This window comes from Hibiscus syriacus, unplaced genomic scaffold (assembly GCF_006381635.1).
Source record: "Hibiscus syriacus cultivar Baekdansim isolate YM2019G1 unplaced genomic scaffold, ASM638163v2 tig00110940_pilon, whole genome shotgun sequence".
In the NCBI taxonomy this organism is placed as follows: Eukaryota; Viridiplantae; Streptophyta; class Magnoliopsida; order Malvales; family Malvaceae; genus Hibiscus; species Hibiscus syriacus.
The window spans coordinates 1,229,773-1,301,861 of NW_024062923.1; the positions used below are offsets into that span (position 1 = coordinate 1,229,773).

Consider the following 72,089-nt stretch of genomic DNA (forward strand, 5'->3'; position numbering starts at 1 on the left):
TTCGTTTTCTTTATTTTATTCCCTAATATATCTTCTCATTAATTAATACTAATTAATTTGAATTTTATTTGTATTAAATTTATTTATATATTCTATGCAATTAAATTATAATAATTAATATAGTTTTAAGTATTTTTAATTGCAGTCAATATGTGGACCAACTGTTCATATACATCATGTAAAATTATATAAAGAATCCGCCCCTCTTAAATTTATTCCTAGTTGGTATGAGGTGAATTCTACGGCCACATCGATAGATGAGTGAATATATAAATCAATCTTTAATTGAATGCATAATTTAAAAATAATAAAATATTAAATACAATTATAATGGACCAGATGAAAACAACATAAAAAAATTTATTTATTTTGAATTATGATAATACATAATATTAAATGAATAGATACATGACATAACTACAGTATATCAAAATAAAACAATACATAAATAAATGACAAACTGCAAAATATAAAAGCAATTTGAATGCATGAAGCCAAACTGCAGAAATTCCTTCAAAAAAAACTAAAGGGAAATGCGCCATCTGTTTTTTCAAATTATTGTAATACATATAGAAGTGAGATTCATGAGCAAAAAACCTGAAAACCCGACTGCCTATCAAAAATTCATATAATAGTAAATATCCTAACCTCGTTTCATCATCAAGCACCAGTAATCGTCGGTTTACGACCGCTTCCTACAGCAAACATACACCGCAGCAGCCGCTACAACAATGACACCGGCCGTTCCTGCTGCCACAAGCGATGGCACGCTCAGCCCTTTCCCTTTACTCCCAGTAGTCCCTACGATCTCCCTTGACTTGTCATTGATGAACTCGGCGGTCTTCTTCTCCACCTCCTCCGTCAATTCCAGTAACTTTATTTGCAACCCCGTGGCCTTCTCCTCGGATTCTCGTTGTCCTTTCCTAGTTGTCTCGAGTTCAACCCTCGTTCTCGCCAACTCTGCTTCGAGCTCCATGACTTTACCTTTCAATCCATCTACCTTGTCCCTGATTTCCTCTTCGGTCCTAACTCTCTTGCTCCACTCCTCCGTTTCCCTTACTTCTGAAATCCCCAATTTCCTCTCTAGCTCCCTCTCCCTCTGCCCCCCTTCAACTTTATCTTTTTCAATTCGGTGATTTCCCTGTCCAATCTCTTGATCAACAACCTTTTCTCTTCCAATTCCCCCTTTAACTGAATCAACTCCTTGTTCGCTTCTTTGACTTCACTCATCGAAGTTATCAGATCATGTTGAAGCTTGGCGACCTCGGTTTCAAGAATAGCCGATCTCGCGGTGACTGATTCCAGAATCCTCTTATCTTCGTCCCACCGATCCATTTCTAGCTTCATCTCTGCTTCCTTGTTTCGTAATCGATCGAATTCCATGGTCACTTTCATGATCCGCTCCTTCAAATCATTGTTCTCGTTGCTCAAGTCCAGCTTTTGACTTTCAAGTCTTTTAATTTTGGTATCCGGTTGGGTTAGCTTGGTTTCATCGGTATCGTAGAAATTATCCGCAGTCTGATCCTCCGCTTCGCCATCGACGACCTCTGGTTCATGCATTTGCTTTGATCGCTGTTTGGCTGCGAAGAAAATCACAGAACAAAAGTTAAAAGTTTGGAAGGAGGAAAGGAAACCCTTTCCTTTTGTGTGTGTGGTAAAGGAGAGAATGAAAGAAGTTTCTTTATTTAGTGTCATATAGCAAAAAGTAAGAATAATCCTTGAAAATGTGAGGAAAAGATGAGAAAAAGAGAGAGCAAAAGAAGTGTCACCTCTGTTTTCCTGATGATTCGATTAGGGTTTTTCGTTGCACTTGGGAACTCCCCCAATGATCCCTCTGGACGTTGTGCCCTCCTCGATGAGGCTCAACAATTGTGGAGAACGAAAAGAGCCACCAAAGTGACAACCACCTTGCCGTTGTATCGTCAAAATAATAATTGGAAAACTACACATTTAGTATATAAACTATTATTTTTATTCTATTTTGGTACCTAAACTTTATTTTTTTTCAAAATCATACGTAATATTTAGTTTATATTTCAATTTAATATCACACTGTTAAAAAATTAATAGAATTACTAGCGTTATTTTTTTTTATTTTTTCATTGATGATGTGATATTACCTTATGATGACACATTAACATTGTTGTCTATTTTTTAACAGCAAGGTACAAAAATAAAACTTAAACTAAACGTAAGGTGTAATGTTTTTAAAAAATAAATTTTGAGTACCAAATTAAAACAAAAATAATTATTTAGGCAGTATTAAACTTATAGTTTACCCATAATAATACCATGTCACATTAACAAGTGAGTTTATATGTCGAGTCAAACTTAATTTACACATAAACTTAGTTTCCCGATGTTTTTCCTGAAGAGTTGTCTGGGTTACCGTCGGATAGAGAAGTTGAGTTTGAGATTGAAGTCTATTCTGGTTCTACCCCGGTTTCAATGACTCCTTATCATATGGCCCCAAAAGAGCTTAAGGAACTGAAAGTTCAACTCCATGAGTTATTGGATAGGGGATTTATTCGACCTAGTGTATCACCGTGGGGAGTCCCATATCTCTTTGTCATTGGGGGGTATTGGAGGGTTTTTAACTGTGAGCATGTTCAGTTTCCTATAATGAATACAGAGTTTCAATGTCCCATATATACTTCTTCCAACAATACCCTCAATGACCATGAATGTATTCAATTGAAAAAAGATATTAATCATTTAAAACATGAAAATGTTTCATGCTTGGAAATCATATAAAAAAATACAGAAATCAGAAATCAAATTAGTAACATAAGGTAAATCATATGTCGGATAAGCAATATTCAGAAATCAGGTATACAAATATATTGAAACCAGAAATCATATCAGAAGTGTGCAGTAAATCAGATATCAAATAAACAGTATTTAGATAGATATTTTAAAACAATAAAGTAACACCGTCAGCAAACACACCTGTAACAGTCTGAGTAATCGGATAGGGAAGCCTACTACTGAGTCTGTCGACCACGATCTGCGACAGCGCTAGATCCTACGAAATGGAAAAATCCATATTGGAATCCTAATATGAATAATCTTAACATTTATTTAAATAATTAACGGAAACCTACGAGTAATTCTCGTAGAACGCGGATCAGGCGGATCTGACGAACGGAAAACACCAGACCTAACTGACCTTCGTTCAGGTGAAACACGAGTACCTTCATAAAAATATCTTATTGGATCAATTCCATAATTGTATCTCAAATAAATAATAAAAAATGCTAAAAATACTAAGTATTTTTGGGTTAACGAGCTCAATTCGGGGCTTTCAGATCAAAATTTGGCAAACGGACTTCGGAATCGTACTCAGGACGACGAAAAACATAAAATATGATTTTTTGAAAATTTTGACTTTTTTTTATCAAAGTTAACGATCAAAATCAACGGTCAACGGGTCAATGGGTCGGATCGGGTCGGGTCAAACTGGTTTCAAAGCTGTTCACACGCGGCAGACACTCCCCACGCGCAAGGGCGAGCGCGGTGTCCTGGGAGTCCCAAAAAAATCCAGAAAAATTTTTAAAATTATTTTATGGGATTTTGAGACATTTACCAAACTCGATTCAAAATTTTGAACGGCGGAGAGCTCGATTTCAAAACGTCGAAAATTTTAACTTCCTCACCTCCCTCACTCGCCGGCGACGACGGAGACAAGAAGGACACCGGTGGACTCAGAACGATACAAGAAACACGATAGTACGAGAGGTGTCGAAAATAGAGTAGCGATCGACGATTTTCAAGAAGGTGGTGTTAAAAAAACTTTGAACTTTGAATCGAAATTCACGGCGTTAGATAACATTTCGCGATGAGCGGTTTACGGGATTTTGTTCACCGGTCGACAATGAACACGATAATAGTTTCGGATCGACTGACGGTGATCGAACTGCGACGGGATCGGCCTTTAAAAGAGGGTTGGTGGAGAGGAAAATTTGGAAATTTTGTTGGTTTGGCACCTGAAACCAAACGTTAACGCATTTAATGGAATTGTCTGCCGACATAAATTGATTAAATTCAGGGTTAGGTCTCTAAATTTCATTCAATTGTTAAAATAGCCTATAAGTTTTAGAAAATTTTAATTTAGCCCTCAAATTTCACCAAATTGTTTATTTATTATTATTTTTTCAAGTTGTGACATTTCGCGACACAAATAATTGTGATGGCGAGCAAGATTTGTGCTTTAAGAATTGTGTTGATCCCTGTTAAAGGGCATGTACTATTTCGTGTACTCAACGCTGTTACGAGAACCTCAAATATGTTTATTTTGTTGATATTGTTATTATTAGAATATTTAATATATATATTCAACCGTGTTTAAACTATTATATTTTGATTTAAGAGTTTAGTCATAAAATATTTGTATCTAATTATATATATATATTATTAGCAAATTATTAATCCAAAAAATAAAATTGAATTTCCTTCTCAATTAATTATAATCTTCCTCCATGATTCAAGTAATTCATACACACTGATTGCTACCAGATATCTTTAAAGAACTAGAAAGAACGATTACAGTAGCAAAATGAAAATTTATGAATTAGATAACTGAAAAGAGATGAAGACAAGTGCCGAGACAACACATGGAGGAACGATGTAGAGCCTTAAGCAAAAAGGAGGGGAAGAGCCAAAAATAAATCCTAATTTAAGGAACAAATTGAAAATAAGTTTTAAAATAGGCATATATATATATAAAACTCAAATTCCGACGTCCTCCGATTATCTTGTTTGAACTTTTTCTTAATTTGATTTTTACACTAAAGTTGTAGCCATTACTGTTTTAACCATAGATTATCATTACATTTAAATTAACTTATTAAAAATTATAAATAAAAATTTACTTTGACTTCTTAAAAATTATAAATGAAAATTACTTTTAGGATATCCATTCTCCGATATTTAAGTTTGGCCATTAGATCGGCTCAAAAACATCAATACGGCTTATACATGAAATAAATTGCAAGTATGTGTACAATATATAAAACTGTATTTGATATGTTAAAAATTCATATCAACATTATTTTGACTATTTTTTTAATATGTCATATCCAAGTTATTTATATAATAATATATGTATTTACAATTTTCACATCCTTAAATATGCATCACGTTAGATCTAAGATGATATCTAATATTTGAACTAATAACTAAGTTGATTAAATGACCTACTGGTACGATAATGATAATTAAAAATCAAATTAGAACTATTTAAAATTTGACTCATAGTACGTGAAATTAACCCTAATTCCCATAAAAGTATTTTTAGAAAGGTTTAATACATAGTTTGACCCTTTTATTATAGTGAAATTCTCATTTTAGGTAATTTATTATTTTCAATCGATCGGTCTTGTGAATTTCCATTTTATATATCACGTTAGGCCAATTACATTTTGCCACGTGTAATAAAACTGAAAATTTCAAAAAATAAAATTCAATTAAAAATTTAGAAACTCCTAAAAATCCAACATTTATTAAAAAGAATTTGATTTTTAATATATTTTCAATGTTTCTTAGTTTTTAGTTGTTTTCAATAAATTAAGCATAATTATAATAGTACAAAATTTAGTATAGGTGGTAATGTGACAATTATTTAACAGAAATGGTGAAGTGGCTAACCTATTAGACGAAAGTTAAACCGACAGAAAATAATAGTAAAATAGATAAAGCGAGAGTAGAATGGCTAAAATAATAATTAACCCATTGAGAGATAGCCATGGGAGGTTCGGATATATTTGGCAGCGTAAAGTAACTTGGTTTTTGGCGCTTGTACTAAAAAAGGGGGGGAAATCGAAGGAGAGGAAGAAAGAGAGAGTTAAGGACCGCAAACAGATCCGAATCTCTCTTGCTCTCCTCCCCTCTCCTCTCCTCTCCTCTCCTCTCCTCTTGACTTTCTTTTGCAGACCCTTTAAGCCAACACCAACAAAGATACTTCAATGTCGATACAATGTTATGTTCAAACTAAATAATTGATTAAATAGTAATAACAAAATATAATCGAATTTCTTGAACAATTGCCGATGATGAAACCCCACCGGAAGGTCCTAAGGGACGACAGTTTTCTGCCAATGGGAATTCCATGAGTACAGCAGATGTCGAAGCCAAACTCAACCAAAGCAATATTCATGAAGCTGAATCTTCTTTACGCGAACGCTTGTCCCTCAATTCTGAGGGGTTTTTTTTATTACTGGTTTTGGTGATCTGGGAATTGGGAAAATTTGGGTTTTGATTTTTATTTTGTTTGGTTTTGAAGGAAGCGACGACTCTTGTGGGAAGATTAGAGTACCAGAGAGGAAATGTTGAAGCGGCACTTCGGTTATTGGATGGGATTGATCTGCAAGCTGCAATCCAAGGGCTGCAACCTTCCGTAATGACAATCCTTATTATAATTCTTCTTCTTCTAAATATTTCTTCTTCTTATGACAATGGTGTTGCTAATCGTGATTCGCAGAACCAAGCTGCCAAGCTCGTTCTTGAAGGGGTTTACTTGAAGGCCAAGTCGCTTCAAAAGCTAGGAAAATTTACCGGTATTGGAAAAAGATTCACATTTCGCCTTCCTTTTATGTTTGAACTTTGAATCTTAGAATGGAAAGAGCGCTACCTCTCTTCCTCTTTTTTTTCCCAGTCAAGAATACAAAGTTGAATGTGTTTTCATTGGTTTTGTAGAGGCTGCTAAAGATCGTACAAATGTGCTTGATGCTGTGGGGAAGATATTTCCTCAAGGGATATCTGATGCCCAAGTTGAGTGTGGATTGCAGGAGACGGTTAGTAAAGCGGTTTAGCTACTTCCGGAGCTTCTGAAGCAGGCTGGTAACTATCAAGAAGCAATGGCTACTTATAGACGTGTACTGCTCAATCCATGGAACTTAGACAATGAAAGTTGTGCGAGAATTCAGAAAGCATTTGCAGTTTTTCTCTTGCATAGTGGGTTGGAGGCTGGTCCTCCTAGCTTAGGTGCTCAAGCTAATGGTGCTTATGTACCCAAAAATAATTTGGAAGAGGCTATTCTGCTTTTGTTGGTTCTTATGCAAAAAATTCACCAGGGCGTTGTTCAGTGGGATCCTTCTGTTATGGATCACTTAATGTATGCACTTTCTTTATGCAGCCAAACTCATGCTTTATCAAAGCAACTTGAAAAGCTCAAGCCTGGAGTATTTCATCGTACAGAACGTTGGAATTTCTTAGCTCTTTGTTGCAGTGGTGCGGGGCAGAACAAACCTGCCCTGAATATATTGAGGAAGTCTCTGCATATAAACGAAAAACCTAACGATCTCACATCGTTATTGTTGGCTGCCAAGACCTGTAGTGAGGATCCATATCTTGCAGCTGAGGGTGTAGGATATGCACAGAGAGCAGTCGATAATGCAAAAGGGGTGGATGAACATCTGCAGGGTGTCTGTCTTCGTATGTTAGGTCTTTGTTTGGGAAAGCAAGCTAAAGTATCTCCCTCTGACTTTGAAAGGTCCCGTCTTCAGAATGGAGTGCTTAAATCTTTAGATTCAGCACTTTCCCTTGAGCAGGATAATCCTGATATAATCTTTGATTTGGGAGTTAATTATGCAGAGCAGCGAAATTTGAATACTGCTTTGCGTTTTGCAAAGAAGTACATTGATATAACTGGTGGTTCTGCATTAAAGGGTTGGAGACTGCTTGCTCTAATTTTGTCTGCTCAACAGCGATTTTCAGAGGCTGAGGTAGTTACTGATGCTGCATTGGATGAGACTGGCAAATGGGAGCAAGGACCACTGCTCAGGCTGAAAGCAAAATTGAAGGTCTCCCAGTCACAACCCATGGAAGCTATCGATACTTACCGTCACCTCCTTGCATTGGTTCAGGCCCAAAGAAAAGCACTTGGTCCTATGAAAACTGATTCTCAGGTTCAAATCAAATATTTTATTTCTTAATTTGCTTTAAGAAATAAAGTCTCTAATAATAATGTTTCTTTTGAATGTTTTAGGGTTGCTTTAACCACATTTGTCCCTAATGCAAATATGCAATACAGCACTAGTAGTACCATGTAGCATAGGTGTTACACTGCACTATTTTCCATAAAAATCTGAGCTCAGTGATTTACTTTTTGTAGCTTGAATGATGAAGCAAGGTTCTTATTTTAAGGAAAGAATATGCCTTATTATGACATCATTGAGCTTTAATTGTGTTACCAATTGAACACTATGTGGGCTCTGAGTTTCAAATATCATAGACTTGCATCAGGTTGTTAAATGTAAGCCCTCGCTTGAAACAATAGTGAAAATGAGTTCACATAATTGTCTAATGGAAGATGTTTTCTTATAGCAGATGCCAGAACGTATCCCTTTTAGACTTGTCAGGCAGTTGTGCGTGATATATGAGGGACAATGACATGGTTTGATAGAGGATACAAATATGCTAGTTGAGGGATTAATTTATGTGGGACTTTCTTTTACATTTTACAAGCTTGATTGTAATTTTTTCAGAAATTTAGGCTAGTTTTAAATTTAAATTTGTTTTTATCAGTATTTTATTTAATTTCTAAGCATTAGGTTTTAGTGTTATATTTGGTATTTGCAGGTCTTGTTAGCTTACAAATGCACTTCTTTTTTTAGTTTTGTTTAGGTTTTGGACTATGAACATTTTGAGATACTGATTATTAAGATTTTCTCCTCTATGGATTCATTTTGGCTTTTTGCCCTGATTCTGTGGGGTTTTCTTTCTCCTCTATTGATTCTTTATGGTATTCTCCCTTGATTCTTTGTTTTTTTTTCTTTCCGAGTTCTTCTGTTTCTTCCCTAATTTTCACTGTTACTTACCAATTGTTTTTCGGTTTTTCTGATTTTCCATCAACTTTTCTACTTTCTATCTCAGCCACCTACTGGTTCTACATCAAGGTTGTACAATTACGAAATTGCAATGCATTGTATGTCTAGCAAGCCTAGAAATGAGGATGGTTTACTTTTGTCCGATATATGAGACAAATTCCTATACTCAGAATTAAGTTCACTTAATTCTGGTTGCCTTACCAAAAGGGGGAGGGAATGACAATAGAGGATTGCGAGAAATTACCAGAAAGGCCTCTTCTTTTACTGATCTTATTGAAAAAAAATATGGATTTAAACAGAGCACAATTGGAAAAGCATGGGATCCAAACATAGCAATGTCATTAAATATGGATCCAATTAATGGGAAGAGGCTTAGTTTGTCACTTTTGATTTTAGTTGAAATGCTCTTTATCGGAATTTGGTGGCATTGCTCATCTCCTTCATGTCAAAATTTTGGGTTAGGCCTAGCCCTTGAGAGGCTTAGTTGTGTCGTATTGAGTGTTGTAAATATTTGATATTTTGGTTGCCAATTTGTCGTTGCTTCTAAATTAATCTTTATTATTTTTACTGATAGGTTGATGATAAAGTAAAAGAATTTGAAGTTTGGTACGGCCTTGCAACTCTGTACTCTAGTCTTTCACACTGGAAGGACGTAGAAGTATGTTTGCAAAAAGCCAGAGAAATGAAACAGTATTCTGCGGAATTGCTGCATACAGAAGGCAAGATTGGAAACATTGTTTTACTGAATGAACCTTCTTTTTTACCTCTACTTTCAACTTGTTAAGCTTATTATAGTTAATGAATTTGCTTGTCTATTTATTGGAATAGATCTATAAATTTAAGCAAACTAACAGCTCTCATTTAGTCCTAATAGATTTGATAAATATCATAAGCGATTTGGAAATGATTTATTAGGCTGAAATGTTCAGAAAAAATAGATAGAAAGAATGTAAAACTACAGCCTCTAATCAGGATGTTTCTTCAGAATTTTCACCAACCATTTAAAATGTGTCTTTTCTTCTACCAGGCAGAAAACTAATCCTCTTGACAGATGATGTCAGGAAAAAAATTTCTAGGTTAAGTAATGTTGGCCTTCTTTAGAGCTCAGGTAAATTAAAATAACCATATTAAATCCTTAGCAATTTAGGAAAGTTTCTTTATAGTTTGCAGTCTGCATGACATTGAATGGTGAAGGGTTTTAATTGCGTGGCTTACCCAAGCAAGATGGAATGCCTGTGAATTTCAGGCTTTGTAGGTAATTATCTTTTAAAGCACCCTTGATCCATATATACTTATTTTAATCCAAATTGTTAGCCGGCAGATTGAGCGTTTTCTTTTGGTCCAAGCACAATGGGCTTCATTTCTGATATTATGGAACAGAGTGGATATTGTGCAATGTTCATTCTCTGAATAGGATTTTGTTAATGGTTAACTGTATATATATATATATATATATATTTTTTAGTTTTAGTTTTATCAATGCTGTTTGTGTAGGAAATAAATTATTGTTTTTATTATTAAATTTGTTGTGGATTTTAGCAATAAAATGTTTATGAATTGGTTACATAAAATTTAAGAAAGGAACACGTCTTTAGAGTTTTAGCGAGAACCAAATGGGAGAAATTCCAGAATCCAGATATTATAATTGTATTAATAGTTTGTGTAACAATATTCCAGGTGTTATGCATGAAGAACGTGGAGAATTCCAACAAGCATTGTCTTCACATATGAATGCTGGTCTGCTAGACCCACATTTTGTACCGTCTAAGGTACGGATTGGTGCATTGTTGACCAAGATGGGGTCAATTGCATTGCCTGTGGCGAGAACTGTACTTTCGGATGCACTGAGGATCGAACCTACAAACCGTAAGGCTTGGTATTACTTAGGTATGGTACATAAGGATGATGGTCGCCTTGCTGAAGCCGTAGACTGCCTCCAGGCGGCATCGATGCTCGAAGGGTCGGACGCTGTTGAAAACTTCAGATCTATCCTTTGATCGGCGGCCATACCTTTCAGGTACTGGAATCCAATATATGCTTATTTACTCTAATATTTGCTGCAAAATCAATAAATGGAATGGTAACAGACATTTGCTTCCCCCTACATCTGTAATGGGCAGCCTCAGGCACGTTCCAGCGCACGGACCATGACACATACAGGGATGGCTCTTTTGCACAGACTTTCCTGTTTCTTTAGTCAATGCCATGGGTGCCACAAAAGAAGAGAGATCAAATGGAATTTGAAAGAAAAATGAGATGAAAAAGAAGAAAATAATATAGCGGCAGATGTTAAGAAATTATAGGAAATGTAAGGGGAGTTCTCAAATGATCCTCTAATGGTGTTTTACTTAGCATGCTTAATGACTATATTTATATAATTCAAAAGATTTGTGTACTTTACTTTAGAGATTCAAAGGATAAAGAGGGGGAAATTGATTGTTTCATTTATCCACTGTAATTTTTTATTTATTTATAATTGGTTGTTGGCGCCTTGCCTGACGGTAAAATTGTGCATCTTCCCCTTGTGAAAAAAATACCATATTTTTTTTATGAAGAAAATGGTGTAATTCTTTATTGGCCAACAAAGTAATTTTGTAATTCGTAAACTAAAATCATTTATGATTCAGAAATTGTATCCCCTAACAAATACATATTGGAGTTCATTTTCTTATATATAAAAATAGACAAGGACATTCTTTTTATGACCTTTAGTTTTTATAAAAATTCAATGTAGTCTCTAATTGCAGTCAATATAGTCGAAAGATAACCTGAAAAATCCAAACCAAAACCTTTCCAATTTAAAGAAACTAATATAATAAATCCAAACCAAATCTACAAATGCTAATTAAATATTTGAAGAATAAGAAATTAAAAAAAGTTGGCATGGAGGAAATAATAATGTCAGAGAACTGTGGAAAACATAATGCAATTATCCCTCATAAAACTTGGTACTCTCAGGTACCATAATAATGTCAAGTTACAGGGATTTCCTAATATAATTTACCACTGACAATAGATTTTGAACACACGACTTAACATAAAACAAACAAGCAGGTACAACATTCATTTTCAGTTCCCCAAATTCAGCCTCGATGTGCATTTTCCTTTAGCATTCAAGAGTCCCGTAGATGCACCTCCATTGCCGCAACTCGTACAACTCCTGTCTGCTAATGTAGTCAACGGCTATTTGTGGTGGCTAAGCCTCTGGCTTGGGTCGGATGGGCCGGATTCAGGCCTTCTTTCCCCATTTGTTGCACTTCAAGTGGGGATAGTATCTTGATATACCACACATTGTTCACAAATTCCCTGATTAACACAACATTGAACGGAAAAAAATAAGCCACCAAAACCAAGAGTTCACAAATTCCCTGATTATCACAAAACATCGATTGAATATATCGCTCCCGTATTTGTCTGAAATATGGTGAAATAACTATGAAGTAAACACTGTTATCCATCACCATTTAACAGTCACGCTATCACAGACAATTATTCAGAAATAAATGAAGGGTGGTTTGGAACTTACTGCCAAGGGTCATCACCAAGGAGAAGAATATCATTCTCCCTGTCAACAAATACAAGCTGCCAGCCTGATCTCTGAGGGTCCTCTAGTTGGCCTTCAAGACCAAACATTCGAGCGAGCTCACAGCGCAACCCATTATAGCTGCTGAACTTGGAAATATCCAATGAGCGCCCAAAGGACCCCGACTTGTGAACCTATCAACAAGAAAAAAGATAAAAAACCCAAGAGAATCACAAGCCATTAGAGAAACTAGACCTAATCCTGTACTTAGCTTTTGAACTTAATAGAAAATCTCACAATATCATTAATACACAACACTCCATTAACTACATGTTCCAGTGACTAAAATGAACCGGTTGATCAGCCAAAATAGGAAAACAATTGCTTTTATGAGCAACAGCGGCATACAAAGAGCTTGCCTTACTGAATATACAGTTGACAGATCAGATATCCATTAAAAGTGATCCACAAGTCCACATTGACATGCTTTGCCTAATCTAATGTGAGCTTTGCAGTGATTTATTAACAACCAGATAAGACAAATCCCACATATTTCATTATCTAAAAACAATCAAACGCATTTGCAAAGATAAAGAAAAGTAGCATCACCTTAACAAAGGTTCCAGTTGGAGGGTTTACTTGATCCACATATTCAGAAGACTGCAAGTAACCTGATTCATCAACACAACTTGAAGTAGTCATGTCTGAATTAAGAGGAAAATCTGTGCCAGAAGCACTTGTGAAATTGGAAGCAGCATATGGGAGAGACAATGAATCATTTTCATTTCCAATATTTTTCAGGTTTGCCATCCCATGCTGCAGCATAAGGGACGACGAATCAATGCTAACCCCAAACAGAAAATTGTTTTGTGGATCAGTTGAACCGGGGTAAGCAGAATACTCTCTTCCTGGAAATGGAGGCAATAAGTTAGAAAGTCCATTTGACTGTGCAGTTCCTAGCTGTTCAACCTGGGGTAGTACATAGTTAGCAGCTTCAGATGAAAGCTGTGGGTCAATAGGGACTGTCTTGGACAACAAAGCAGAAGAGATAATTGGGTTTGACCCATTCAAGCTGAGTAAATGGGAAGCTCCAGCATGGGATAATGAACCTAAGATACTTTGCATTGACGAAACGTTAGATGTGGCGAAAGAGATCCCAGGATGATCTGAAAATGTCTGCTGCTGGCATTGTGAAGCATCAGCTGGCAGAGATGAGGACTGGGCCTGGCTGACTGATACTTTAGGAAAAGCTGGGATTACATTAGAACTCTGATGTTGATCAGACATCTGTGGTGGTTGAAGTGTTTGTTGAGCCTGTTGCTGTTGTTGTTGTTGTTGTTGTTGACGCTGATCACTGTACGAATTGGAATGCTGCAGCGGTTGTTGCTGTTGGCGCTGATCATTGTACGAATTGGAACGCTGCAAAAGCTGAACCTGAGAAGCAGTCTGATTCTCCTGAAAACCCTGAAGAAAAGCATTTTCTGTTTGAGACTGCTGCAACATCTGCCTCTGAATTAGAGCAGAAAACCCACTGGATGTGCTCTGTGGTTGCTGGAATTGCAAGTGAGATTGAGAGCCTATTTTCGATGAATCAACTGTCCTCATTTCCTGAAATGCGGCAGCAGCCATTGCTTGGTAAAGATCAGATTGGACACCTGATATTGAAGAAGTATCAAGCCTTGGCTGCATCCAGGGTGAAACTCCAAAACCTTGGAAGTTTAAAGACTGAAGTCCTTGATCTCCAACCCCTCCTTGAAGCCACATCAGTTGGGAATTTATGTTCATATCACCATCTTTGAAAGCTGACAACAAACTAAACTCATTCAGAACAGAAAAGGAAAACTCTTATTTTCAGGTAAAGAAGAGGCCGTATAATTCCAAGCAAACTTGGCAAAGATTCCAGCATACCATTGAAAGAGGGTAGGGCAGACGGCCATGGTCGTTTCAGACGCATGGGGAAGGGTGACGAATACATGGGAAAGGTTGTTAATGGTTCAATCTCCCACAAGGACACTCTTGGCTGCTTCTCTCCTGCAGTGGATTCATCCCAGCCAACCTGGGATGTAAAGTAACTCTTTCATGTCAGATACTATCCAACACATGCATATTGAAGGGGTAAAAAGAAGGGAACAAATATAATATTGGGAACTAAAATCAAGCACACAGAAACTTCAAACAAACCTTAACGGAACGCCAATGCGAATTTGGCCAGCGAACAGGATCTAAGTCACTAATGCCAGTTATCGTACCCATATATCTGATAAAACACCCAAATTAACAACAATTGACTTGGCTTGCAAATGATACTACAGTCAATTGACTGATAGAAATAAAAGTTTTTACTTAAGGAAAATAAGAAGCATAGTTGTGGTCTTGTGGAAGGAAACGCCATAAAATTTAAGCAATTCTCAGATGTAAGAAAACATTTAGAGAATTAATACCCACCGGCGGACACTTGACTCTTCTGTCTCAAATAGCATTCTAAATCGCATGCCTACAGAAACCCGCGTGTAATAGACTGCTTTAACATATTTGGAAAGAGGAATGACAAACTCTGAAGGACTAGCCCTGTAATCAAGCCACCATAAATGAACAAGATCTCAAGTTGGAATAGCATCAGTATTTTTTAATTAGTATTAAGTAGCTGACCTTGGGTTATAAAAGATAGTGAAACGGCTATTGGTTGCAGCTGCATGAGCTGCAGCAGCAAGAAGACCGATGTGCATGCTATCGCTTGATAAAACCGAAGAAGGCATCACAGTCTGAGGACGATTTGCTCTGCGGATACCCAGCAATAATTGATTCTTCTCATTCCTGAAAGAAAACATGTAAAAATAATAATAAAACAAGGATAATATACTGATTGGCAAGCTCACTTATCAGTAGCATGCCGAGAAAAAAGCAGTAGAACTCAAAAACCAGACTAAACCAAGCTCAACCCAACCCAATTTGACCAAGAGATGAAGAGAAGTCACCTGAATGATGCAAACTAAATCGGTTTGACTTCAAAACTAAACAATGTAGATCAATATGAGCCAAACCCGAATGATAAACCCAAACGAAAATTGACCCTAGTTTTCCCAATCAAAGGCAACTGAACCCACCCAACTGCCACCTCTGCTACAAACAAGGAGGATGCACACCAGTAGGTTCTTTGCTTTAGAAATGAAAAATGGAATTGAATACTTTATTGTAGAAGATATATTCATATACCGGAAAGTTGCAGTTCACAAAAAAATTGCTGCCAAAGTCTAAGCAGGATGATTTCATTATATTATTTCAAACCACATCACAGATTTGACAGCTATTATCAGGATACGTCTCCAGCCAATCACAGAGAAAGGGTACTATGATTACAAACAAAGTAATCATAAATTATGCATGGAAGACAGAAAATCCAATTTACCATATAAAAAGGACCGAGTCACCAGCAACAAGTCTCTTTGCACTAACAAAAACACTCCACCCAGTCGTAAGAAGATGCCTTTTTGGCTGGCCTGCATATGAGAGAATACATACATTGATTAGACTCATTAGAGGTTTTCCACACCCATTGAAATCCAAAACCCTTTTATCATACAAGAAAGCACATATGTAGTTCTTATAGAAATACTACCAGATAAATTGACCATCATTAGCCAATAGTTAAGCTTTCATTAACTGTTTTCAACAAAAGAACCTTACAGCTAATTGATCTTCACAACCCCCTCACAATTTCTAAGCGAGAAAAAGGACTTAAGCACATCAAAAGGGCAACATGAAGGACTTAAAGATAATTGACCTTTCTAAATTGCCAAAAATATTTGTTATTCCTGTCAGACAAACACATACACCGCATTTAAAGAATATATCAAAAAATAAGGAGCACTTTGGTCATTGTATTTCAGCATTTGTTCACAAAACTAGAAACCTTTGTGCCTTTGCAAGTTGAGAAACAACACATATTTACCAAACAAGTAGTCATTCTCATGCTGTAAAATTCACAAAATAACATACATTAATCAAAAGGAAGCAAACAACAAGAAATCATTAACTGTAACATTTTATCAAAAATTTCCTCTTTCAATTTTTTTTCTTATCCATCATAAATAACTTCACTTTGTAAGATCCGCATACTACCCATGCTCTAACAAAATATCTAAACCTCAGCACCAGAGGCTCTTAGCAACAATATAATCAGGAAATAACCAATGCAAATTATAGCGAGGATATATTTAAGGTCATCTTCATAACTTTTAGGAACAACTACATAAAACACCCAAGGGTTAAAGAAATGTTAGAACACCTTCCAAAATGAAACAACAACTTATTCAAAACTAAATGAAGTGATGATAAGCAAAATACAAAATCAATTGAAGTGTGATGACAAATTAAATAACAAAATCATGATAATTTGAAACTTCTCTTAAATATGTTGTGGGACAGAGTATTGAACAAAGTCGTTTTAATCACTCACCGCGAAATACGTGCCTAAATTTCCACTCATTTTCATGAAGATCCCTGGCAATTAACTCCTGAGCAGGAGGCTGCAGGGTGTAATCCTAGAAGTACAATAATATTTAAAGAGAGATAATGAGGCAAACTAATTCAATTACAACTAAATACTATTGAATAGAATTGCTCATAACCTACGAAAACATACAAGAGGAGGAAAGACTTTTTCTGCAGCCCGACGAGGAACAGAAAACCCGCCATGAGTGCTTGTGTCACTTGCCGTCAGTGTTTTACAAAAATAATTGGTTGGCTGTTTGCTGGGAGTACCAAGTTCCGCGGGTAGTAGGTACACATTCTTTTGCTCTTGCTAAAAGAAAGATTTCAAGTCAAGAAGTGAAAAATGAAAAGACTAGCAAGAACTAAATCCCCAAACAAGGTCAAGTTCCCATACCGGACTCAGAGGCTGCAAAGTCATTTGGGCATAAACTTCATCTGTTTCTACATCAGCCTAAGCTTGAATAAACGCCTTGATAAGCAACCAACTAAAAAGTTCCATAAACAGAAAGTAGTCTATGCAGTATTTAACTTACATGCATTGTCACGTTGTGAAGCTGACAGATAAGCTGTGGGGGTAAGCTCGGATAGTTTGGTATATGAGCATCTACTTCCTTGTTGGTTGAAGCAGCAACCTGCAGAGGGAACCATAAACAACGACAGCACAATGAAATAATAGAAAAGAACCATTTGGTTCCTCATAGATCGCTCTTATCATTTAGGAGCTTCAGCTGTTAACTCACCAATTCATACATCAACAGCTAGACTACAATAAAGAAACTTAGCAATACCGAAATGACTTCTTAAAGGAAATTCTATTACTACATGTTGCCAAAAAAATGTGCAGACATCCTTATCATAGCATCAAATTCTATATTGCCTTAAAACATGACTATTTTCTTAAGCACAAAAGGAGAAATAGAATAAAATCTGAAAGAAAGCATAACAAACAAGAGAGCTGTGATTACCTGTTCACTATGACCTTGAGGAAAATATACAACACGGCTTCCAACAGGCGGCAGAGACACCAGAGGACCGGCACATACATGCCAAAGTTCAGAATTCAGACATTTCTTCTCCCCTATACAAAAGTTCACTACTTCATAATTTCAAAAATATATAACCTAGTGCAACTTTATACTTCAAGGAAAATACTTTTTTTAAGAGAGAGAGCGAGAGAGAGATAAAAACAGTTACCTTCCTCAATTTGCTGATTAAACCCTGACGAAGAGAGTCTCATTCTTCAAATCTCAAAACAGAAAAATGGGGGTTTCTTCTTTCTCAAAGAATACCGAAGAAAAAAGAGTAATTGAAACGGAACACACAAACAACCCTTGTTACTGAAGTATATTCAGTAGTGGTGCAACAGCCATAGCTACAAGGAAAAAGAGAACTTACCCACCCCCACCCCCCTTTCTCGACCAGAGGATTCTCAACTTAAGTTAAAATCAACATCCAAGAGAACAGGGAACGACCCTTTACTCAGAACATCTTCATGGAGCTCAGATCTTGCATCTTTTTCACATTCATAAACACTCCTCCCAAGCTAAACTAAACCCTAGTTTTCTTCTTCACTCAGATCTCCACATTCCAAAGCTTTTCCCCAAAGTAAACTAGTATATCACTCCCCCCACCCAAAGTGAGTCTTCTGCCTCTTGTTACTGAAGCTGCTCAGTTGAGTTGGTAAACTAAAAAATAACACTTTTTAATTACTACTTTTTTTTCTTTTTTCTTTTTTTTGTGTGTGTGTGAGAGAGAGAGAGGTGTGAAGGCCTGGACAGCAGCTGGGAATAGATAGTGAATATCTGATATATGAAATCCGCTATCACTTAATAGGATCAGGGTACCGACCTCCTTTTTTCTATTTATTTCTTATAGAAAATATTTGTATATCCTTGCTACAACTTATTGCAGGATAAATATTTTTAGAAAATAAAATAAATGGCTTATTTTTTTCTATCTTCATAGATAGGTTCAACATCGATTGGTTAATTGTTAGCACAATCGTAGATTTGTCCAAAAATTGAATTATTCAAATGCACGGCCAAAGCTTGGGGTGACCTTGGTTTAATGGGACGGTTGTAGGTTTGGTCCCTCTTGATTAGCATCAAATCAATTTAAGCTCTTTAAAAATAAACTTCTTAGTTTTGGTCCTTCAAGTATTAAAATTTTAGTTTAGTCCCTAAAATAAATACATTTGCAACATGATAAATTTATGTTTGGCCCATAAAGTTCTAAAATTTTACATTCTTTTTGTAGTTAACCCCTATTTTTTTTAATTTGACTTCCTTTTGATAACTCTTTCGATTTAAACCATCATAATTCTTTTACATATCCATCAATGTCCAACAAAGAATAAAGAAAGAAATAATATATCGATCGTAATCACTTTTTTTCTATCTCATGAAAAATTTAACTTTGTATTCTTTAATATTTTTAACATTCTCTACAAATGCACAAAAATTTCAAAAAATTATTTATGAGAAAAAAAATTAGATAAAAAAATAACAAAATCAGTCACTTAAGTACTAGTGCACGTATCTGAAACTTATACATGATGAAATGAGTGGTTTTCCTTTTAAATAAATGAACGAATATGAAATTTGTTAAGATATAAATAAACTCATAACACACGAATAACTTCATTTATCCATTTGAATCTACTATAAAATAATAAAATAGACATAACTCCTCAAGATGTTGGTAAGTGTTTTAGAGAAACATTCTAACATTTTACATAAAATGTGATATATCCTTCATACTTACATGGGTGATTTTATCGAGTTTATCTCAATATAAACTACACGAATTAGGGATACGAAATCAGTAAGAGCTCTTCTATAAGCTCATCCTCTCAAATAGATAAGATGAATTCATCAAATTGTTTCACAAAGAACCACTCAATCTTTTATATTCAAATCCATTAAGAATAGTAATTCAACCTTGAGTTCTTTCAAAAAATTCTCGATAAGACCATCCAAACAATGATATATAAACTCTATTTCCAAATAAGTGAATTCATCAAGTCTTCTCGCTAAGATCACCAAAATAATTTGAGATATAAATTCATTAAGAGTAATTATTCATCATTTCTGTTGATAAATTTATCAAGGCCTTGTTAGACATGTTCACATTCTTCTGCTTTCTCAAATTCGGTGAACACTTCTTTATCTGTCAAAAATATTTGAAAACATCCATGTTCACGATCAACCAACATTATTTTCTATTATATTAACTTTGGACACCACAACAATAATCACTTCATCAATGGTATTCTCCGGTACGAATGTTTGTGGTTTGTTATCGTTTTGACAGTATGATCATTGATAGCATTGGTACGCTTTAAGTCCGATTTTGTCACGTACATAACTGATTGATCCAGCGGATTTTTTCTTGTGATTTGTTATTTCTAGACTTTTTAAAATTTGTTGTCTTCTTATTCTGATGTCATTTTCTCTTCGAACCCATTATTCTTGAACATGTTGATTTCAAATTTTTAGATATGTGTCTGAATTCTAAAAATATTAACCACTAAAAATATTTTTCAAAAAAATAATTAAGCTAATGGTCATCCATGGGTGACCTCGACCATAAGTTGTTCATTGAAAAGACTAAAAGCAACTAAATAGTTCATAATCCTCTTAATCTTCGTCTTCATATACACTTCCACAGAAAACAAATTAATGAAGGTTTCGTAATCCTTGGTGTAACCATTCTCTTCGAACTTATGCCACAAGTCCACATGATCATCACAACCCAAATAAATTCTTGGTATTGTCTTTCATAAAAAAAATTCTGAAAAAATATTTTAAAACATAATACCTTAATGACTAAAAAATTTAACTAGTGTTTAAACAAAAATAAGACGAAATAAACCATGAAAATTTTATTTATGTATGTACTATTACAATTTTCGATACATAGTTTCTAAGTATAATATTATAGATCTTGCAGAAGTATCATTTTTGGATTTGTTTAGGTGTTATACTTGAGAGAGATTTTATAAAATGTGTATTGTCTACACTTTTTCAGACCAAGTAGCATGGTCCTGTGTTCAAAACCCATGTATCAAACACGTAACCATGTCTAAAAATCATTTGTCCAAAGTTTGAAACTTCTAATTTCTCATCTTTTGTTTTATTCAAAGGGATTGTATTAAAACATTATTGGTGTCTTTTTCCACTTCCTCCTTCCCTCCCTTCAGTTTGCATATTTGTTTTGTGGACATCTTTAATGTCGTCGTAGAACATCCATTGGCTACCGATAATCTTTTGCTCAAAATAGCTCATGTTTAGAACCATCATCGCTTAGAAAGTGAAGATGAATGGATTCTTGTTGGTGATCAGACAAATGAGATTGTAGTGATGTTTGATGGTTCATTCCATTTGATTTGGACGAATGTTGTGTGAAGGATACAGAGATTAGTTTATCTCAAGAAGATGATGAAACAATAAAAGAGAATAAGAGAAGATGAGATTTATACACAGAGAGAATTCTTCCTTCAATTTTGCGTGACAGTTTATATATATATTTTAGTACTGGTGTCAAGCCTAGAATGATATGAGATTGGCAGCAGTTAGGTCATAGATTGTAGCATTCCGAAAGATTAGAACTCTAAAAACTTTGCGGAACTCCGGAAGTCTCGATATACAGAGGATTGGCAATTTAGGAAGTCCATAAATATGAAGATACAGTTTGTGAAGGAGAAGCAGAGGCTCCTGAAGGCACTCTTTCGTGAATTCAGACACTCCAACCTAGCAACGGAGGCTCCACATGGGAATGACAGTAGAAAGCAGCCAAAAAGTAAAAGTTATAATGTACGTAAAACGACGTGTTTAGCATATGCTGAAAGTATGGTAGCTAGCGATGCCAACCGGATAACGTTAGGCCAAAGGGAGCATAGCTAAATGTGTTGGGAGATATTTTCATGGCAGAGTTATCAGACAAAAGCAATGGTCTGATGCTAACAGCCCCACCATTTTTGTCATCTCCTTGTAGGTTTTGAAGTTGTAATGTGATATTAACTTCCTAAAACCCCAGTGCAGTGTAGGAAAATGATTAGCATTGTTCAAAGGAGAAGGGAAATGGTCATTACAAAGGGTTTGCTATTTGCGGGAGGAATATTATATTATGGGGATAATGTAACATTTCATAATGTTATTTCTGTGCTTGATTTCTAAACATTTACGGGATGTGATAATATAATACGCTCAATAGTAATTATTTTCCTGAATCTATCCTAGCTGAATTGTGTAATGCTTGGTCAATCATTACAATGGCTTTTTTTAGTTTCATATGAGAATAAACTTGAGGATCTTATTTGCATTAATTTAGTGCTTGATATAAAAGAGTTTTTGAATATTTGATTTATTTTATTCATAATTGTGAATTTTGATCATGCGTCTACAATTTCTATGTCTGATATATACTGAAATATTATTGTCTTGGTTGTTAAAATTTGGGGAGAAGGTCGACTGTAGATTTCATTGGGTTGTGGAAGTCCAAAAGGTTTTGATGGCGAGAAGATGAACACACTCATCTATCACAAATAAAACTATCGTTTTCCTCTTAAATCTATTTCTACCTTTAGAGCATATCATTATATCTTCTCTCCCCTATATAAGCCATGCCTTATTTTACGTCGTCATCATGGATTTCTTTTCCAAATAAAATTTGGAATACAGATACTCGTAAAGTAGTTTTAAAGACTGATTATTTTGTTATAATTTATATATTTAAAAATATAAATTTAAATTAGAATTATATATGAATTTTACATTCTTTGAAAATAATATCTTTCTGAATTATGAATTATATGCATACATCATATTTGTAGTGAAAAGAATATATGTATTGATCGAATGACAACATTAATAATTAATTGTATCATATTTTTATATTCTATTTTTAAAATCTTCTGTGATAATTCTTAAATTCTTTTATAATGATATAAAAGGATAGAGATCTGCCTAACTTGTAAAAGTAAAATTTTATTATCTCTAAAAAATATTAGACCGCCTTATTACCCTACATTTCAACAACCAACTGAGCCATTAAAAATACATCATGTATTGCACATCTAACACGTGTATTAGGGGGGAACATATAAAACTTCTTAAATAATTTAAAGTGCTTTTCAACGAGAGCATACCACTTTTTCAATCTTTTAAAATGTAACGCGACATTAGATTCAATTAAAGCTTTCATGTGAATAAAGATGTTCAGTTTTTCTAGAAAAAAAATGATATAATCATGATCATTGAACTGGAACAATTTAAAACAACAAAACAATCGACATATTTCTGCACTTGATAAAGAGAGAAATATGAGCCTCGCCTAGTAGACAATGCAGGGGGGAAACGAATGTAAACCAACTGTTTATTTATTTAATATAAAGCATTTTATCAGTGTCCACCCCACTCATGTAGTGGACGACGCATTGCGCCTTTCATATCCAAAACATATACTTCACTTTGACAAATGCATGCTCCTAGTGCATGCGCAACCTCAACTATTGACTTATTCTTAATTAGATACTCTTACTTCAACCCCCAACACATTAACATTACGAGTTAAACTTGGATCTCATTAAAAGTAACGACCATACACATCAAACCAATCAAAAACGTCTTTGAAATTGGGATCAATGTGTCACCCAAATAGCACCTCCACCATCTACATGTACATGCTTTTGAACCGGGTGCATGTTGAGACGAGACGGGTTGCTACTTACAAACGTGTGATCAAGAGCGGGACGAAAAATCCTCCTTCCTCGCCCATCACTGGCTGGAACAAGTCCAACTCTCCATATCGCTCCAGTACGCGCATCCTACAGGCCTCGGCAGCCATCTGCCCCGTTGAAAATGCACCATGAATGGACCCTGGGTAGCTCATACTGGTTGCCTCCCCCGCAAAGAATACATTATCCACTGGGACCCTTAGCCTCTCATACAGATCATGGGACTTGCCTACCGCATCATAGCTATACGAGCCAAGTGTATTAATGTCTGATCCCCATCGAGAAACAAGATGCTGAATCTGTGGGTCCAAGAAACTTTAAACATTTAGTTACTACCATCATAATCTGAATCGAGTGCCAACCTTGGATACAAATGTGAGCATTCGACAAACAGTAATTTGAAAAAATATCACAATTGAATTTACAAATTCCATTCATTTACTTGCAGGAACTAGGCAACAAAATGCGGAAATTTATGGCAAAACTTAAAATTAACATCACGCAATTTTTTTATATAAAAAAAACCCTTGGCATATGGAACTTAAACAGAAGAATACAATTGATGCATCCTCATGAACCTCCCACATTTTTAGTCAGGAGAACCCTACATATTTAGAACAAAAGTATAGATTCGAGAAATTGACTCACCGGACAAGATGCCTCTGGAAGGATCTTCTTCAGTTGCATAAAAGCAAACTCTGCAGCAGCTTCGTCAGACAATTTCTCAATATCTCTGGCCAGCTGCCCTGCAGGCATATACACAAGGACAGGGTGACCCGTGGCCTTGTGGAGGTTTAGAAAGTAGCTGCAACCATATGATGTCTCAGCAACAACTCCCAAAAACTCCACATTAGGCCAAAACACCTTGTCAAAGTGCAATATTATTTTGTTCTCAATTCCCACTCCAAGATCATCAATTGCTGCTTCCTTCCATTCAGGAAGCTTTGGTTCGAACTTGATGGTCTTGGCTTTTAGTACACCTAAGGGAACAGCAACAATAACAGCATCTGCTACAAATGTAGTTCCATCTTCCACGGTAATCATCACTCCATTGTAACGCCTCGCTATTTTTGTAACCCTAATGACAAATGCATTTCAACAATAGACATGAGCTGATAAACCCATCCATATGTGTAGGAATTATAGAGTTATGATTTGTTACCATTCCTATAGAGATATGATTTGTTATCATTCCTATAGAGATATGATTTTGTAAATAGATTTCTACAATCCCTTATTTTAAAGGATCATATCCTAGGATTATTATTTTTCCTTTCTTAGAGTTTCCTACTTTAGAGAGATATTTTTGTATATAAATATATAATCTGTCATATTGAAAAGAATAAGAAATTACAGAGAATTACTCTGATTTCTACATGGTATCAACTTAGGTTACGGTTTCTTTCCAACCTAGATGATGTCCACAACTTCTTCTCCTACTCCGGAGATCACTTCAAATCCAGAAAATTTTTCTGGTTCTGCTGCTCAATCAGAAGGTAATCTGGTCATGAAAGAACCAGAAGGTAAACCTCATGCTACAGTTTTTTCTCCTCCCAGTCGCCCCCTAATTGGATCCTCGATTCTGGTGCTACGGATTATATGACTGGTAATAAAGATTTGTTTTGCAATTTTTTTCCAAACTTTGGTAAAACTGTCAAAACGGCTGATGGTTCTTTGTGCAAAATAGAAGGACATGGCACTGTTATTCTCAATGACCAGATTGTACTTAAAAATGTCATCTTCGTACCAAATCTAGCTTGCAATCTTGTTTCCATTAGTAAACTTTCCACCGACTTACACTGCTCTGCAATTTTTAATGATATTGATTGTACTTTGCAGGCACTTAACTCGAAGAAGATGATTAGTAAGGCCAGCTTGCATAATGGTCTCTACATTCTTCCTGCCTCTACTAAAACCGAAATCTCGAAATCTTTCACTGCTTTAGAAAAAGTTGATAATGTTATGTTATGACACTATCGTTTAGGTCATCCTAGTTTTCACTATCTTGCAAAAAGTTTTTCTTGCTCTATTTCATTTATAAAAGGCCAAATTCTTTTTCTTGCAAAATTTGCTCTCTTGCCAAACATACTAAATCAATTTATTCTCTTTCTACATATAAGCCTTCTCACCCTTTTGCTTTGATCCACAGTGATATTTGGGGTCTTTCTCGGGTGAAGAATGCTGATAATTGTAAGTGGTTTATCACTTTCATTGATGATCACAATAGGATAACTTGGACTTATTTGCTAAAAGATAAATCTGAAACTGCAGGTGTTTTTACCCAATTTTATAACATGGTTCTCACTCAATTTGGGTCTAAAATTCAACTCTTTAAATCTGATAATGGCAGTGAGTTTTTTGCTAAGTCTTTGGGTGCGTTTTTCAGGGAAAAGGGCATAGTTCAGATTAGTTCTTGTGTTGACACCCCACAACACAACGGTATTGCCGAAAGAAAAAATAGACACCTCCTTGAAGTTACTCGTTCTCTTCTATTTACCACTAATGTTCCAAAATATTTGTGGGGGAAGCCTTATTAACTGCCACATATTTAATCAATCGAATGCCTAGTAAGGTTTTACAATTTCAAACACCTCAATCTATATTTTTGCAATACTTTCCCCATTTTAAACCTATCTCCTACATTCTTCTACTTAAAATATTTGGTTGTACTGTTTTTATCCAAAACATTGCTCCTAATAAGTCTAAGTTAGATCCTAAATCATTAAAGTGTGTACTGGTTGGGTATTCTTCACTTAAGAAGGGTTATAAATGCTATCATCCTCCTTCAAAACGATTTTTTACCACTATGGATATAACATTTTATGAGCAGGATCCCTATTTCACTCAGGCTGAAATTCAAGGGGAGACATGGAAGGATTTTCAGCCACATCAGGTATCTCCTCTTACTCTTCATTCTCAACCTTCAGAATTGCCACCAATTTTGTCCTTACCTACAAATTTGTCACCTGTAACTACTCCCATTGATCCACCGGTAATACCTATCACTACTTCACCCATACCCACTTTAATTACCCTTCCTGAAAATACACCTACTCCCATTCAAAATATTCCACAAACAGCACCAATCAAACAGCTCCGTTTCTATACAAGGAAAATAAAACATATTCCTGAGGCTGTTTTGCAATCTGATGCTTGCCGAGAATTGGATTTGGGTCCAACTGCCGAAATAGAAGAAGAAATCAGTAAGTCCACTTCCCCTACTCTAGATGGCTTCCCTATTGCTATTAGAAAAGGGGTTAGACAATGCACCAAGCATCCTATTGAAAAATTTGCTGATTATAATTCATTGATGCCGTCTTTTCAAGCATTTACAGCAAACTTGGATAAAGAACATGTTCCCACAAGCATAGCTGAAGCTCTAAAGGATTCAAAATGGAGAAGGGTTGTTGAAGAGGAAATTTGTGCATTGGAGAAAAATGCTACTTGGACTGTTACGGACCTTTTGTTGGCTGTAAATGGATCTTTACTGTAAAGTATAACTCAAATGGTAGCATCCAACGATACAAAGCGAGACTAATGGCCAGAGGCTTTACACAAACATATGGGATAGATTTCAAAGAAACTTTTGCACCTGTGGCGAAGCTGAATACTGTTCGAGTACTCCTAAGTTTGGCTATAAATTACGATTGGAAATTACACCAACTTGATGTAAAAAACGCTTTTCTTAATGGCAAGCTAGAAGAAGAAGTCTATATAAAGTTGTCACCTGGCTTAAAGTCTGTTGAAGGAAGTAACAAGGTGTGCAAGCTCAACAAGTCTATACGGGTTAAAACAATCACCCAGAGCTTGGTTCGAGAGGTTCACTAAAGTCATCCTAAAAAACGGCTACAAGCAATCCCTCGCCGATCACACTCTTTTCATCAAGGTAACTTCTACAAATAAGATAGCTATCCTTATTGTGTACGTGGACGAAATAATTCTTACCGGAGATGATGAAGAAGAGATTTGCAATTTGAAGAAGTTGTTAAATAAGGAATTCGAAACCAAGGACTTGAGAAAGCTAAGGTATTTCCTAGGAATGGAGGTGGCAAGGTCAAAAGAAGGACTTGTGATCAACCAAAGAAAATATGTACTTGATTTACTCAAAGAACTAGTTTTCTTGGTTGTAAGCCGATTGATACACCAATGGAGGCAAGCTTGAAATTTAACAAAGAAGATGGGTCCTTGGTAGACAAAGAGAAATTTCAAAGATTAGTTGGGAAACTAATTTATTTATCCTTGACAAGGCCAGATATAGCATTTCCTGTAAATGTGATAAGTCAACACATGACTAATCCTATTGAAGAGCATATGGCAGCAGCAAATAGAATTCTCAAGTACTTAAAGAAAACTCCAGGACACGGTTTATTGTTTAAGAAGACACAAGACAGAACTGTTAAGATCTTTACAGATTCTAGTTGGGCCGGAGACCTTACTGAAAGGAGATCCACTAGTGGCTACTGCACCTTTGTTTGGGGAAACCTTATAACTTGGAGAAGTAAGAAACAATCTGTCGTTTCAAGAAGTAGTGCTGAAGCTGAATTTAGAGCACTAGCATTGGGAATATGCGAAGGAATTTGGCTACTTAACTACTGAAAGAACTTGTCACTAATCAAGAGGATCACTTTGAAATTTTGTGTTATAATCAATCTGCTATTCAAATTGCCAAAAACCCAGTTCAACATGATCGAACAAAGCATGTTGAGATTGATAGGCATTTTATTGCTGATCAAGTTAACAAAAAGACATCCACACTTCCATACATTCCTTCAGAAGAACAAGTTGCAGACATTCTTACTAAGGCTTTGCCAAAGCCTGTTTTCAATAAATTCCTATTCAAGCTGGGATTATACAATGTATTCTCCAGCTTGAGGGGGAGTGTAGGAATTATAGAGATGATTTGTTACCATTCCTATAGAGTTATGATTTGTTACCATTCCTATATAGATATGATTTGTTACCATTCCTATAGAGATATGATTTGTTATCATTCCTATAGAAATATGATTTTGTAAATAGATTTCTACAATCCCTTATTTTAAGGGATCATATCCTAGGATTATTATTTTTCCTTTCTTAGAGTTTCCTACTTTAGAGAGATATTTTGTATATAAATATGTAATCTGTCATATTGAAAAGAATAAAAAATTACAGAGAATTACTCTGATTTCTACAATATGCTACAGGACATACAAATAATGAACCAAATACTCAAGTTACCTGTGGTTCAAGCGGATGTCAATACCTTTGGCCAGTGTGTTTATGACAGGAAGATAGCCCCTGACCATGAGTCCGTGACCACCAGGTAATAGCTCTTCCTAAAGGTAGAACATGGAAACAGAAAGTTGTAAGAAACAAGTGAAAGCACAGGAAGCAAGCCATTGTAGTTGAGGAGCATCATAATAAGCAACTTAAAAGAAGTTCAAGCCTTACAGTTAACATTACATAGAAGATGTATAGATTTGCCAAAGATACAAAACATGTGAGTATTTTCTTCTTCTTTTTTGGGGGGTGGGGGTGGGGGGTTTGCTTTGATGGGGGAAAGGAATCAAACTAGGATTTGTTCCTAATTTTGACTGAAAGATTTTCATTCATCGAGTACAGAGAAATCAAACCAAGACTTTGTTCAACAGTTCAATAACATTCTAGACCTCTACTGTGCATTTGAGTTCCTATTGTCAACGTACGAAGACACATCTCCACTAAATGTAATTCTGGTGCCTCATTGAATAAGTTCGTTAAGAACACAAGTCAATGAACCACAAAAAGCTCGAGAACAATTCAAATAAAACTTGCCTGGTCCCAGCTTTTAAGTGAGATAGTATCAGCATCTGAAGCAAACCAGCCTTCCATTCGACATATGTACCACTGAAGTACCTTATGTTCAAGCCCCTCCAACCTGTAGATTAACAAAGATATTTTGAATATCCAGTTTTTCAAATCTGTGAAATAGGAGATGAAGAAAAAGAAACTGAATAACAGAGTACTATTTAATTAGACCTCAATTCTGGTCTTCTTTCAAAAACGATTGAGAAAGCACGACTTATAGACATATCTTCACTCTGCTCTTTTCTCACTTTATCCGTCTGCAATCATAAAACAAAGAGTGGCAGTAACATCAGGTTGAGACAGAACATCATCATGACAATTCTAGGATTCTTGGAAAAGGAAAAAAAGAATTGTAAGTTCTGTTCTTTAAACAATGCAAGTTACTAGAGAGGCATGAACCAATAAAACAACATATAGCACTTGCCTCTTGCAAAATGCGCTCAAATGCTTCTCCAACCTTAGTGACCAACTCCTGTGGAACTTGACGACCATCCATATCAAAGAGTGCATAACTGTAAAGGTTATAATTTTTTTTTAGAAAAAGAACACAATATCAACAAAAAGCAACCATTTATAGCACGAGGAAATACTCAATGGCAGTTCCAACATATAGAATTAAAAAAAAAAAGTAGCACATCACAAGCGCTCAAATAAATGCTTCTCACCTCTCCAAGTCATGGTCATATAGCACAGAGTTATCACCACTAGTCCGATAAAGCGGGAGTCCAAGTCTACTGATCAATGGTGCCAAGGGATTTTCTTTGGAAACTCCGTGCAACCTGAAGAATATTTTTTTGGGATGTATTAGTCAGATAAAATTTATTTATACAACCAAAACAGGATTGCATGTACACATAAAGAATGGAAAACAGAAAGTGTACCACGAAGCACCAAGGTCAACAGGAAAACCAAATGAGTAATCGGTATGAACTCGACCACCAATTCTGTCCCTGGACTCTAACACCGTAACCTAAACAAACAATTAAACAATATCAAATTATAAGAAACAATAATAAAAAAGCTGCCATCTCCAAATTGACACCAAACGCTTAAAAATTTCAAATTTTGAAGACGGGACAAACATGAATCATTAGACAGAGAGAAAGTTAGCCACGTACAAATAGACCGCCATACATACATGATAGTAATAGAGAAGAGAAATCCTTCACGGGATTTAGGGAAGACCCGAGCTTAGAGGATCCGTTACCTGAATTGAGGCTTCATGGAGAGCATGAGCAGCAGATATTCCAGCCATTCCAGCCCCAATCACGATCACTGACGGTGATCTTGCTTGTCTCCTCACCCCATTTGGATAGCAAAGACCTTAGCAACAATAACCATAAATTTTATTTTATTGAACTATTGTTTTCAACTTGTGTTAAGCTCAAACGAAACTTCCAACATCATGAAAATTAGCAGAAACATGGCATATTAATTTAAAAATGAGATCATTATCTCATCAACATGGCCCCAAAGCATCGTAAGTTTTGTGCATAACCTTAAAATTATTTGAATTAACATTTTTTCACCATAATTTTTAATCACACTTCTTTAAATCTAAACTTTTTCTCAGCTAGGACATGTAAAAGCTCTTGCAGATGGTATTAAAGCTCTCAACCTTAACAATTTTCAGGTTTCTCGCTGGATTCCACCCCGTATGGATTTTTTGAAGATGAATGTCGATGGAGCTGTTAGACTTGATGGCTCAAATGGAGGTATAGGAGGTATTTTGAGAGACTGGAATAGCAACTCCCTTCTGACTTTTTCAGAAAATGTAGGCCAGGGTCCCCCGCCGGTTGCTGAGTTAAAGGCTATTAAGAGAGGCATTGAAATCTATATGTCTTCTTGTTGGGTTAATGTTGGAAGGTTGATTGTGAAAAGTGACTGTAAGTCGGCTGTGGAATGGGTCCATACCCCAGCTTTGGCCCCTGTTTTTATCCTCCCATTAGTTAAAGAGATTTTATCTTTTATCTCGGACAGGGTGCACTCAATTAGATTGATTCCTAAGGTGTGTAATGGGGAGGCTGATAGTTTAGCCAAGATGAGAATTGGTTGATGTTTAGCCGTTTCCAGTGCGTTGTATCGTTTGAGTTTTAGATTTTTGGTTGTCTGTTGAGTAGCTTAGTCTGTTTCGTTTTTTCAGTATAGTGTTTATGTTAAATCTTATGTAATTTCGGAGGAGTAATAAAGTTTCTAAGACACTCTTTTCCTCCTTTAATCAAGAAGGAGGTTTTGAAGGAGGCCTGTCATTCTTATCAAAAAAAAAAAAATAGTGAAGAAATTGTCTTGTATAATAACGTCAAGCAATCTAACATGAAGACACGAAATTGTAGATATATTAAAATAAACAATAAAATAATTATTGGAATTATAACATCTGAAATCCAAGCTGACCTATTAAATAAAATTTCCTCACACAACAATACATAACACCTAAACACTAGTCAAACCTAGAATTAAGATAATTATAACTTAATTAGAAAAAAGGAAAAGCTAATAATTAAAATAAATAACGTTGTACTAACTTAAACAACCAGTCACTTTATTTTATTTTAGTAAAATAACCGCATGTTGTCCAATGAGTCACGGTGTCAGATAAGCTGCATCTCCGATTAATTAAACAAAAAATAAATAAAAACTACCGACATAAGAATGAGAATGGAAAATCAGAAATATATACAATAAAAGATAAGAAACAACGAACCTCCGTTCAATTGGCGATTACTCTTGCCTGAAGACTCCATGGATTAAGGATAAGTCTGGATTAAGATTGGGATTTAAGAGAGGATTATGATTTAATAAAGGTTCAGTGGATCTAATTTCGAAATTAAACAACGAAGGGGGTAATTGAGGCGAGTAATGGAGAATGAAAATTAGGAGACACGTGATGAAATGGTTGGAAGAATTCAACGACGACGAAGAAGAAAAACCCAGATTTCCCAAATAGCTCATGCGAATTCCTTTCTTTTTCCTATTCTATCCCTCCTCCTCTTTTTCGATCCCCGTTTACCCACCGGAAAAGACAAAACAAATAAGTCCGAATCGAGATCTAAACGAGAATTTAATCTCCGGAGTGCTGGTATTACGGGAAACCGGAAGAAAATCTGCAGATTTTCGTTTGGATTTCACAAAGAGGAAGAGAGAAAGAAAAATTAGAAGAAAAATATCAGAAAGTTCTAGAGAGATAATAGATAGCTTTGGTTGAATCCGGGTTTGTTGATTGCCCCCTTTAATAGAGTTGCTGGTGCCCTCCTATGAAAGGCGGGTTATGTGTCCCCACTTGCGCAAGTGGGGAGGAATGGTACTCGCTCAGATTTGATGCCACGTTAATGTATTTTAAGAGGTAGTTTGGGGTATTGGGATTAGTTGAACCATGACGAGAGGTATGTGTTGCATAAACGTGCACAAAAGCGGTGAGGGTTACGAGTGAAAAAGGTGTTTCAGTCATGTGATTCTGATAAACGTCTGCAGCCTGCAGTAATATTGATTGGGAAGGTAAAAGGTAAAAGGAAAAAGAACAAAACAAAACAAAACAAAACCAAAATAAATACGGACAAATTAGGTATGATTAGACCAATTTTATTCGGACAGTCGAATCGAATTTTGTGTTAAATTAGTTTAGGTTTTATACCTGTTTTTTAGTTTAGATATGTAATTTTTTTGCTGTTAGTATAAGTGTTTATTAATATTAATATTGTATGTGTTTGATATGTCATAATTATTAAAAAAAATTATCTATGACTTAAAATTTGATTTATAAATTTTTAAAAAATTTACTTTTAAAAAGTAACTTATTATTAATATCAAACATTACAATTTTTTTTATTAATAGATTAGTTTAAGTGGTAAGTAATTTAATATCGTTTAAGTTTAAGTAGGTTTTGAGTTTGAGTCTTTGTGTTTGTATAAATTTTTTGGATGAAAGATTTACCCACCAAAATTAAGTGTGTGACACGAGAAAATTCAGATTAATCAGGGTAAAATTTTAAAAATTAGACGTGATTGAAATTATATGCATTTATTCATTGGTTACCTGGTTACAATGGTATATGACAAAGGTTATGACAGTCGACATAATAACCTTTAGGGTTAAAAATTTTAATGATATTTTGAAGTTTTATGGATTTTGAGATATTTTGTGAAAAAATATAGATAAAGTATGAATTATAAAAATATTATAATATTTTTTTTATTTTTTTATTTTTTTAATATTATATTGTGGTTATAAAATAATATATATTCACACTCTCTAGATATAATTGCTTAAATTTAAAATATTGAGAGAGAACAATAATCACTTTAACCACTGATACCATCAATGAGTTTATTTATTTTTTTCCGATTATTATCATGTTCAACCTAAAAAGTCGTGATCTTAATTAAATTTTTAGTTACAATTGGTTCTATGATTTTAGCCCTTATATTAATAAGATGTATTTTGAGAATTTTACTTATTATTAGAATAACAATTTTATCAATTATATTTTATTGACTGAAAATGATTCTTTGATGTTATATCTCAAATTTGTATGGGGGATGAAGAGAAAAATAAGAATTGAAGATACTATGAGGCAATAAAGGCAGCTAAAATCATGCGCTAGTTTGCCCAATCCATTTCCATATCGCTGAAAATCACCTTTATCACGAATCATTGAATATATATTTTCCGCGTGTAATTACGTTTAGGGTAAATTATTTATGGGTAAACTATAAATTTAGTACTCTAACTATCATTTTTGTTTAATTGTGGTCACTCAATTATTTTTTGTTTCAAAATCATACTTAACGTTATATTTTGATTTCATTTTGGTCACCCACCGTTAAAAAATTAACAGTGATGTTGATGTGTCACTATAAGGTAATACCATGTTATTATTGATTTTTTTAAATACAACTTCAGCATTTCTGTTGATTTTTTAACGGTGGGTGACCAAAAATAAAACTAAAATGTAAAGTTGGATATGATTTTGAACAAAGTAATAGTTGAATTATCAAAACGAAATAAAAGTGATAGTTGAAATACTAAACATGTAGTTTACCTATTATTTATTTACTCGTCTACTTATTACTTTATTTTTATTTTTGGATAAGCTATTTGTTATATATTATCCAAAAGAAAGAAGGAAACATGCTATAACCAGATTACAAATCAAAGAGACACCTAACCAAAATTATGATATACCCCAAGCAGCACAAACACTAGAATTTACAGGGTTCAAAGAATCAATACGCCTGTCAGATGAAAACAACTCTCAAGATAGGATTTACCCCTCAAACAAGAACGAGCCCAATTCAACTCTTGATCCCACCCAAAGATAGGTCAAACCAAACTATATAAATTAAGGACCCTACCCCAAATGCAACAAGAGAAAACACAACCAAAGAATATATGATTCATGGACCCTAAAGTAGTAGCACAAATTACACAAAGAGGATCAACCATAATATTCATTCTCAGCAACCTATCGCTAGTACTTAGACGATCATGAATAGCCAACCAACCAATAAAAGAGTGTCTAGGGACACGCATATGAAACCAAATTAATTTTTCCAAGGAATATGAGCTCGCATACCTCTAATCCCACCCCCAAATCCAGGTAGCAGACACCTTATGCGTAATTGAGATGAACAACAAGATAGGAGCTGCCATATAACACCCTCAACCCGTATCTGACCCGGATCTGAGTCTGAGGTGTCACATTTACTTTTCAAAGCGTTTTCCTTTACAAATTGATTAAAATTTAAATTCACAATTCAAGAAAATGAATGTTTTACATTAATTAAAATCATTTGGTTTTACAAAACATATCAGAGCTTATACAATTCAAATATTTAGACTACATGCCAACTACATTCTATGTAACAAAATACATGTATTCCAATACATTTCTGATCTGGTCTTTGGAAAGGAGAATCTGACTTGTCTTGCTTCTCTTCACTACATAGTCTCATCGAAACCTACATGTGAAACATTCACATGCTAAGTCTATGACTTAGTGAGGCATAAATAAACTTAAATATAACATCTCATTACTAATTTCTACTATGCACACTTCATGTAATCATATTAAACTATAAAACACATTATGCATTAAAACATAAATACATACATATATATATCATTTCATTGTCCGTATTATTATTCTTATCATTATTAGTATTATTTTCATTATTATCTCTTAGTCATATGCTCTTATACCCAATATTCTTAACCAAACTATATATACATCATTATATAATTTCTATAACATATTTCATATCACACAAAAACATATACATCACATATAGTATATTTGTTATTATCTCTTTATTAGCCCATGCATACTTTTGAGAACTAAAGATATGCGAGTACATAGAGGTTGTGCACATATGCTATCACCACAGCTCATATAAGGTCCCACTAAGGGCATATGAATTTGTCCCGAAAGACCGCGTAGAGATGTCCCGAATGACCATGTAGAACCCTCGACTCTTGGCATACCAACTATACCTCTAGCTCTCATGACACATAACATGGACATTATTATTTCTTTTATCACACATTCACATATTCATATCACATAGGCACATAATCTCAGAGTTCTTTTACATAGTTCATTATCACATTTTCATATGATCACATAGTCACGTAGTTCATTTATACGTAGATCATTTTTCATATAATTCACATGTCATGTAACACCCCCAACCCGTACCCGACTCGGATACGAGTCCGAGGTGTCACATTGACCCGTCAAAGTATATACTTTTATAAAAACCATAGAAAAATTAAAACTTTTATTCTATAAAGTAATTCTTTTACATAAACATATTTAAAACCTTAACAGACTCCATCAGAGCGTACATATATATCATGACTTAGTTACATGTCAACATACTAAATTATATGACAAGATATACTTTACAAAATATTTCTAATCTGAACTTTGCGCAGAGGTATGCTGCTCTACGGATCTGAAACTTGATCTTCTGACTTATCCACACCTACGTGTAAAACATTTACACGCTAAGTCATAGACTTAGTGAGACATGTAAATACATAAAGTAAACTAACAAATGCATGAACATCCCATATAACACATATTATACTTATATACCTATTAAACCCATCACTTACCGGTTTTATCCTTACTTATTTCCTTATCATTGATTCAATTCCATCAAATGAGCATATATTGAACATAAACATATAATATAACTTCAAACACAACAATACATGGATAATTACTATGATCATATCATACATAACCATATCACATATCATATCACTATTACCCATATACACTTGTTACCCTTATTATCATATAATCCTAACTTGTCACTTTTACATATCGTTATATTAAATTATGGTTTCTTTTCAAAGCTCATGCACACTATTGAGAACTTAAGGTACGTGAGTACATATAGGTTGTGCACTATACTGTCACCACAACTCGTATAAATCCCACTAGGGGCGCGTAGAATTTGTCCCGAAGGACCACGTAGATGTCCCGAAGGACCACATATAACATATATATCCCGAACGACCACTATGTCCCGAAGGACCGCGTAGACCCTCGACTCTTGGCATGCCAACTATACCTATAGCTCTCATAACACATGACTTGGGCATTATCTTTTACCTTATTACACATTCACTTATTCATATCACATAGTTCTCTCACATAGCTCTTTATCACATTTCATATGATCACATAGTCACGTAGTTTACTTTCACGTAGCATTTTCCATAAAATTCACATTATTCATTCTTTTCACACATGGTCACATCACATATACCTTTTTCTCATATACATATAACATATTATTTCTTATCTTTTAACATATATTACATATGCATATAATCTTATGTCTTATTATCAATATCTAATCTATCTTATTATACTAACATATCATATATCATTCTACTAGAAGCACATATGAGTCATATTATTTTCATATATATTTTATCATATATTTCATGATCACATGACATATTCTCATAATACAAGCATTTACATAGTTCACACATAAAAATGCATTCAACAATTAAATATATGAATTTACTCATATACCATACATCTAACACCATATCACTACATGTTTATGCTTTAATACTTATATCATATAATATCGGAATTGGACTCATCGCAAGTCTTAATTCCTTAACATAACGTACACTTACTATCATGTACTCACCTGGTCTCAATGAACCCTCTTAAACTCTTATTTCCGTTGCATATCTTACTCTGTCGACCTATCCGAACTTTGCTTTCGATCGATGTCTACATAATCATGTATTGATACTATCAATATCCAATTAATATAATTTAATATATCATTTCATAGACTGAATAACGGTTTATTTCATTTCCAATTGAAGTGCATCGGTGCATTCTTCAGTGCATCGATGCATTCTTTAACATGTGCATCGATGCACTACCATGCATCGATACACAATTTACATTCGATGTTTCCATTTTAAGGGGATACATCGATGCACTCCTCATGCATCGATGCACCAACTGTACTCGATGTTAATTTATTTGAGAGTGCATCGATGCACATTGAAGATGCATCGATGCACACAACCCAGAAATTACATTTTGAGCCCGAAAATTCTTACTTTGACCTCAAATTCTACTTATTAACCCCTCCTTATGCCTTAAAACTTATCTATACTTGTATCAACCTTCTTATAACACTATAAAACTTTACCATCTCCCATAATCTACCATAATTCTTGAATAAAAGAATTTCATTAAATTTTCCATGTGTTCTAAATTCAATTTTATCACCTTTAACTTCTTAATTAACCCATTGAAAAGTCAAATCCATCTTTAAAACTTCAAAAACCTCTTTATATCAAGAATTCATTTCTCAACCCTTAATTAAATTTCCTTTCTAATTCTCTCCTTTTGGTGTTTTAAGCTTATATAAGCTTTCCTTAAGCTTATATAACACTCATGGAATAAAACCCAACTTAAACATTTAAGAATTAATCATAAAAATTAAAACTCACCTTTGAGGTTTGAGCTTGAACCCACGGGAAGAAGAAATGAAGAAGGAAAAGAAGAGTTCTAGATCACTCTTCACATCCCACTTGTTTCATTTTTAATAAGGGAAAGAAAATATATTTTTAAACTAATTATCATAATGCCATTTACTTATTCCATAATTATTATTTAATCCAATACTAAAATAGTCCTATTTAAATTCTTGAACTTATCAATTTCCTTAAATTGATCCTCAAATTCCAAAAATTCTCATTTTAGTCACTAACCCAAATTTTAGGATGTTACAAATCTCCTTTCCTTTAAGGAAAATTCGTCCTCGAATTTTCACTATTTCTCAAGATGAAGCAATCCGTTATAATACTCAACAACTCTTAACAATAATTACTTATTGATTCAAATCAAATCTTTCAATTATCTCTCTAATTACCACTTACTAAATACTATGATGATTCACAAATCTATTAATCATCAAACTATTTTACCACGATATCGAAATTTACCTGCCATCATCGTTGGATCATTGAAATCTTCATCAGTCCTTAAATTATAAACTTGTGCAGTTGGTTGCATATCATGTTGAGTGAAAGACTCCGATCGATTTCTTCTACGACCTCTACCTCTATTTCTTTGAGATACCGCTATAGATCTTTCTCTCTGTACTGTCTCTTCAGTCATAAGTGGACAATCTCGAATTAAATGTCCAACATCCCCACATCTAAAACAAGCTCCAGAGATTACTCTACATACCCCTGTATGATTCTTTCCACAATATGAACATTGCCTGACTTGACTGAGATTTGATCTTCTATCAATAAAAACATCTGATTCCAACATATCATGAGTTGAAAAATCCCATTCACTATTTTTCTTAGATGGAGAGGAGCTCGACGAAGCACCCATCCTTTTAGACTTTTGAACTCTCTGTTCTTTAAATCTTTCATTCTGAGCTCTCTCTAGAGCTTTAGCTCGATTAACCAATTCTTGAAACGATGACAAATTCAAGGCTATCAGCAACTCTCTTAGCCTAGGGCGCAAACCCTCCACAAACCAGTCACATACATCATTCTCAGTCGGAATAAGCTCAGCAGCAAAACGACTTAACTTATTAAACTCACATTCGTATCCATACACTGTATAATTCCCTTGCTTCAAATTCAGAAATTCTTGCTTCATCTGTCTAATATATTGGTCACCAATATACTTACGATTAAATTCCTCCAAAAAGAATAACCAGGTCACTTGATCACTTCTTAATCTCATGGTGACATTGGTCCACCATATTCTAGCTTGTCCCCTTAACAAAGAAACTATTCCATCTAATTTCTCCACATCAGAACAGTGGAGTCCATCTAACATTATCTTGACATCATTCAACCAAAAATCCGCAGCAACCGGATCTTCCTCAGCTTCACCCCTAAACTCAGGTACCCCTAAACATTTTAATTCTTTAGCTATATTCATTCGAGGAGCTGAGGGCGCAGAGGGTTAAAAACGTGACAAAACAACATTTAACGTCCCGAAAAATATCCCTTGATCTCTCACTGGTACTATTGGAGGTGTTCGCTCTTCACCATGCCTGGCCAGGGCAAATGAATTGCTACTACCCTCAGGTCTATTACTTATTCTTTCACTGCGAGGACTCTCACGATCAAACATCTAATACATAACAATATAACTCTATTAGAAGACAGCATACTCATAATTCTATCATATCAGAAACTTTCACTTTTTGTTGGCATGTACACATTTTCAAAATACTTTTGACTTCGGTTTAAGCCTAGAATCGGCTAAACCTTGGCTCTGATACTATTAAATGTAACACCCCCAACCCGTACCTGACTCGGATACGAGTCCGAGGTGTCACATTGACCCGTCAAAGTATATACTTTTATAAAAACCATAGAAAATTTAAAACTTTTATTATATAAAGTAATTCTTTTACATAAACATATTTAAAACCTTAACAGACTCCATCAGAGCGTACATATATATCATGACTTAGTTACATGTCAACATACTAAATTATATGACAAGATATACTTTACAAAATATTTCTGATCTGAACTTTGCGCAGAGGTATGCTGCTCTACGGATCTGAAACTTGATATTCTGACTTATCCACACCTACGTGTAAAACATTTACACGCTAAGTCATAGACTTAGTGAGACATGTAAATACATAAAGTAAAATAACAAATGCATGAACATCCCATATAACACATATTATACTTATATACCTATTAAACCCATCACTTACCGGTTTATCCTTACTTATTTCCTTATCATTGATTCAATTCCATCAAATGAGCATATATTGAACATAAACATAAAATATAACTTCAAACACAACAATACATGGATAATTACTATGATCATATCATACATAACCATATCACATATCATATCACTATTATCCATATACACTTGTTACCCTTATTATCATATAATCCTAACTTGTCACTTTTACATATCGTTATATTAAATTATGGTTTCTTTTCAAAGCCCATGTACACTATTGAGAACTTAAGGTACGTGAGTACATAGAGGTTGTGCACTATGTTGTCACCACAGCTCGTATAAATCCCACTAGGGGCGTGTAGAATTTGTCCCGAAGGACCACGTAGATGTCCCGAAGGACCACATATAACACATATGTCCCAAAGGACCACTATGTCCCGAAAGACCGCGTAGACCCTCGGCTCTTGGCATGCCAACTATACCTATAACTCTCATAACACATGACATGGGCATTATCTTTTACCTCATTACACATTCACTTATTCATATCACATAGTTCTTTCACATAGCTCTTTATCACATTTCATATGATCACATAGTCACGTAGTTTACTTTCACGTAACATTTTCCATGAAATTCACATTATTCATTCTTTTCACACATGGTCACATCACATATACCTTTTTCTCATATGTATATAACATATTATTTCTTATCTTTTAACATATATTACATATGCATATAATCTTATGTCTTATTACCAATATCTAATATATCTTATTATACTAACATATCATATAGCATTATACTAGAAGCACATATGAGTCATATTATTTTCATATATATTTTATCATATATTTCATGATCACATGACCTATTCTCATAATACAAGCATTTACATAGTTCACACATAAAAATGCATTCAACAATTAAATATATGAATTTACTCATATACCATACATATAACACCATATCACTACATGTTTATGCTTTAATACTTATATCATATAATATTGGAATTGGACTCATCGCAAGTCTTAATTCTTTAACATAAAGTACACTTACTATCATGTACTCACCTGGTCTCAATGAACCATCTTAAACTCTTATTTTCGTTGCGTATCTTACTCTGTCGACCTATCCGAACTTTTCTTTCGATCGATGTCTATATAATCATGTATTGATACTATCAATATCCAATTAATATACTTTAATCTATCATTTCATAGACTGAATAACGATTTATTTCATTTCCCATTGAAGTGCATCGGTGCATTCTTCAGTGCATCGACGCATTCTTTAACATGTGCATCGATGCACTACCATGCATCGATACACAATTTACATTCGATGTTTCCATTTTAAGGGGATGCATCGATGCACTCCTGATGCATCGATACACTAACTATACTCGATGTTAATTTATTTGAGAGTGCATCGATGCACATTGAAGATGCATCGATGTACACAACCCTAAAATTACATTTTGAGCCCAAAAATTCTTACTTTGACCTCAAATTCTACTTATTAACCCCTCCTTATGTCTTAAAACTTATCTATACATGTATCAACCTTCTTATAACACTATAAAACTTTACCATCTCCCATAATCCACCATAATTCTTGAATCAAAGAATTTCATTAAATTTTCCATGTGTTCTAAATTCAATTCTATCACCTTTAACTTCTTAATTAACCCATTGACAAGTCAAATCCATCTTTAAAACTTCAAAAACCTCTTTATATCAAGAATTCATTTCTTAACCCTTAATTAAATTTCCTTTCTAATTATCTCCTTTTGGTGTTTTAAGCTTATATAAGCTTTCCTTAAGCTTATATAACACTCATGGAATAAAACCCAACTTAAACATTCAAGAATTAATCATAAAAATTAAAACTCACCTTTGAGGTTTGAGCTTGAACCCACGGGAAGAAGAAATGAAGAAGGAAAAGAAGAGTTCTAGATCACTCTTCACATCCCACGTGTTTCATTCTTAATAAGGGAAAGAAAATATCTTTTTAAACTAATTACCATAATGCCCTTCACTTATTCCATAATTATTATTTAATCCAATACTGAAATAGTCATATTTAAATTCTTGAACTTATCAATTTCCTTAAATTGATCCTCAAATTCCAAAAATTCTCATTTTAGTCACTAACTCGAATTTTGGGATGTTACATATCACATGTGCCTTTTCTCATATATCTCATATAACCATATATATCTTATTTTATAACATATATCATATATGCATACCTTCACTTATCTCATATCATATAATTTATGTTATGTCCTCTTATGTTCACATGACATATAATGCATACAAATCATATTCACACAATATCAATCCTAATCATTATTCTACTCATGAAATCATATGTTTCACATGTAGGAAACAAACTCATCGCAAGTCTAATTTCCCACAAACCAAATTTAATACTATTATGCACTCACCTGGCCTCACTAATCAATATCGATTTCTTATCTTTTCCTCGATGACTATTACTTGTCAACTTGTCTAGACTTCGCTATCGATCGATATATATAAGATCAAACATATTATATACATATCAACATTCCAAATCTCATGATTCAATCCTTAATTCTTAGACTAATAGAAATGAGTAATTCTATTTTTTATTTTGAGTAGTATCGGTTCCCCCATATAGGGTACTGATACTTCCTTAACTGTGGTATTGGTACCATGCCTAGGTATCGATACACATATTGCATTCTTTAATTATCGTTTCAAAGATGGTATCGATACCTCATGAATACCTTCCCTAATTTTACTCTTGAAGTATTGGTACCTGATGAAGTAGTACCGATACCCATAGCCTAAAAATCACTTTTCTTACCCAAAAATTCACCCAAACTTACTTAATTCTTCTTATATAACCTCCTTTTATCCCTTTAAACTTAATTACACTTATTCTAGCCAAGTTTTACCACTTTAACTCATCTTAGTATCCAATATTCTATCTTAAATTTAGAAACCAAGAATCTTACAAATTTATCAACATATTCTAAATTCGTTCCTAATACTCTGAATTTCTTAGTTAGATCCTTGACAAGTCAAATTTTACTTCAAAACTTATTTATTAACTCTATCTCAATAATTCCCTTAAAAACTCTTTACATTAAATCTTACATAACTTAATCCTCTTTGAGTTTTAAGCAATCTTAAGCTTTCCTTAAGCTTTTCTATCACTCCAAGAATCAAAACCAACTTTAAAATGAAAGAATTAACCAACTTGAGACCAACTTACCTTAGATATGGTGTCACTGTGGAGAGAAGAAGAAGAAAGATGAAAAGAATGCTCTAGAATTTCCTTTTTTCCCCTCTTTATCTTCCACGTGGTTACTATATAACCATAATAAAATAATTATTTTGATGGTCAAATAACCATTTTGCCCTTCAATCTTCTCATATCTACCAACTAGAGTTGATATTGCTTTCAAAGTGCCAAACCCCTTAAGAATATAAGAATATACCCAAGCCACTCAAAGAGAACCCTCACGAACAAGTAGTTTTCACATGAGCTGCAAAACACAAGCTTTATTCCAACATCGAAGGTCTTTTAACCCCAACTCTCCTTAAGACCTAAGAGAGCACACATAATGCTGAGCGACTTTAGCATCAGTAACACTAGAGTCATGACCTTTCCAAAGAAACCTCATACAAAGCTTAATAACTCTATAAATCATAGCAGGGGGAAGAATAAACTACATGCACCAAAAAAATTGCGATGCTAAACAAAACAGACTTAATAAGTTGAAACCTTCCAGCAAAGCTTAAAAGCCTATCAGACCAATGCCCCAACTTAGCCTTATTACTTTGTTTTTATTTTGGTCATCCAATTCTTTTTTTCTTTCAAATTCATATTTAACTTTAAGGGTGTTTAAACTTTATTTTTTAACCGAATTAACCAATCAACCAATATTTTTTCTGGTTAATTGGTCGATTAATTTTAGGATCGATTGATTAATGCTTTTTTAAACTTCTGTTATCCATTAATTCAGTTCAAAAATGATTAATTAACTAAATTAACTATAATTATTAATATATTATATGCACGAACCAACCGACCTCAGTGGTAAAAGAATCGTTATTGTTCTTTGAGATCCCGAGTTCGGACACCATGAATTCTAGGGGTGTGAGCATTCACTGTCAACATATACTACTTTGTACCTATCCCATATTAGTCGAGGATTAAATTACTGAAAGACAACTGACGAACGTAAATCAAAACCAAGTATTATGAGAAAACTATCTACAAACGCAAGTTGTGTATCTAAATATAATTAGATGATCCAAAACATGAAAGATCAACGAAATATTTTAATCAATCACAGTGACATCAAACCTAACACTGAAAAAAATAAATGTAAAAAATAATCTAACAATAAAAAAAACTAAAAAATATATTAAAAGTAAAAAAATTATTATAAATACAAATAACATCGTACCATAAAACAAAAAAATGTAAGCTAAAAAAACCCTGATAACATTAGTTTCTCTTTTACCGTTCACATCCCAAAAATATTTTTAATGGCATGATCTCTAATGAAATGATGTCTAATTTCAATGTGCTTAGTTCTAGAGTGTTTGATGGGATTTTTAGTGAGACAAATAGCACTAGTATTGTCACACTTGATAGGAATGGTACCTACTTCAATTCCATAATCAAAAAGTTATTGTTTCATCCATAAAACTTGTGCACAACAACTACCGACTGAAATGTATTCCGCTTCAGTGGTAGATAATGCAACACAATTTTGTTTCTTTGAAAACCAAGAAATCAGCATATTTCCAAGGAATTGGCAAGCACCATAGGTGCTTTTCCTATCTAATTTGTATCCTCCATAATCCGCATAAGAGAAGGCATGCAAGCTAAAGCTAGAGTCTCTAGGATACCAAAGTCCTAAACTAGGAGTGTCCTTAAGGTATCTAAAGATTCTCTTAACAGCTAGTAAATGTGATTCCTTAGGACATGATTGAAATCTAACATATAAGCAAACACTAAACATAATGTCAGATTTACTTGCGGTTAGATAAAGCAAAGAACCAATCATTGACCTATATAATTTAACACCCACACATTTACCTCATTCATCTTTGTCAAGCTTTGTTGATGAGCTCATTGGAGTGTCATAAGGTTTCCCATTTTCCAGTCCAAACTTCTTGAGCATACCCTTGATGTACTTAGCTTGATTGATGAAGATGCCATCTTTTCTTTGCTTGATTTGGAGTCCCAAGAAAAATGAGAGCTCCCCCATCATGCTTATCTCGAATTCACTTTGCATTAGCTTAGAAAATTCTTAGCAAAGAACATCATTAGTAGAACAAAATATTATATCATCAACATTAATTTGAACTACTAATAAATCTTTACCTTTATGCTTTAAAAACAATGTAGTGTCAACCTTCCCTTTTGAAAAACCTTTTTCAATTAAAAAGTTTGACAAAATTTCATACGAAGCTCTAGGAGCTTGTTTTAAACCATAAAGCGTTTTTGTTAATTTAAAAACATGATCTGGAAATTTTGAATCTTCAAAACCAAGAGGTTGTTTCACATACACTTCTTCTTTTATAAAACCATTTAAAAATGCACTTTTAACATCCATTTGATATAATTTGAATTCATTGAAACATGGAAATGCTAATAACATTCTAATTGTTTCCATCCTAAATACAGGAGCATATGTTTCATCATAGTCTATGTCCTCTTCTTGAGTATACCCTTGAGCAACAAGTCTAGCCTTGTTTCTCACTATATTACCACTTTCATCAAGGTTATTTCTAAAAACCCATCTAGTACCTACAATAGATTTATTACTAGGCCTTTAAACTAATGTCCATACTATACTTCTCTCAAATTGATTTAACTCTTCTTGCATAACCATGATTCAATGTTCATCATTTAATATTTCTTTAATATTCTTAGGCTCTATGCATGAAATAAATGCAACATAATTACATATATTTCTAAGAGAAGATCAAGTTGTTACCCCTTTGGATGAATCACCTATTATTTCACCATCCTTGACATAGTTGTATTCCCTTGGGTAAGAGACTTTCATTTCTTCAATGTTAGATACTCGAGAGGGTCTCGAGTTTCCTCATCTTTCGTTTCTTCCTTTGATGATGGTTCTCCAACGTCATGTGTAACATCATTTATGTTTATAATACCTACATCATCATTCACACAAGAATCCTTCCTCGGAAGGGGATTATCATCGAAAACAACATGTATAGACTCTTTTACAACTAAAGTTATTTTATTAAATACTCGATAAGCTTTAAAATTTAAGGAATAACCCAGAAAAATTCTTTCATCACTTTTAACATCAAATTTGCCAAGATTGTCTTTACCATTGTTTAAAACAAAATATTTATATCCAAAAGGATGAAAATAGCTAATGTTAGGCTTTTTATTTTTAAAAAGTTCATATGGAGTTTTCTTCAAAATAGACCTAATCATTACTCGATTAACAACATAACAAGCGGTATTTGTGGCTTTCGTCCAAAAATATTTTGGCAAATTGTTTTCACAAAGCATGGTTCTAGCCATTTCTTCTAAAGTTCGATTTTTCCTCTCAACAACTCCATTTTTTTGAGGGGTTCTAGGTGCTGAAAAATTGTGGCTAATACCATTAGAATTACAAAATTAAGTAAATCCAAGATTTTCAAATTCAGTTCCATGATCACTCCTAACACTAGTTATAAAGTAACCTTTTTCGTTTTGGATTACTTTTGAAAACGTGATGAATTTTTCTAATGCTTCATCTTTAGTACTTAAGAATAGAACCCAAGTATATCTAGAATAGTCATCTACAAATACATATTGTTTTCCACCCAAGTTAGTAGTTCTAGATGACCCAAAAAGATCTAAATGGATCAACTGTAATACTCTACTAGTGGATACATCATTAATGGATTTAAAAGAAATTCGCTTTTGTTTTCCTTTAGCACAAGCATCACAAATTTTATCATTATCAAATTTTAGCTTTGGCAACCCTCTAACTAAGTCTCCTTGAATTAGTCATTGCAAAACACTCATACTAGCATGTCCTAGTCTCCTATGCCATAACCAACTATCATGCTCATCCTTAGCAACTAGGCAAAATTAGCCATATCTATAGAATCTAAATGCACCATATATATGTTTCCTATTCTATGACCAACAAGCATAATCTGATTAGATGCAATGCCAATGACTTTACAACCATTAGTTTCAAACATGGCATTGAATCCATTATCGCACAATTGACTAATACTCAATAGATTATGCTTTAGTCCATTCACATATAAAACATTCTTAATTTGTATGGAAGAGGTATTACCTATAGTGCCTATACCTTCAATGTGACCTTTTGAGTTATCACCAAAAGTCACATCTTCTTCATTTTTGGAGTTGAGCTCTGTGAACCAGCTTTTGTCACCGGTCATGTGTCTTGAGCATCCACTATCAAGGTACCATGAATTTGAATTTGTTTCTCGTGCCTTGTAGCAATGTTCCTTTCCCTATAAACATAGATTATTTTTTTTATTTTTGGTACCCAAATTCTTTGGGGTCCATATTCATTAGTCTCCAAAATTCTAGTCCCCTTAGGTATCCATTTGTGTAGAATATCCTTATCTTTAGTAGTAATGAGTTCTTTAGGAACCCATATACTTCTAACGATTTTTCCATTAGAGGTTTTTCGGGGACCTCTATGATTGTAGTTTTTAAAACTTTTTCTAACAAAGTTGGATTTTGAATTTTCTCCATTTTCAAAACGTTTTGTTCCAACTTTATCAAAAGAAGCTTTAAGATCATCAATTTTCTTTTGATGATCATCATTGACCTTTGAAAGTAAATTATCCAAATCATAATTTTTCTTTTCAAACTCTTCTAGTTTGATTTGCAAATTTTTTATTTTACTTTCAAGATCATTGTTGGTCTTGGATATGAGATTATTTTCATTTTTCAATTTCGAAATATAATTTTTATATTTTAAAAACAATTTCTCATAATCCGAAGCCAACCCATTATATTCATCTAATAGCTCATCAAACGAATAAACCCATTATATTCCTCTAATAGCTCATCAAACGAATAATCTTCAAAATTAAATGAGCTAGAGGTTACCTGAGAATCTTCCCCGAATGCCATCAAGCACAAGTTTGCTACTTCTTGTTCCTCTTCATCGGAACCTTCTTCATCGCTCCATGTAGCCACGTGAGCCTTGTGCTTAATTTTTGGTTGACCCTTTCTCTTCAATTGTGGGCAATCATATTTGACATGCCTCGGCTTTTTGCATTCATAGCAAATGATCGGGTCATTCTCTTTTGGTTCATTCTTGAAGCCTTCATTTCGTTTGAATTTTCTTCCTTGGTTTGACCTCATTAATTTTCTGAACCGTTTGGAACACAATGTCATTTCCTCGTCATCGTCATCTTCATCCGAATCACTCTCATCTTTTGTTAATTTGAGAGCAACTCCAACGTTTTTTTTCTTCTCCGTCTCCTTCTTTGGTCCGTCTCTTCTGTCAAGATATTCCTCTTCTTTAAGCATCATTTCATGCGTGAAGAGAGAGCCAATAAGCTCATCGAGGGTCAAAGATTTTAAGTTCTTAGCCTCGATGATCGATGTCTTCTTTGATTGCCAAGCTTTTGGAAGAGAGTAAACTAACTTCTTTACAAACTTGTCATTTGGAATAATTTCTCCATATGATTTGAGACTATTGACAATTGTGAAGAATCTATATGTCATGGCTTTGACATCTTCATCCTGTTTCATCCTGAAATTTTCATAGCTATGAGTTAGAAGACTAATTTTAGATTCTTTTACCTCGTTTGTGCCTTCATGAGTGACTTGTAGTTTGTCCCATATCTCCTTGGCGGTTGTACAAGATGAAACTCTCTCGTATTCATCCGGTCTAAGAGCACAAAAGATAATATGGATAACTTTGGAGTTGAGCTGGAACATTTTTGTCTCTCCTTCACTCCACAATCTTGGGTTAGTGGAGGGTTTGATGTATCCATCTTCTATGACATTTCAGCTCCCATATCACTTGCTTGAATGAAATACATCATTCTATTCTTCCAATAAGCATAGTTAGCTCCATTGAAGAAATGAGGCTTGTTGACAGGCATTGAATCGAGAACGAAGTCGTAGTTTGAAGCGCCATCCATTGATGACTTGAATATCGATGTAACTCTTCCCAAATCGACTCAAGAGGTGATTAAACCTTCAAATGAGTGAGGCTATGATACCAATTGTTGAGTTAATCGATCGATGGAATAGGCCAAGAGGGGGTGAATTGGCAATAAAAATTTTGGTGAAAGATTTTACAGAAAATTAAAAATATTTGAACAACGATTTAGAGTGGTTTAACTTTCTCAACCAAAGTCTACGTCCACTACCTTAGCTATCCACACTAAGGATTTTCCACAAATTCACTAATTTGTCTTTCTTTTGAGGATAAAGAGTAACCTTACAACTCCCTCAAGAATTATACTCCAAGTTCTTGAGAACACTCTCTCCCAAAGAGGACAATACAAATTTTGCAAACTTATAAGAAAATTCTCACAAGGCAAGATGTTTGCACAATTCTAGAACAAAGAAAGAACACTCAAGAATAATACAATTGAGCGCAATAAGTGTTCTTGAAAGCAAAAATGAATATTGAATGAAATAGGCTTGAAAATGCTCAAACTTGAGGTTTAATGCTTTCTCTTTGATTCTCTATTGATTCTTGATAATTGTTGTTGATCAATGGCTTCTAAACTTGTTTAAATACTCATTCAATTGATTCTGAACGTTGAGGTTCATTAGTGAAGTCAATAGAGCCGCTTTTGTGTGAAAACAATTATTAAAACAGCTTGGAGCTTGAGGGGAATTGGTACCCCTTAATAGGGAATCGATTCTTGCAGTGTAAAATTTCAAATATTTCGATCGTTACACAGGGGAAATCGGTTCTCTCTGAGCAATCTGTTATTTCTCGGAGCCAAAACCATTCAGGGGGAATCAGTTCCCTCCTTGGGGGGAATCAGTTCCCTCCTTGGGGGGAATCGGTTCCCTCTGGGCAATCTGCCCATTTTGGTTTGAGATTTATTAAGAAATGATTTTTGACTCGATTAAGGCTCGAAATACTTTGTAAAGTTGTTTAAAAGATTAAAACATATTTTTACACTTGAGTAAGGATTTGAAATAGACATTTTGTAAAACTTGGAGTAATATTTTGATATTCGAATAGTTGTATCGAATATACTTAGAAAATCATTTGTAAAATCTTAAAATTCATTTAACTTAATTTGTTATATCGAAACATCAAAATGTTTTCAACATTTAATCCTCAATCAAATGGTGACATGTGTCACTATGTGATTGGATTTTTTAATATTTTTTATTTAATAATTTTTTCATCCAATCAAATGGTGATATGTGTCACTAATTGAATGAATGGAAAACTAAGCACCTTAAAACTGGACCACTAAATTTCTTTAGTATACAGAGCATAATCTATATAATTTATAATATAATTAATGGTAATAAATGACATTATAAGGACTCAAACATGAAATAATTGAATAGTATGAAAATATAAAATATATATAAACAAATATTATAATTGATTAATAATTGAATATTTTTTATTTATATTTTAAATCACATTTAATGCAAAAATTGAAATAAAAGTGAATTTAATATGTTATAATTGAAATGTATCATTTTACTTATTTTAAATTAATAAATTGTCTTTATTATTCTAATTTTATTGAACTGAAATGTATCATATATTATATTTTAGAATATTATAACGTCAATCAGATTCTAATCTTATTTAACAACTATATATTAAAATAGACTAATTCAAGAAAATCAAGTTTCCCCTAAAATTGTCTTCAAATATATAATGAATAAATAATAAAGTATAAAGTTCTTACTCTAACCGCGATATAAACAAGTCAATGTATAAGTTAAAATGCTCACTACTATAAGCCCTCAACTATCAGGAAAATTATAAGTCAACGAAGCTATTCGTTATATTTTAATTATTTTTATTTTTATTTTTTTCATTAAAATGATTTAAAATATAAATAAAATACATTCATATATTAATCAACTATAATATTTGTGTGTGTGTGTGTGTATATATATCATATTATCGTATTATTCAATTATTCCATGTTGGAGTTCTTATTAGGCCATTTTCCCTTTTTTAATTGCCATTAATTGTATATTTTATGTCGTAATTTGTTTGTTATTTGAATGGTGCAACCTAGTGGTTGGGGTGTTTTCTTCCATCAACAACATTTATGGATTCACTTTATTTTCTATTCATTCAATTGGTGACACGTACCATTTGATTGGATAAAAATTTTATTGAATTAAATAAAAATATTAAGAAAAAATATCCAATCACATAGTGACACATGTCACCATCTGATTGATGATTAAATTTATTGAATTAATTAAAAGTTAAGATCAAATTAATAGAATGTGTAAGTAATGAGGACTAAATGTGTAATTATACAAATTTTATTATCTGCCACATCATTTCTTCCGTTAATATTTAACGATAGATAGCTTGATTTACAAGATTTAAATAGTTAGGTGACCCGATTGACAAAATTGAAAAATCGGTGGTTAAAGTAAAAGGGGTAAATAATTAAGTTGTCAATGGTATAGTTTACCCTAAAAACTAATGTTTTATAAATATTGTATTTTAATTACATCTATATTTTTAATCATTTTATAATTATATGTTTAGTACTTAACATTTTATAAATTAATTTAATGATATTCATCGTTAACGGTGTTCATCCACACAGTGTTGTAATATTTTTCTAAGATATGTATTTTGTCTTATAATTTATCTTAATCTTGTGTTTCTTTCATGTACTATATATATATATATATATTATTAAAAAGTACGGATAAATGATTTAAATTTTATCTATAAAAATCATAATAAGGTAGAGTCGTGTTTTATGTCTTAAATTTGTGATTTATTTTGTATCAAAAGTACAACTCTACCTTATGATTGGTCATTGAAAGAGTTTATTTATAGATAAACAACCATCAGCTGTCCATACGTTAATTTATTGTCTCTTGAACCCCATAAACGCCTCTGAACATGATTGGAAATCTCCTTTACATGAAGCCTCAAACACAAGTGGATTTGGAGAATCATCTGCGGTATTCATATTGTTGGAAACCAGAACCCAACTCTTTCACAAATTTAGCAACAAATTCATTAAATGATATCGGTGGTTAAAGAGAACGTTGTTAATAATTAAAAAAATAAGGTAAACTACACGGGAACCACCAAACTATAGTTAAAAATCATTTTAACCACCAACGTTTCAATCTGATCAATCAGACCACCCAATTATTTAAATGCTTCAATCAAGTCATCGGCCGTTAATTTTTAACGAAGGTGGTGACGCGTTCGTTTATAAAATTCCGCGTTCGTTTATAAAATTGGCAGAATTATATATTTGGTCCATAATATTTACACATTCTATCAATTTAATCACTATTTTAATTCAATTAAATAAATTTAACTATCAAATTAAGACTTGACACATGTCAATACATGATTGAAAGATTTTATTTATGAATTTTACCAAATCACTGAGTCAAAGGTCCCCAATATTTTAAAGTTATAACAATTTATATTTGTCTTTTAAATGTTCGTTAATGATAAAAAAAGTAGAAATAATAAAGTATAGATTAGAACCTACACAAATTATAAAATAAAAGATCACATAAATAACCAAACAAATATAATATTTAAAATTGTAATTAAGGAAATATTTACAATAAAAATAAATTTAAAAGTTTTATATTTTAAAATTAAATTTAAAATATAATTTAAAAATATAAAAATGAATTTTAATATTAAATTATAAAAGTTTAATTTAATATTTTCTTTTATATTTTTAAGATTTACAAATTGTGTTTTTATATTTACATTTATAATTTAATATTTTTTATATATTTAAATTATATTTTAAATTTAATATTAAAATATAAAATTTTAAAATTATTTTTATTATAAATCTTTCTTTAATTAAAATTTTAAATATATATTTCTTTAATTAATTTTGTGATCTTTTATTTTATAATTTATTGTAAACTTTAAAAGACAAACTTTTGGTGTAAACTTAAAAAGACAAATAATTTGTTTAATTTTTTATCATTAATAAACTTTTAAAAGACAAATATAAATTGTTGTAATTAGGTGCCTAGTTGCTCATATTTTCCCCTTAATGTTGGTACGAATCCCTTAGAGTGTAAATTTTTCTCTTTAATAATTATTTAATTTAAAATTCATAAATAAAACCTTCTAATCATGAATTGACATGTGTCACGTCCTAATTGAATAGTTAAATTTATTTAATTGAATTAAAATAGTGACTAAATTGATAGAATATATAAATATTACGGACCAAATATATAATTATGTCAATTTTATAAACGGACAATTCACCACCTCTGTTAAAATTAACGATCGATGACTTAATTGAAACATTTAAATAATTAAATAGTTTGATTAATTAAATTAAAATTTGATGGTCAAAATGATTTTTAATTATAATTTAATGATCTCCCTTGTAGTTTACTTTACAAAAATATTAAAAAAAATAGCAACTTTATGAACAATTTCCAGCAAGCTACGATAGGCCGTCAAACAGTACTGTTTGGACTATAATGTGGGACTATTCACCCTTTCATGGACAATCCTTTTCAAAGCCAACCAAACTGACCATTTCTGGTTGGGCTCTCTGCGGAACTTTAGAGTTCGATCCAATCTATTATCACAATAAATATATTATATTTCATATAAGTTAAGTGAATTTGGAATATTTTAAAAATCGCAAATATGCCATTTACTAAGAGTGTTCAGATCCAATTCGATCTAAAAAAATAATCGAAAATCGATCTAAAAAATCGATAATTGAAAAAATCGAAACCGATTTAGTGTGTATGTATTTTTTTAAAAATCGATCGATTCAGTTTCGATTTGAAAATTTGAAACCGATCCAAACCAAACCGAACCGATATATATTACAATGAAGTGTTTCCATATTTCTGACTTTCCTATTAAGACTCTTGAATATATATAATATAAGTCCCAAAAGTTAAAATCGAATCAAATCGCACTTAATTGGATCAGATCGGATTAATTTTTTTTAGAAACATCCAAACTACAAACATTTATACTTTCGTATCGGATGAATTTTTAACCAAAAACCGATCCAAACTAACCGCAAACACCTCTACCATCTACTATCATCCGTATTTTATATATATATATATATATGAGAACAGTGTTATTCATATGTATGACGAATTGAAGATTGCCGTCTTATTTGCCAACATTCCAGCAAGTACATAATGTAAATGAATCAGACTATAATAAAGTAACTATTGTTCATATTTATTTATATATTTTTAGAAATATTCGTGTTTAGTTTATCTTCATTTAAAATTTTAATATTATATTTATTTATTTTGTTAAAAATATTTATAATTGATTTATTCAATATTCATTTAATGTTCTAGAAACAACACTTTTTATCTTTTTATTTGCAAGTTAAATAAATATGGTGAAATCACGTCACTAATTTTTAAATTCCTTAGACTTTAAAGTTTGAATCCCAAATGTTCAATTTAGCCTATACTATTTAAAATATAAAAATGAAAGGAAAATTAATAACCAAAGAAATAAGTTTATACATGAGTTAATAAACGAATTTGTTCGTAAATATAAACGAACTAAACACTCTTTTATCCATATTCATTCATTTACTAAATAAATATAAAAACTTGTTCACTTTTTTATTTAACTTAATAGATGAACATTAACAAATCCTTCATTAAATATTACCCTTGGTTGTGATTCATCCAAATCGAATGAAATAATACCGATGCCTTCTTTTGTTGAGTGCTTATTAAGTCTGGTGGTGGGTGTCCCACTTGATAATGTTGCATATAGGAGATGTGACTGTCGACTTAAACTTCCTTCATCGATGAACGGGACACTGGGCCCTTCCGCATACCTAGTGTTCGAGAAAGGAAGGCACCGCATGTTGGGCGGCATCAGCTTCTAGCAAGTTGCTATGGACCCCACACTTTCACTTACCCTATCAATAACAAATGCATGAATATGAACATTATTCATGATTAAACAAATAACGAGTTACTGTTCTGGGGGAAATAAAGAGATGGACATAAAGGTTATTATTATATATTTTTTGACGTACGGTTAACATATATTATTGATATGTCATTTTTTCATATATTTAATTGATGATATATCATATGTCATGTTATCATATTGAGTGACAGGTGACATGTCACCTTATCACTTTGGGTGAAGTGATACATGTCACGCTAGTAATTTATCAAATGTAAATTAGTCAACTAATGATTTTTATTCAACCTGAATTATTTTAACCAAAAACTTGACATATTAGGAGCTAAAGTACTTTAAAAAAATAAGAATTAAAATATTCATTCATATAAATGTTTGGGCTAGTTTTAACACTATACCAAATACCTTTTGGGAGGATGAAAATGAAATTAGTGGATGACACAAAAAGCAGTCCATATCTAACGGTGTATGCACATAGATATAAAATAAGAAATTTGTGGTCAATACCCCCCAAATATTTTGGACCCAAGAAAAAGGTTAACGTGGTGACAGCCGTAGTTCAGTGTCATAAATGCCACATGCACCTCCCCATGAATATGATATCAAACAAGCATGAGAAATTCGATTATCAAACACTGAGAACAAATTAGTACTCACCCATCTTGCCACTTGGAGAAGTGTTATTGGTTGTAGTTGGTCTTATAGTACCAGTGGGAGCTAATGCCATTGGACTTTGCGTTGTAGTTTGAGGGCCATATCCAAACATATTCACCTGCTACAAACACAAATGATCATAGTAAGCTTACAACGAACGTATCGACGAAGTAATGAGTGCAATGCCATCAGACATATACCTGAGAGGCATTCTGCATTTGATGGAAGCCGAGAAAGCGTGCATATTGGTCGGACAGCGTCGGATTCTGCACATGATGTTGGTAATTAATTGGATTCAAATGTTGAGTTTGCCCCGTTGCAGCTTGCAGAGGATTATGAATAGAAGGCATTGCGGATGGACCTATTCCCATTCCCATGCGGGACATATAATGTTGTATTCCTGGAAACATCATTGGGGCCATCCCATTTCCCATCCACATTAACTGAAACACACCAGATCTGACTTTAAGCGACTAAGTGATACGCTAACTCGAAACACCAATTTAAATTTTAGTCGTGTTCGTAGACCTAATGGATGTTTCATACCTGAAGCTGTAACTGAAGAGACTTCAGATATTCAATTGCCTCATCTAGCATAGATGCCTTGTCTGTCTGCAGCAATAACACTAATTCAGTTAGGTCGAACTGTCATATTCTTTCATGTTCGATTATAAACCATAGCCTAAAAGCTGTAAACGACCTTGTTGCAATGAGGAATGAGCTCTTTCAATGCTCGCATCTTCTCGTTGATCCGATCCCTCCGTCTCTGCAACAACATTATAAGCAACTCTATGAGAAAACAAACATACATTCATGCATACATACAAGTAAAATTCTTTGTAACTATACATTAAACTTATGAAATCTGAATTATTAGAGTATGTCATAATCCCACCCTCTCGGATAAATTATGGATTTCAGCTGCTCGACTCCGGCGAGAAAGACTGGATTGTTGGGGTGGCTTATTTGCTGCAGCAGATTGATGTTCAGCAGCCTGAAGAAGGTGAAAACAATTCATGTTCATACCTGAAATCACAGTTCACGTTGAAGGGGAAAAAATGTAAAGGGAAAGTGAAAGCGAGTTTCACCTCACTTTGAGACCCATTGTCCTCCCCATCTCTGCCCTTCCTTTTATGGCAACTCGTGAATCCAGACCCGCCCGAAGAAGAAGTAACAGTGTGTTCAACGGTCTCGATCTTTCCTTTCTCGCTTTGGACAACATCTTTTTGAGCACCGTCTTTCAATGTCTCGACCGATAAACCGGTCACGGTAGTTCCAAAACCGTTGCTTGAACCTCGGCTAAAATCAATATCGTTTAGAACTTGATTGCTGCCACAATAGCTTGATCCAACCGTCATAGCCGAACACTCCTCAGCTTCTCTTCGTATTGAATTACCGCTTTTACTCTTGCTTAAACCTCGTAAATTCTTCTTGTTATGTGCCGAATCAAACTGAAATTTGGGAGGCGGCATCGGATTCCCACAAAACTCCGGAGGCGAAGAAGAAAGGTTAAGTTGGTTTGGAATTGCAGTGGTTTGATGGTAATCCGGTTGTCTACTGGGGTCATTATTATTAATGTTTTCAGCTTCCATTGGATCAGATAAAGGGAGTTCAGAGAAAAAGTCTGAACAAAACTCTTTCTCGAAGGAATCTTCAATAGGATATTGGATCCATGAAACTGTTTCATAATCATGAATTAGATTACTTGAATTCCCATACGATAAACTACCCTCTCTCAACGTTGGTTGATCATTTCTTTGTACTTGTTTTCTGTGAGTTTGGCTGTTCAAAACTACCTGACCATTTTCCCATAATAACTCCACCAGTTCATTGTCTTGGCTGCAAAATTTGGTACAAAAGAGAGAAATAATTTCAAGAATTGCAGAAGATTGAAAATAAAAGCAAAGAAAGAGTTTTTAAGAGCAAATGGTGCAGACCCCATGGGTTTTCTGTGGTTGGAGATTGGGAGATCAGGCTCAACATTCCAGTCAGGAGCCGAATGGTTCATGGTGCAAGCCAATAGGAAAACACCCAGATTTTTCTCAATCAACAGGCAGATGAAACCCTGTTGACAACAGATAAATTATTAGTTAATGAATAAAAGAAGAAGAAAGAGCAATTGACTGTATATAGAATAGATATATTTTGTATAGTATAAGGAAACATTCTAAAAAAGAGGAATGAAGCTCAACTGAAACTGTAATTAAAATACGAGCACTAATGACTTAAGATTCTATTTGCAAATGTTTCTTCTTACCGAATAAAGTTATGGTTTTATTATATAAAAAAAGAAAAGAACAAATCTTTGTATACAAAATTAAAAACCCAATATGAAAACTAAGCCAAATGAAAATTATAAGAAACTTTCTTCCATTCTCTTGCTCTGTTTCTTTTTCTTTTTTCCTTTTTCAGTTTGAAGAGAAGCTAAGAGAGATAGGAACCTTGACGGGGAAAATACGAAGTTACTAATCTGGAAATGAGAAAGAGAAGCAGTGGTTACAGAGAAAAGCTGAAGCTGTTTGTTTGTGTGGGAAATTTGAGAGATGAAATAGACAGCGAATGAGCGGAAGGCGAAAACAAATTCTGCTGTAACATCATGTGCAATTTATTATTTGTTTTGGTAATTACTTTCCACGTGGCGAGTAGGTAAATGGGGTTTTTTCCATGTGGGGGGCCAGAATCAGATGATTTTGAATCTGGAAAATCTATAAGTTAACGCCCAAGGAGTGTGTGATCCGAAAGGGCACGGAGGAAACGCCACGTAGACAAAACATATGTTTTTGGGCGTTTTTACCGAAATATCACCCTTGCATGAAATAATTACCTTTCAGGCACCATTTCCCCAAATATTACCGATCTAACATCCTTTCTGACACAGTGGCAATAAAGCGCGGATGGCGGGGTTTTTTATGAGCTGACACCACGTAAAGGGAAAGCGGGGATTGTCATCTGCACCTTCGTGGGGTTCTGACACGTACAAAGGCGCATATCTTTCATTATGCACGTTGAATTATTGATACTCTATTATTATCTTATCCTAAAAACTCAACTTTTAACCGTTTCACCTCCCCTATAAATATCAGCCCCTCTGAATGTAAACATTACCACACCAAAATTACTTGCTTATTCTCATTTCTATTAATTTCTTCTATCAAGCTAAGTAGATTTTGTTATTTTTTTATAAGGTCAAATAATTTTTGATTATATTATATTTATTTTATATTTAATTATTAAACAAATTTGTTGTACTAATTATTTTTATATTATTTTTTGCGGTTGTAAAATTGGAAAGTGGAATCATACCTCGAGATAATTTGTGGATATGATAACAATATGAAATTGTGTTATTTAAATTATTGTGAAATTTTTTAATTTTTTTGGATTAATTTATATTTTAATTCATATACTATTTATTTAATTAGACGTATTTTAGATATAAGACTTTCGATCTTTCAAAGTCTAAAATGACGTGTATTTCAACTATTGTTTAATATGATAGATAAATTCAGGAAGATGAAATCAATGTCGTCTTCGCATCAAATTATTCTGTCAGAATATCCTTCAAGAGGAACAACACTCTTGAGGACCTGAAACCTACGTCTTGAATGTGTTTCGTAGGCGATGGTTGTCTGTGTCGATGAGGATTTCTTCGTATAACTTGTTCTTCCTCACTCTCATCATCATCAGGACCAACTACATTTTGTTGATGAGGGACGAATGACGATGTAGCACCTTTATAGTATAAGGATCCTGGAGGTGTATGACTGACTATCCCACCGCTCATAGAAAATTATGAAAACTACGAAAACACCGACGTCGATGAGTACGAAAACTACGTCGGAGGTGTCTGTGTGTGTGGTCCACCTTCATTCGCCAAATAAGCAGCATATGAATCCCACGATGGATCTACAAGCATGGAAGTATAATATCTGCTATGAGGGTTCATAAAACCCTGCAGCGGTGGCATCTGACCTGGCTACGGTGGCATCTTATATGGCTACGGTGGCATCTGATATGAAAACGGTGGCGTCTAACTCGGTTACAGTGGCATATGAAATGGTTGTTGTGCCATTTGATACGGCTGCGGTGCCATCTAAAACGACTCTGAATTTTACACTAGTGTAGACGGTGACTGCTATGATGGTTCATGTGCTGAAGCTGAGGACGAACTGGAAGCGCCTGCTCTTCGTCCATGAGTCAGGAGACAATGATGCTGTGACAGTGGACATCTTTGTCGACGTTGATGAATGCTCCCGCCTTGTGATTCCTCGGAAAGTAGGACCGATTTCCTGTTCGTTTTGAACCACTATAATAATCATCTGTAACCAAATAATGATTCACACAAATGGGTTCCGTACGGGGAATTCATCCACGTCGATCCTCTCATATCATTACACACGCGATCAATAGGATGCCACTCGACAATTGCATAACATATCAGAGGGACCACCACCATTCAGACATTTAATGGGCCTCTCAAGTGATGTGGGATGCAAATCTTCATTTCTTTAGTAGAATAAGGAGCTCATTGAAACTAAAATATATATATATAATTCTTATCAAAATAATATTTTAATTATATAACGATAATTAAAAGTAAATAATAAAATTTAAATGCATACCTCTATACTAGCCTTCTGATCAACGAGTAGCTGAATTTCTTCTAATTCATCTGGTAAATCTCGATGATCTTTTCTTGCGCTTGACCATGTATTCAATGAAAAAATTCATTATATACTCAACAAAATTATTTATTTACGAATTCAATATTGAAATTACCTCAACAATAGCGTAAAGACCAACATGTTTTTCATGATCGGACATAAAAAGGGTATGCGATATCACGCCCAAGACTGGAGAAGAAGGAGATATCCACCGATAGCATTTTTGGATAATCAGTTGCTCGACACATTTCCCTATACAGAAAATGCCAAAACTGCAGAGCCCCAACTGAGTGTGTCGGCAACGTGAAAATTTGCGAGGTGACGCAACCACATACAATTAACTTGGTTGTGCGATTTGTCAGACATCAAGATCCCTCATATGAGCTGTAATATGCAAGATTGTGTATACATTTTAACCTATTCCTCGGAGGCATCGCGACTCAAATGTTTAAAAGTTGTATTCAACCAATTTAACGATATTCAACCACTGTTGAAATTAGGTGGGACACCTACAAGATACTCACACAAGAAATGCCAATCATCATCCGCCACCCCAGAAATCATATCCCCATCTACCGGAAGCCCCAACTGTATGAAAACATCCTCCAACGTAATTCTGCACTCTCCACACGGAAGATGAAACGCGTGAGTCTATGGTCTCCACCTCTCAACCAGTGCATAAATAAGGTTGGATTCAAGGTTACAATGCCCTTCATATTCGCTATGTAACCGAATCCAGCCTCGGCTAAATATGACCAGACACAAGTAGGTATCTATAACCTAAAGTTACGAATGAAAGAATCTAATATACAATATCTCTCCTAATTTAATAAATAGTTTACAAATTAAAATATAAACTAATACTAAAAAATAAATAAATAAAACATTCACAATAATTAAAATAATAACACAATCTAAAATTGTTACTGTATCAGTAAAATGCATTGAGATGTGATTTCCCATCTAAACATAGCAACCACCTTCCATTTTATAATTGCAAAAAGTAATAAAAATTAGTATAATAAAATTTAATAAAATAATAAATTATTAAATAATTCTAATATAATAGAAAATATTTTACCTTCTTAATATAAACATTGATAATCTTCTTAATATAAAGATTGATAATATGAATAATAAGAGAATTTGAGATTTGAGTATGGTTTGAAGGTTGTGTTGGGTGTGGTATTTATAGGAAGAGGAGAGGGGGAGACGAGTGGTAATTAATGTGAGAAACAGGCGGTTGGGGAAATAAAGGAAAGGCGTGGATGTCGATCTGTGCCTTTCGTACGTATCAGAACCCCGAAGGTGTGGATGTCTATCTATGCCTTTCACTTATGTGGCGTCAGCTCGGACAATACCTTGCGAAGGTACGAATGACGATCTGTGTTTTATTGCCACCGTGTCAGAAAAGGTGCTAGATCGATAATATTTGGTAAAAGGTGTCTGATAAATAATTATTGAGTGTAAGGGTGATATTTCGATAAAAAAACGTTTGTTTTTTATCGGTTAGTGATGAACGAAACTCCTTTGTATTATGTTGTATAAAGGCTTGATAAAAAAATAGTCCAAATTATACTGGTTTTTCATTTAAGTATCACAAACGTTATCATTTTAAGTGTCTCGATTTTAATATATATTAAAAAAACTCGTTAAGTGATACATCTCGTATTTAGGTAATTTAAAAAAAAATAAAAAAACTTAAAAATATTATTATATTTAAAAAATCTTAATTTCTCTAAAATTACAACAACAAAAATTCAAATCCCTAAAAATCCCCAAAATCAACCCTAAAACCCATGATCCTAATCTTACTATCTTCCTTGCCAACCACGACCACCGTCGTCGCTGCCACCTTTGGCATCTTCCTCGTCAACCGTCGTCGTCCTAGCCTTCACGCACGTCGTCGGATCGCCTAAGTATCGATAGGGTACCAAATTGAAACGTTAACTAAACGTTAGATATGATTTTTCAAAAAAAATAAAGTTCAATTACCAAAACGAAACAAGAATAATAGTTTAAATACAAAACATATAGTTTATTCATCAATTTATTTTAATTTTTGTAGACTTCTTTAAAATTGTGATTTTATTATATTTTCTCTTTAATTATACAATAAAAGTAATTGCTTTTGTTAGTTAAAAATGATAAAATAATTTAAAAAATATATTTATATTCCGTTTAGTGTCGTCTAAATCGTCACATGGGTTTTAGATTTTGATGCATATGGATTTTCACATGTTTTTTTTTTAATTTTTTCTCTTTTACCAAAAAATTGACTTAAAAGTTCATCTAAAACTTTTAATCTTAAAATTGACTTTAACATTGGTTGCAGAATAAAGATGTCCCATCGTTGTTGGAACTTGGAAGAATCCTATATCTTAGAATAATGACTTTATATGAATGGTAAATCATTAAGAACATCTTAAAAAATAATGTCGAGTTTTACTATTAAACTCGAATTATATTAAATAAACTTTAAATTTATTTAAAAATTAATTTACCTGTAATGTTTATTGCATATCAACCTTAATTTACCTGTAATGTTTATGACATATCAACCAGCTTTTTTTAGTAGTACGATACGATTATAAAGTAATATATGTTCAGAATTTTTCTTAATCACTGACAATACACACACCTTGCAGATATAAATGTTCGAACCCAAAACTTTTAATCATTGAGGCCACTTGATGGGTTCGCCAACCAACATTTTTTATATGTTTAAACATGTTTGTGACTTTATTTCACTTATTAAAAACATTTGGATCATTTAGGTAATTATTATTCATGTAAATATAAAGAATATACTTATACATGCACTGTACGGAACCGTAAAAGAATGTATTAATATGGTAAAATGTATGTTTTAAGAGGAAGGTATATAGTAGACTTAATTCTTGGTATATAGGGAAAGCGGACATTTTCTTGCGTCAAATCAAGGTCTATGTTGGTCTATGAGTTGGATATGTCGTCTACTTTATGTTATCTTCTTCTTGCTTTTTATATAATGGCCATGGAATCTATCTACCTTCAATATATTGATTCACAACTTGCATGTCGTATAATCTAAATCATATCCAGGAAAATCTGGAAAATGTTTGTTCTTTCTCCTTGTCTGTGATACATGTGAATAGGGTTCACGGTTATATTTCACCCATTGTTTTGAAAATCGAACCGGACCGGACCGACCGATTCAACCGGGAACCGTTGCCTAGTCCGGTTTAATCTAAATCGGTTGAACCGCTACTAGTGAACAGGCCAGAACCGCTGAACCGTTCGAACCGGACCGGTTGAAAATCGAAAAAAATCGGAATTTTTTTTTTTTTTTAAAAATTAAACCAAACGTCATTTGTTAAACGAGCCAAGTCGAACTCGAGTATTGCTGAGCTCGACTCGAACTTGAAAACTTTAAAAGTAAGCTCAACTCCACTCAAACTCACAAGTTAAAAATTATCAAGTTCAACTCGAACTCAAAATATAATATTAAAACTTGAACTCAAAAAGGCTTGAACTAAAAAAAAAATTTAGAAGCTCAATTGAAGCCTAAAATTCGAGCTTGATTGAAGTGAAAGAATAGTTCACTCAATGCTCACCAAAAGGCTCCATGATTTTGAATGCCAAATTACTTATATTATTTATAGAAATTAGTTGTGATGCTATTCTATGTTTCTTAGCAATGCGAGATTGTTTTGTTCTCATATTTTTACTCTTTAGACTTTTGGGATGCTCTTCTATGTTTCTTAGCCATGTGTGATTGTTTAAAAAAAAAAAATTAAACCAAACAATATCATTTTGTTATGATTTTTTTAGCCCCAAATTTATTTTTTAATTATAGTTATATAATTATATTTATTATTTAATATGTTTTACCTTAAATATTATGTTGTATTTAATTTGAATCATTTTGTTTCACTTGATTTTATGATTTTTAATTTATATATGTTATGACTTGCTTTGAATATGACTTGTGATATAAAAATTATTTTTTATTAAATATTTTTGGTATTTTTATTTAATTTTTTAAATAATTATGACGTCGTCCGGTTCTTCCGACTGGTCAGACCGGTTCGATCGGTTGAACCAGTGAACCGGTAACATGACCGATTCACTAACCGGTCCGGTTCTGAAAACCATGATTTCACCTAAACCAACAAATATACAGGAACCAGCGATGGACATGAGTTTATTGATACTATAGATTTACAATCGGGACTAGCATTGCCCTTACAGGTTCTCAACAGGGAAACCCGGAACTGACCTATCTTTGAAGCCAACGAGCGTAGCTCGTCAACTTCGTCTTTGCTTAATCTCCACCCAAGGGCACCAGAAAATTTTTCAGCTTGTTCGGCGGTTTTGGCTCCGGTATTGGTACAACATTCTCCTGGGATATTAACCAGTTGAGCACAACCTATATCCAAAAAAAAAAAAAAAGGCAAGTCGAATTAGCATGAATAAAACAAAGGCAAGTCGAACTTTTATCCTAAAAAGAGCTCTCTAACGAGTCCCATAAGTTCTAGGCTCTCTGGATGAGCTTGACTGATTTTTTCTTTTCTCGAACACCTATGACTAAAAAAACTCACAGTTGTAACAGTGACTTCAAGTCATCCGTGTGTGTTAGTGCATTATTGTACATGCCTTTCGGTGGAGGAATATATCATAGAATTGTAGAAGACAACTTTTGTGTTAATTTCTAGACCAAAACATAAATGCTATCCAAGCTTAATGCATACAGGTTTCAGATAGTCAGCACATCAATAGTTAGTCGCTAATGCCGAAGTCTCTGTAATAAAACTGTTTTGTCGGTATGCTTGAAACAGAGAACTATGGACAACTGTAGGAAGCTAGAACGAACCTGCGTTGGAGTTTTACCATATTTCTCTCCGATTTCGTTAATTCCGTTAAGGAGCGGTTGCAGCGGCACATTTATAAAGACATAAGCAATAAATAGTGAAATTAACAATGGGACGTTAACCACTCTTGAAGCTTACTTTAGTTAAAAACTCTGAAGTATAAATTCTAGCTCGAGGTCCAGTGGACGGGGCGTATATTTTCCTGTAAGGGCACCTGCTAAGAAAGAAAATTATACAGCTGCACAGCACCCTCCGTATCTTGTAGATATATGCAACACTCAAGTTTATGCACCACATTGTTCATAAATCTGACATCATTTCTAGTTGTTTCAAAGCTCTACTTATTCTGAGCGATTTTGTTTACTACATCCCATTTTGGTGGATAATTGAACTTGCAAATTAATATAGTAAACAACATTCTTTTCTGCATTGGTTGGCTAAATTTTGAAATCGAAAGCAGATTTTAGAAACATCTATGGAAAAGAATAGGAGCACTTCGAACTCCATGTGATTGTATTTACTTCTCGGAAGGAGGCTTTAACTCCAATTTGCAAAACACAGACAGACATATACATGTACATTGTCTGTGCTTGAATGGAAATGCAGGCATGCAGACAAATAAAAATAGGTACTGCCTTTGTTTGAAAAATAAACATTATCGTATCAAAACGAATTTTAAAATCCTGTTTTGTTTACTCGTCAATGAAACTATCAATTCCCTGCAATCCCTTAACAACCTAATTTGTTATGTCGTTCTTGCATTGATCGATTTCTTGATAAACAACGAAAGGCTCACACATGAATACATGTAAAGAGCCAATGAAACAAAAGATTATGGATATTACCTTGTGCAATAGGAGAATATGCAATCAAAGAGATTCCAAGTTCATCACACGCAGTCTTCACTCCATTTTGCTCTGGTGCCCTGTATATGAGACTGTATTGCACTTGGTTTGAAGCTAGAGGAATTCCTCTCTTCTTAAGCCTTTCATAAGCCTCACGAAGTCGCTTCTCTGAAGTAGGAAATTTTTACTAATAAGAAAGAAGCCATAAGGTTAGGAACTATGTTACTATGACTCTTTCTTTTAAGTATTGGCGTCTGATACATTTCGGACATGAGTACATTCCTCCAAATATCAAAATACCTAAAATGAAAACTGGACATATCTGTCTAGAAACGTAACAGTACCTGACACTTGTACCGGGTCCGAATTACACGGACTAGAAATGAAAATTTTCATATAAACGAAGAAAATGGTTTCAGAATATGAACTCTATATAGCTGATTTGTAGTTAAACTCGACAGTGCCAACTAGTAATTGGCAGTAAAAATATTTACCACTGTAGTTTGAGACACCAACTGCCTGCACTAGGCCCTGCTCAACAGCATCACCGAGACCATCAAGATACCCTGAAAAATGGTTTTCAATGACCCAGCTTCTATTCGAAATCGTGGGGCTGCATAAACATCCGATTGTACTTGGTACATAAAGTTAATTATTTGATAAAGTAGTGGCTTTGCAAACAACCTTCATTTCCCCATACACCAAGCCTGAAATCTAATAGAAATGATTCTGAGGGATTACTTTTTCATAATACAATTGATAAATCCTATAAAGCATTCTTAGCACATACCAATGGAGTTGATAAAGGTCGACTGATGAAAGCCCAAGTCGACAAAGGGAATCCTTGAGTGCATTGAGGACACTCTGACGACCGAGCCTCCATGGAAGAGCAGCAAACTTCGTTGCAACGGAAACTTCCACACCAGGTTTCTTTCTTTCCCTTTCCTTTATAAATCTTCAACAACAATGTAGTATTTTATAAGTTTAAGTAGGCAGATAATAAAACTAGAGCAAGATAGTTCTGCATTTGTCCTTCAGTGAGGACTTTAAAGTAGTCTTCAAATAAATTCGAGAAATGTACCCTCCCAACAGAGTTTCAGAATTTATGGCACCCAAGAACTGCAGCAAGAATGAAACCATAAATGGTACTCTTTCCAAATAGAGAAAATGAAGTAAATAAACTGATATACAATCATATTTGTTTTTACCGTAGTGCCATAAACTTCAGCTGTATCGAAGAAGGTTATACCACAATCAACGCTAGCATCGAAAGACGCCTTAGCCGCCATCAATTAACACCTAAATTAACCGAAAAAATTTAAACACCTAAATTAAGAAAAATAAAATAATTTAAAGCATTTTTATATTAAACCTTAAAAATAATAATTATTTATAAATTTAGCACTCTTAGTTGCGCTTTATTTTTTTTTTTTATCGAAATAATAGTCTTTAGTTTACTAGCTGTACCTAATTGGACAAAGATGTGTATTGTTAATTTTTTTTTGGTAAATTACATAAATGATCTTTCACTATGTGGTGTTATTTTGTTGAATCATTCGAGTATTAAAAGTTAAAATAGTCTCTCAATTATAGGCGATACTTTGGACAATTAAAAAGTTACGAAATAATCACCCGACTATTTATATATTTTAAACTTGTCATTTTTCGTTAAAAAATTGATGACCGTTTGAATTGGATGTTAATCTGTTGACTATGATAACAAAATCATATGTTGCTAATGTCTATTAGCACTGCTGTTACTTTAAAGTAATGACACGACGACATAATATTTCAAGCATTGACTTAAGGGCATAATATAAACATAGACTATATCAACAAAATACAACTCAAACAGTTTTGAAATCAAATTTTTATCATATCTCGGCGAGCGATCAACTTAGATGGTCACCAATTTTTTAACACAAACATATTGGAATATTTGAATAATCAAGTGGTCATTTTGTAACTTTTAATATCGGAGACTCAACAAAATGACCAATTATAATTGAAAGATCATATTATTACTTTCAATAATCGAAGACTAAACAAAATAACGCTATATAGTCGGGAACATTTATATACCTTACCCTTTTGAAGAAAGTTTGATAGATATGTTTATATTTTGCATAATATTCAATAAATAAAACTAAACTTTTACTGGTAGAAAAAATACTTGACGCCCGATTAGTGAAGTCAAATTTTTATCGGTAGAAAAACAGTACGATTGATGAAGTACTCTTTAAGTGGGATTTTTAAAAATAGTAAACATTATCTTGAAATCTAGTTTTAACGTTTCATGGTTTAAGGTTTAATTATTTTAAGATTTATTTTTACATTAATTAAATGAATATTAATATAAATCGTTAAAAATATAATAAATTATTTGTATAAAATTAGATATATAAAGTACGATTTGATTTCGAAAAATTATATATTAAAAATATATTATTTAAATACAGACAAATATGTTTTCGTTTTTAATATCAAATGATCTTTTAAAATTCTACATAATAAATAATTTGACAGCATTATAAAATCAATATCACCCTCATTAAATTCTTTTCGTTTTTAATGAGAGGAAACACATGTCTATATACCTTGAATATATGTGAAAATTAGTATATGTCATCCACATATCTCGTGTAATCAATATAGATATATACGATTATGACACATAAACATATTTGATTACTTGAAAGAACTCATAATCGTATCGTCGGTCTTACAAATTCATCCAATATGAATAAATTATTACGCTTCCGAGAGTCGCAACATATTAGTAACATGAGAAAGTTAAGATTTTCATGCAAAATATTTTAAAACTACATTGGATTCGATTTCATGATGTTGACTTTTAATTTTAACATAAATTTCGGACCGAAAACATGTTTGGAATTTATCATAACAACTACTATTTCTCTCCTCAAGACCTCACATAACATAACCAGCCAATAATGTATTACTTTCACAACAAGTAGTTATGAGCAAATGATACATAGTCCCTTAAAGATGAATTGCCAACCTTCATTAAGTTGCGGTTTTATCCCATTTTCATATAATTTCTCAAATGTATTTTGTTTTACGCATATTTTTTTTTATATAAGATGATGTAGTCATGTTGAGACTTCACAATAATTATAAGCATCGAAATGAGTAGTACACTAAGAGTTATTTTAACCATTAACAAGATGACGACACAAATAATATCAAAATCCAACGATGATCTTGATTGATCCCGTCAATATGTATGACGATGATTTAGGTATCAAAGATAAAAAAAATTAAAATGAATGTCATACATTAATATCCATCATTAATTTTATAAGGTAAAATGTATAGATTGACGTTAAACTATTTTAAAATGATATTGTTAAACGCCAAGCTTTCGAAAAAAGAAAAACAAACAACATTCATGAACTCCGTCCATTCTATTAATTCAGGCATTAGTCCACAAATCAGCTTGAGACATTCAACTTATGTTTTCGTTGAGGATTCCAAAAACTATCAATCTTTCACATTCGAACACACTTTATCCAAAAACTCTTTATCCATGGATACAACACAACACCACTCAAACTCACAAATCATAACAGTTATGTCAGTGAAACACAATCACACCCACCAAAACAATGACAATCTCAACAAACCATAATCTCTCAAAATATATGAACAAAAAAGGGCCCCAAACTTGGATGAAAAATGACATATGAAACAAGAACGAAGAAAAAACATCACAAATGTAGGTGGAGAGGAAGATTGTTCTCAAAAACTGTCTGGAAACGATGGTTCCATCTTCCTACTCTTCGACTTTGGTTTCTTGACTGGTTTTCTCCATTGATTTCTCCCCTATCACTCCATGAAGTTAATGTTCATGTATATTAACAACAATCAATTAAACTTATTATGCTGGTTGACATATATTCTAACTGATAAGTGAAGCTTAACCATAGCTGTGAGAATTGCAAAACCCTAAGCCTAGCATCATAGTGACAATATAGTAAAACATAAAAATAATGTTTCCGGAACCACATAATTAGTTAAATTATACGGATTTTAATATGTGCAATTCTTTATATTAAAAAGAAGAAAATAATGTGCGAATTAGAGTGGGAGAAAGAGATCAGCAAGCTAGCATTAATTAATTTCTACTGAAATGTAAGTTATCTGTATTTGCATAAAAAGCCACTTACTTTGTAGTCCGAAGTGACAATTGACAAGATATAGTCATACAAGTAAGACTAGCTTCATGCGATTTAACTATCCATCAGCTTATTAATTCAGCTAAATGTAAGCTGATCACTGTATATATATAATATATAATATCGGATGTTCTTCAGCTCTCTAGTTATGCTCCGAGATAATTGACAAACTCCTCTACCCTTCCATAATGTCATCAGCCAGCTAAGCAGCAGGTGCTACGTCGACTCCGTCGTCGTCGTCGTCGTCATCCCCATCATTTTCCATGTAAAAAAATAGACGAGTTGCGACTAGGTGGTCGGCAAGGAGCAGCTTGGAAAGCCCTGCTGCAGGTTTCTTGGTATTGACTAGCACCATTGTAGAAGACACTGTTTTTCAAGGGAAGAATTAAGAGCGATTGTTGTGTGTTGAAAAGAAACGTCATGCTCTCCTATTTATAACTAGAAAAAGTAGTACCGGTATTGTTCTAAATTGCATTAACGGATTTCGTTGCGGAAGAATACGAATTTCACGATCTAGAATCTAATAGTGCCGTGGCATTATTGTAATGGATGAAATACGACGCGGTAATTATATTTTTGAGTATTGCCATGAGCATTACGTTGCATAACGGCCGCATGTTAGAAGTATGTGTGGTCACATGAGCATTACGAGTGGTATTTGTACAGACATTCTTCTTACATGGCAACCAACGGTCCTACGCAAGAGCTATTCTCATGTAGGGTTGTTGCCCACTCGTGGAAACATTAGGCCTACACACTTTTGAGCTTCATTTCCACATGCACTTTACATCTACTTGGAAAAATACAGCATTTTGACTCTTGGGAACGAGATAGAGGCAGAAAATTTTCAAACTAAATTTGCCCAAATTTATCTCAGGGTATGTAATTCATAGAACCAAGCAATGTATATATATATAAATCAATGTAAGAAACTTCTATATATATATATATAATCATTTTCATCATTACTTTATTGGTTGAGAAAAAAATATTGACCATTAAAATAATTGTTTATAAATGTGTTTTCTTATAATGTTTAAATATTTTCAACTATTGGTATTGAATGCTTATACCTT

The 72,089-nt window shown here is 33.6% G+C and overlaps 4 protein-coding genes and 2 pseudogenes across 8 annotated transcripts; 1 reads left to right on the plus strand and 5 right to left on the minus strand.

Moving 5' to 3' along the window:
- Nucleotides 1–916: 916 nt before the first annotated feature.
- LOC120147577 (peroxisomal and mitochondrial division factor 2-like) lies at nucleotides 917–1,878 on the minus strand. Its single transcript, XM_039160917.1, has 2 exons — nucleotides 1,770–1,878; nucleotides 917–1,580 (listed from the first exon to the last, which is right to left on the minus strand). The coding sequence occupies exon 2, from the start codon at nucleotides 1,558–1,560 to the stop codon at nucleotides 1,084–1,086; it is 477 nt and encodes a 158-aa protein (XP_039016848.1). The 5' UTR covers nucleotides 1,561–1,580; nucleotides 1,770–1,878; the 3' UTR covers nucleotides 917–1,083.
- A 3,944-nt stretch (nucleotides 1,879–5,822) lies between these two features.
- LOC120147742 (protein NPG1-like) lies at nucleotides 5,823–11,247 on the plus strand. The gene is made up of 6 exons (XM_039161047.1): nucleotides 5,823–6,394; nucleotides 6,479–6,554; nucleotides 6,694–7,904; nucleotides 9,400–9,544; nucleotides 10,503–10,842; nucleotides 10,946–11,247. Exons 3-5 carry the CDS (start codon nucleotides 6,855–6,857, stop codon nucleotides 10,820–10,822), a joined length of 1,515 nt encoding a protein of 504 aa, XP_039016978.1. The 5' UTR covers nucleotides 5,823–6,394; nucleotides 6,479–6,554; nucleotides 6,694–6,854; the 3' UTR covers nucleotides 10,823–10,842; nucleotides 10,946–11,247.
- Nucleotides 11,248–11,776: 529 nt separating this feature from the next.
- On the minus strand, nucleotides 11,777–34,999 carry LOC120147741 (annotated as a pseudogene).
- Nucleotides 23,192–32,602, minus strand: LOC120147743 (polyamine oxidase 2-like). 2 transcript variants are annotated; one of them, XM_039161049.1, is made up of 10 exons: nucleotides 32,109–32,602; nucleotides 30,612–30,727; nucleotides 30,286–30,374; nucleotides 30,070–30,183; nucleotides 29,829–29,916; nucleotides 29,576–29,661; nucleotides 29,372–29,474; nucleotides 28,796–28,893; nucleotides 24,224–24,653; nucleotides 23,192–23,874 (listed from the first exon to the last, which is right to left on the minus strand). In XM_039161049.1, exons 1-10 carry the CDS (start codon nucleotides 32,146–32,148, stop codon nucleotides 23,566–23,568), a joined length of 1,473 nt encoding a protein of 490 aa, XP_039016980.1. In that variant the 5' UTR covers nucleotides 32,149–32,602; the 3' UTR covers nucleotides 23,192–23,565. The 2 variants fall into 2 exon arrangements, with proteins under 2 accessions (XP_039016980.1, XP_039016981.1); XM_039161050.1 differs by having other exon boundaries at nucleotides 23,690–23,890.
- A 20,672-nt stretch (nucleotides 35,000–55,671) lies between the features above and the next one.
- Nucleotides 55,672–58,497, minus strand: LOC120147432 (transcription factor PIF4-like). 4 transcript variants are annotated; one of them, XM_039160817.1, is made up of 8 exons: nucleotides 58,390–58,497; nucleotides 57,541–58,291; nucleotides 57,348–57,446; nucleotides 57,153–57,218; nucleotides 56,999–57,064; nucleotides 56,653–56,895; nucleotides 56,456–56,570; nucleotides 55,672–55,787 (listed from the first exon to the last, which is right to left on the minus strand). In XM_039160817.1, exons 1-8 carry the CDS (start codon nucleotides 58,458–58,460, stop codon nucleotides 55,783–55,785), a joined length of 1,416 nt encoding a protein of 471 aa, XP_039016748.1. In that variant the 5' UTR covers nucleotides 58,461–58,497; the 3' UTR covers nucleotides 55,672–55,782. The 4 variants fall into 4 exon arrangements, with proteins under 4 accessions (XP_039016748.1, XP_039016747.1, XP_039016746.1 ...); XM_039160816.1 differs by having other exon boundaries at nucleotides 56,456–56,573; XM_039160815.1 differs by lacking the exon at nucleotides 55,672–55,787 and having other exon boundaries at nucleotides 56,364–56,570.
- Nucleotides 58,498–66,071: 7,574 nt separating this feature from the next.
- Nucleotides 66,072–68,103, minus strand: LOC120147484 (annotated as a pseudogene).
- Nucleotides 68,104–72,089: the final 3,986 nt, after the last annotated feature.

Bases quoted from the DNA above. Each gene is read 5' to 3' on its own strand.
- LOC120147577 (XM_039160917.1), bottom strand. From the start codon at position 1,560: ATGCATGAACCAGAGGTCGTCGATGGCGAAGCGGAGGATCAGACTGCG.
- LOC120147742 (XM_039161047.1), top strand. From the start codon at position 6,855: ATGGCTACTTATAGACGTGTACTGCTCAATCCATGGAACTTAGACAAT. The intron at 7,905-9,399 runs GTTCAAATCAAA...TTTTACTGATAG, and splicing joins CTATGAAAACTGATTCTCAG to GTTGATGATAAAGTAAAAGA. The intron at 9,545-10,502 runs GCAAGATTGGAA...ACAATATTCCAG, and splicing joins GGAATTGCTGCATACAGAAG to GTGTTATGCATGAAGAACGT.
- LOC120147743 (XM_039161049.1), bottom strand. From the start codon at position 32,148: ATGGAGTCTTCAGGCAAGAGTAATCGCCAATTGAACGGAG. The intron at 29,475-29,575 runs GTCTAATTAAAT...GTTAATCTACAG, and splicing joins GAAAGAAGACCAGAATTGAG to GTTGGAGGGGCTTGAACATA. The intron at 23,875-24,223 runs GTGAGTCAATTT...TTGGACCCACAG, and splicing joins TTCCAGAGGCATCTTGTCCG to ATTCAGCATCTTGTTTCTCG.
- LOC120147432 (XM_039160814.1), bottom strand. From the start codon at position 58,460: ATGAACCATTCGGCTCCTGACTGGAATGTTGAGCCTGATCTCCCAATC. The intron at 58,292-58,389 runs GTCTGCACCATT...CAAATTTTGCAG, and splicing joins AACCACAGAAAACCCATGGG to CCAAGACAATGAACTGGTGG. The intron at 56,574-56,652 runs GTATATGTCTGA...TTGTGTTTGTAG, and splicing joins AAATGCAGAATGCCTCTCAG to CAGGTGAATATGTTTGGATA.